This window comes from Plectropomus leopardus, chromosome 18 (assembly GCF_008729295.1).
Source record: "Plectropomus leopardus isolate mb chromosome 18, YSFRI_Pleo_2.0, whole genome shotgun sequence".
Classification (NCBI taxonomy): Eukaryota; Metazoa; Chordata; class Actinopteri; order Perciformes; family Serranidae; genus Plectropomus; species Plectropomus leopardus.
The window spans coordinates 24,137,229-24,209,317 of record NC_056480.1 but is presented as its reverse complement, the minus strand read 5'-3'; the positions used below and the strand labels follow the sequence as shown (position 1 = coordinate 24,209,317).

Below are 72,089 nucleotides of genomic sequence, written 5' to 3'. Positions count from 1 at the left end.
CCCGATCCCGATCATTTCAAAAAATGCCAAATATCGGCCGATCCGAAATAGCCGATATGATCTGTGTAAAGCCTACCTAGTAGTATTGTAGGTGTCTCTGTCGCAAAGACAACTGAATCACTTTCCATTTTCCTCAGAGCCTCGAATCTACCAACAACACAGGACACACTGCATTTTGTTCTCTACAGTTACTTTGTTCTGTTTTGTTTTCCCTTCCATCTGCCATTTCCGCTAATTGGGATAGTAACTGCAAAGAACTAACACTGATAATCTTTTGGTACAATATCTACCAGGGAAGACAGAAACTCTATCCGTCTCTTGGTTTGGTTCATGATAGTAAGTTTAAAACATAGTTATTTATACTTAAATTTGAGTAAAACACCAGAATTAAATAATTTCTTGGACGTCCGAATGATGTCTCACAGGCCTGCTGTAGATAGGGCCAAATCTCCATCGAAAACATGTCCCAAGCAACTTTTTTTTTGTTTTAGAAAGTCAAATTAAAGTTAAAATAAAAAAATAATAAATAAAAATAGCTCCCTGAGGTTTTACAAAGTAAAAGTCCCCCCCATGCTGACACTTCATTTGCACTTTTTCAATTAATGAATGTCATTAGCGATCATTAAAATAAAATGTATCAGCCCCAATAATCGCTCAGGCCGATAAGCTGTTGACCCCTTGATTTTTCCATTGGATTTTGGATTACTGCAGAAAATAAACTCTGTGGCAAACAAACTTGTATAATATTTAACTGTTTTGTTCAGCAAGATAATCTTTTCAAGTCTTTAAAGCTTAAATAAAATCACCAGAAGCAAAGAGCTAATGTTAGGCTATAAACGAACTACATCACAGTCACATGACTTTAACATCACCACCACAACAAGGCTGAAAGATGTCTTAAGCTTGATGTCCTTCTGTACTTTTATTTGGCCACTCAGTTAGCTACCGCCACAACAGTTGTAACTTGAACCGGGAATCCATTATGCTATCTCATTTCCAGGTTTTAGGACTTATTCCTGGAGCACTTTATATCTGATTTGACCTAAAAGGCCAAAACTGGCAAACACATAGCTGTACTGGTCTGACCTTGGTTGGTTTGCAGTGGAGGGTCAGCAGCAGCATCCATGCTTAGGACAGTGCTGGCTCCATCCTGCAGTGTCACAGAGGGAGTTTCTGGGCACTGAGCCACCTGTCAGAGGAGAGAAAACACAGGCAGTGTCCTCCTCAGCTTCCCAGCTGTCCAGGCTTCACGTATGGCCCTTAAACGCCACAGAGACAGCCAAATCTGTCACCGCCGCTGGCTCCTACAGTACAGGGTGGTCTTTACCAACTCAGCCTGTAGTGTCTAATGACCTCTGAAATGCATTATCACTGTCTGCTGAAAATGTGGGATTGCATGTCTGATGTAGAATACATCTGTGGGAGTGCACACCGTAGGTTCAGAGTCTAGAAAGCAAAAATGAAGAGGGCCTTTTTCATGTACAGTATGTGTTCCTGACTATAAAAATAACAGTGTGTCTGGATCTGGAGGGTTGATGTGTAGCTTTTTGAGCATGTGTGCACATTTGTGTGGAAACCGAGCCAATAATTCCCAACAAATAACCAGAACCACAGGTCCCCTTGCCTCCCTCCAGACACCTAACCACAGACAGACCAGAGACTCCCCCCTCCAACATACAAGCAGAGCGGAATAGATGCCCCTCTCAACCTCAAGCTGCCCCGATAGCCACAGAAAACAGCAGTGTGACCAACACATGGCAGGCTGTGCTGCCGCAATTTAAAGAGTCCACAGAGAGAAATAGCCACCTGAGCTCTAAAAAGTATCTGAAAAAAAAAAAAAAAAAAAAAAACGCGGCTTGCTGGACGACCTTACTTCCCAACAGTAGACCATGTTGACAGATGTTGTGCAGAGCTCAGCTGTGGTGGGGCGGTGCTGGTTCAAACCCGACTACCAAATGTTCCAATAACATACTAATTCCATGTATGTACAAATGTACCTTTATGAACCAAAGAAGCCTCTGTGTGTGTGTGTGTGTGTGTGTATAAGGCACAATAATTAAGATTTTTACTGTGCACCACAGCAGTGTGCCCATAATACACCGACCAGCCCACTGCCTTTACAATGCACTCCCAATTCTACACACCATGCTTTAAAGCACATTTTCATTGGTCAATAACTTCATTAGGCTTTTATTTTCTTGCTTTTTGTCTTTTCACAGCCATTATTTTCAGTCCTCACTAGAGGAAAACTTAAACACTTGAATGTACAACATTGTGACAATAGGCAGGTTTCCATTAACCCTCAAATTACACAATCTGACATTATGGATATAACATACGCCTAATGGAAACACGTCAATTTTGAAAAAACTCCCATATTTCGAAAAAAAGTTTTTACGCTCGCATTAAGTGGTATTTCAGGTGATTCTAAAAAGCTATAATAAGCCTAACTGTGATGGAAACACTTTCTTCTTCGCTTTAAGAGGTCACACAATATTATGGCTATGCACTTGTCGATTGGAACTGGCTCCCCCCGGCATGATGCAACAGGCACTACAAGAGGTGTTACTGCATCACCTAACTTCAAAAGTTTCGCAGATCATCCCACAGTTTTGAGTCCACAATTCCTCTATGAAATCGTGACTATCACCTCTCATTAATCCCTCATTCATGGCCACCTCAACGAATAAGGGGCTTACCTTTCCATTATCACTCGCACAACACACCTACATCGCCTTCAAATGGAAATAATGACAACTAGTGAGGTGGCTGCAACAGAAATGACCCTGCTAATGTTTTGAACACCCATCGCCATGCTTTTTTAGAACGTTATCAGAAGAAGTCGCATAACATCACTCAATGGGAACGCAGTAATCTCGCAATTGTGTTTTATTGATATTTTGAAAATGTCGTTTAAGTTTTGCATAAAGCTGTTATGGAAACCTGCCTGATGACTTGTAGCAGCACTTAAGGATACCACTGTTCCTGTTCAAGAAATAGTCTGGTGCATATTTCTGTCCGCACAAAAGACTTTATTTCTCTCAAATTTTGGCTGCAACTTTGTTTATGATTTGTGTTAGTGAACAAGATAATCCATCCTCCTGACAGGTGCGGCATATCAAAATGTTGATTAAACAGCATCATTACTACAGAGATTTGCCTTGGGTTAGTCACAATAAAAGGTAACTCTAAAATGTGCAGTTCTATCAAACAACACAACGCTAGTTTTAAAGGAGTGTACTATCAGCCTGCTGACTGCAGGAAATGTCCAACAGAGCTGTTGCCCATGAGCCTTCATGGGTTCATTTCACTACCATAAGTCTCAGATGTCGATTCTATGAATTTGGAAGTATATCAAACCGCCCTCACAACCACAGACCACATGTAATCACAACAGCTCAGGACCTCCACATCCAGCAAGATCATCATAGACCAGCCAACGGCACAGCTGATGCAACAGATGGTTTGCAAAACCAAAGAATTTCTGCACAAACCATCAGAAACCATCTCAGGGAAGCCCCTCTGCGGCTCGTCATCCTCACCAGGGTCTTCACATGACGGCAGTTTATCGTCGTAACCATCTTGAGTGGGCAAGTGTTCTCTTTACTGTTACATCCCGGTTTACACTGTACTGAGTTTGTGGGGTTGGTATGGTATGGACTAGCATAAGCTATGTACAATAAATGCAGGTACATTTTATTGATGGCAGTTTCCTGGAAGCCGAAAATATCCCAGTTGTTGCGCAACCTGCATATTGACCAGACTTATCACCCTTTGAGCATATTTGAGATGCTCTAAATCGTCATCAGCGTGTTCAATTCCTGCTAATATCCAGCGACTGGGTAGGGGTGAGGGGTCAAGATTCCACAGGCCACAATCAACAACCTGATCGACTCTATGTGAAGGAGATGCGTCGCATTGCACGAGGCGACAAAATGGTGGTCACACCAAATACTGACTGATTCTTTGGGCTTGCTGTGACCAGAAAATGATTTTCTGTACCACATTGTAAAATCCTAATTAATGTTTTTTGGGGTTTTTTTTTTCAAAGTAAAACCTCAAATTTAGAGTGGCCGTTTATGGTAAACCCGTAAATGGTGTTCAAAATTTTGTTCATTGTATAAAGCACATTTAATATCCTAATCACCTTATTTAAGATTTCCTTTGAGGGCTGAGCTGCAGCTTGTCCTATCAGTCTGTAAAATATAATCTATATTTTATATGTCATTTTAATGATTTATAAAAAATCATTTATCCCAAGCGCAATTAAATTATTAAATTCTTATGATATGAAATGGAATGAAACTTTAATGTTGAATATTGCACCGTGTGTCAGTTTATGAAATATTATGATGTTTACATTTTTAACTTCTTTTTCTTTCTTTTTTTTTAAATAATGTTCTCTATTAATGAACAATGTTAATGGTGGTGATGTTAATGATGGTGAGCGCTCTCTTAATCTCTTTGTTTTTAAATGTTGTTTTGTTCACAGTTCAGGTCATTGTGTTTTTGTGAAGCCAAAGACAATTTTCCAGATTTTAGACAAATAAAGATCTAATCTAATCTAATCTAATCTAAAACAGTGACAGCCAAAGTGGAAACTGAGAGCTGTCAGCACAATCAGTTAACAAAAGCTCATATATATTACAATGTGAACGACAGTGCCTTATAATTCTAAAATTTTGTTTGGTTTTATTTTCGACTAACTGCTCACTTGCACAGGAACTTTTTGTAGTCTTAATTGCTTATTCATGTGTCAGTTATTTCACTATGTTTGAACTCTATTAGATCATCTGAGTGCTGGTGACACATCAGCAATACTGCCACTGCCTCATAGTTTGTAAACAAAGCAAAGTCTGACAACTGCCAGCTAAATGTCTGCCAGTGAAACTGTGACCTGTTGTCTGAAGTGACTCAGAGTTCTGACAACAATGTGCATTTCATTTTTTATTGATGCTTTTAAGAACAGTCGTTTTAATGTATGCATTTCACTTTAACCCACATGCCATAGCATCAGTAATAAACACTGATAAATGCTCTATTATCCTTGTCAACGTTTGCAGGAGGCCCATGTGCGACTGACAGATGTGCAGCATGGACCACCAAAGCGCTGAGCAATCTCTTTACAGTTTCAGTCAATCATGCTGCGCATACTGATCTGCACGGGTGGTCCACCACCAAAGCCCTATTTTGAGCCAGGAAAAACCCTGCTTACAGGCCGCGGGAAGCTGTGCCAGACACTGGCTGATGTTCCTGCAGTTTCTTGGTCAGCATCGCAGGCTGATAAAAGTCGATACCTCATGGCCTTAAATTATACGGCACAGGGGAGGATTTGAATAATAAATCACATACTGTACCTGGGACTTCCAAATAGGAGCACGGATTACAATAATCATTGTGATTATTGTGATTATTGCTATCACAGCCAGAGTATCTAAATTCTTTTCAGCTCTTTAATGGGATGGTTCAGATTTTTTGAAGTAGGGTTGTATGAGTTACTTATCCAAAGTCAGTATATTACATACAGTAGACATATCAGTTGGTACAGCCCCAGTTTGGAGAAGCAGACTGGAGTCTGATATGGAAGCTAAGCAATGTATTGGTGTAGATTGGGGTCATAAACAAAATGTATTTTAGTCACCTTAAAGTCCAACTTTAATAAAAATCAATATCAGTTTAAGTGTACACCATATTCTAGGAATGCTCCTTGAAAGTCTGTTAGCACCATTAGCTTATGAAGTGAATGCCACTGAATGTCCTGCGAAGCCTGTTCAAACTTTTAAATTTTATAAGGAAAAAAAACAAACTGTTGAGTATTCATATTGAACAGCCAAATCTGATTTGAGCGTAATTCTCAGTCGGGTACAGCCCTACTATATTGAGAGTGCTTTCACAGCTTTACCTTAATGTCCGACAGTAATTTCCAGTGGAAAAATAAAGCTGTACCCTATACAGCCCCCTTAAAAATTCTGAACCATCCCTTTAAATGTCATAAAACCTAATGTATATCCCAAAGCTAAACCAAGTCTAAACACTGTATGAATAAAAATTGTGTTATATTGACAGACAGACATACACTCACTGACAACAGGTCTATTTACAAAGAAATGGGGAACACATATATTTAGAGCAGCAGCCAAATCAGGGACAAGGAAACAGGCACAAAGAATCATAGAATGGGAGGCATTGTGCGAGCAAAGAAAAAACAAGTTGAAAATATTTGGAGGAAATGCTAAATATAGGACAAATGACCAGCCACTTGCTATATTTGTCCCCACATCTAAGTTAGGCGAGTGTTTGTGGTTTCAGGGAGTGAGCGTGGGTTTCAGTAAGGCTGCTGACTGAAACTGTGACACTTGTTTGCATACACTCATCACCATCATGATGACAAAGGCTTATTGCTAAAGGCTACACCTGCAGCCAGCAACACATAAGACTGCATGAATCAATATCTCAGGACTTGAACAAGTTATTCCTGGAGACAGAAAGCAAACACGATTCAAGCTAACTGGTCGCATGAGGACTTGCACCTGCCTACATACATTTTTTGAAATAAAAAAAATAAGAAGTCTGAGATTTTTGCACCTACATGTGCTTCATTCAAAAGCAAAGACATCAGCTCTGCAGCAGGAAACTGACTCTCTCTCCAAGTATATGGGCTATTTCTCTAGTTTCTGACTGTCAAAGAAAAACTACTTAGATGTCAAGTTGACCGCCTTAATGGCAAACATTTTGATTGTTAATCCACTTCTAAATAAAATAAATCAATATTCGTTTATAGGGAAGACAGGAGCAATAATCAAGCCATGAGAGTGCATCGGTGCATGAAAAGAGCCAGGCAAAAAAGTGAAATCAGGAAGCTAATGGAAACCAGTGAATAGCTGATAACAACCACATGCAAAGTCTTCGCAGGAGCTTGAACGCGTTCAGCGGGCAGTAACTCTGCATGATGTGATATAACTAAGATGGATCAATACTAACACTGTTGAGCCTGATGCATCTGGCTGGGCTGAGCGCTAGGTTAAGCAGGATACAGAGCACAAAACAGTACATCCCAACCTGCTTTTATTTCAAGCAACACAAAGAGCATGCCAACTTTTGTGGAAAACACAGCTCGGATAAAATCAGTCCTGATACAATGAGCTTTCTTTTTTTTTTTCCTTGAGCTGGGCTGTAAATGCAAACCAATCTGCTTGGATCTCAAGGTGATGTAATGCAGGCAGAGAGCGGCCATATGTTCTCTTATTTCACCAACAGTGAATCAACACACAGGGGTGAGGCAGTCTGCCAAAGAGGCTGCTTGTCCAAGAATCTATATCTTCCACACAGACAGACAGGGAGAAGCTAGTGTTACTGCAGGCAGCCGTAATATTTTGACATACACTCACGATGCAAAGCAATAATTGGGACGTGGCTGCCAATGACACTGAGGTCTACCTGTAGGTACCAGCTGAGTCAGCAGCAGCTCTGCGTGAAGCCAGGCTATCTACCAGTGCTGCAGTCTCTATCACGGTAGGATCATGGACAAAAGACCTAATATGGGACAAATCCAGGAAAATAGACACAACTGCTGTTACATAATAAAACAAGCCTGTGGTCCACTTTCACATAGTCCTCTCTGCCCGGAGAAAACACGACCTTGATCAACGATGACAATGTCAACAGGAGTAAGCAGAGGAGGGGACACGCAATGTGGTGTGGACGTCACTGTGATGCATTTTGGTAAGTTTCCCTGCACTCTAACAGAGAGCACTCTATAGAGACAATGCTGCATGTGTCCGCGCTACATTAAAGATGCTATAATCAATATTTTTATAGAAACATTGAATCACATGACTGTGTGTTAGTACCCACAGAGAATTATCACACAACCCTATCATTCCCCAAAAGAGTTTTTAGCGTCTCTTTCACAGACTGTATGATTTTTCTGTGGTTTTATTTAAATTTATGCAGTTATAACTTAGAAAATTGTCAAACAATGTGCATGGGGTAAATGCAACACTGACACGAGGTATCCTGAGAGGCAAGAGAATGGAATGTATTTTATCCCGTTCCCTAAACCTCACATAAACAGAGCAAAGTGTATTCTTTGGATTAATCTGTGTGGCAGGGAAGATAAACAAACAAAGATGTCGACATTTGTTCTAAGGTGACATAGTGTTAGCAAAATTTGCTGCATGGAATGCAGCCATTTTTAATGCTGATAGTTAAACCTGCAAAATGTCTGTTGTGAAATTATTAGTAGTTAGTACTGACAACCGTCATTTGGAATGGATATGCATTTACAACAAAAATGAAAAAAAAAATCTTTCTGACAATATTTAGAATTTGGAATATAGCAAACTCCAACACAAATCATTATTCAAATGCCCTTAGCAATTGTTTAACCAAAACCTTCAATGTCATAACATTCTCAGCAACTTGTTTAATAAGGTCAAGTGAAAATTTAAAGTAAAAATGAAAAAATAAAAATAGCTCCTTGAGGTTTTATGACTTAAAAGTTCCTCCTATACTGACACTTTTCTTTGCACTTTTTAATTAATAAATTATATTCCCGATCATTAAACTAAAATACAGATACAGATAATTGGCAAAATGCCAAATATCATCCCCAATAAACAACCCTGCTGATAATCTGTTGACCCCTAATAAGAAGAATGTGTAGGGCAAATAATAAAGCCCTCAAGCAAATTTGTGTTCAATCTGATTTTGTAATAACTTTATAATGACTATGAAATACAATTACAGTGCATACACTGTGTTAATGACATGTTTCAGGAGAGCAATGGTGGTGTTGGACATGAATGTAGGTACATATTGTGGCTTATGTGTGCCTGCATTCACTAGGTGATTTGTGAATGAGAACTGCAGCTGACAGGCCTTCTGCCTAACAGGCTGCTCTCTCTACGGGGGTCACAGAAACCAGAGGCCCTTCCACCTCACAGAGCAACCCAAGCTGGGTCCATACGCTCGCCTCCAGGGTCACTGACGGCATCCAACCCCTTCCAGCAGAGGGCTGCAGCTCAGCCAACGGCCTAACAACTCGCAGCGAGTGCACACATGCTCTGATTCCCATGCACCTCCACACACTCACACACACACACACACACACACACACACACTGCATGTAAACACGACACTTAACACCCGAGCATACGGTGTCCACAAAGCACACGTGCAAGCTTTTCCGCCAGCACGTTTCCCCGCGCACAAGCACATGGGCAAGCAAATGCGTAGGCGAGGATGTAAACACACACACACAAACACACACATGCGAGCGTGTCCTTTCATTAACAAGGATGAGAGTCAATTTCCGCTCCCGTCGTCTTAGGCCGGTTGCCGGCGGGGAGGAAATCTGTTCGCTTACGGCAGTTTTGACATTTGGGCTTGTGTCTCTGCTGCTGGGGGAAGTCCTAAAGATTGATGACCAGAGTCACCCGAGGGTCCCCTGCTGCATGACTAGCTGGAGTGTTGTCACCCCTTATCTGCGTGTGGATGTATGTGTGTGCGCACTATCGCATCCTAACTCGCATGTGAGTGCCGGTTACACGACACATCTTAAATCATGAACACAAGGTTCTGCGCAAGGAATCTATGATTTATCACCGCTATAGTCGCTTGTTAAAAAAAAAAAAATAGTATTTTCCAGGTTTGAAGGCGAGAGCATGGAGTTTGATGATATATTACATTGGGAGGAGATTTGTTCCAATAAGAGCAATGCAAGTTCAGCATTATGTTCAAAAACCACTGTAGGGAATGGTGACTGATCATTTTCAACTTCCTATTTAAACTGTAGTAGATGGCAAGAAATAATGTTGTGACGTTTTGAACTGGCTTCTAAAGACTGGAAGGACGCTTGGACACATCAGATTTATTTTGTTCACTAATATGAACACTATATATTTTATATGGTAACTAAAACTGTGTTTGAACCTTTATTTATTTATATTATTTATTTGGTAGTAATTGAGCATGTGTGTCCATAAAGAAGAACTTCAACTGATTAATCTATTAAGAAAAAAAATAATAATTTAATAACCAATTATTTTTAATAAACTAAACTGCCGACAAAAGTTTTGCAATCGTAGCTATTTTTAGATTTTCTCTATTATAATAATAATAAACTCAATTCATCTGGATTTATCTATTTATTTGCTGCTTACAGTAAATTGTATAAAAATATTGTTTGCCTGGGTGTTATTGATGGAGATTGTGTGGCTCATTCAAACTAATGAACGTATGCTTCCTTATCCTGATGACTGACTTTGGCATACACGATTCACTTCCTTCTCTGAGTTCGGGACTGGAAAGGATCTGACAGATGAAGGTGAGCACGAGCCTAGAAGTATGCGGCGAGACCCTTCAAAAAAAAGTATGATTTTTCATTCTGCATTGAAACTCAAGTGACATATGTACACAAGTAACATAAACATTTGAATGAAGGACAACCAGCTAGTAATAATAAGGAAACCCATATTTCTTATGCATTTTCTGTCATCAGTACATTCACTTTGTCCTCAGAGGGTTCAGGCCTCTTTTAGATAAGTGCCCTACTAAAAACGGAAAAGTCTTTCTTTTGCATTTCAAAAAAAAAAAACGGTGTTCATATGATCACATTGTGAATCCTCATGTACACAAATCTGCAAAAACAACCAAAAACACTGCAGTATGCATGCCAGACCAGTAGCTGAAGGTGTAACTTTGTAATGACACACCATAGAAGAACACCACGCACAGGCTTGCACATAAAGATGTTCTTCTACAGAGCGTAGAGTATACACGAACAAGAGGACAATCGGAGAACGCACGCTCAAGAACTGACACAGTTAATGAACTCAGTTAAGTCAGCAGCACAAACAGCTCAGTCTGCCATTGTTATTATTGTTGTCATCCTTCTCACACGTGGCTATTCGTTTGAAACGTAATGCGATAAGTGCGGCCGTGACATCACTGTTCTCACATGATCCCAACACTGCCAGTTTAAATGGCGTCAGAGGAGGTGGCGTTTCAAAAAATTACACCTGGTTCAAAAGTTTGCGTTTTCAGGCCCCCACAATGCCATTGTCATGTGAACAAAAGGCCAAACCATGACAAAAGTTTGCGTTTAATGCAAGAGCCGTTAATGTGTAAACGGCCCCTCAGCCTAGCAGTCATGAGGGATGTTGTCACATTTTCTACTGGGTAAAACCACTCTCCCACCTGGACGACTATTCACTGTATAATCCAATAAGGTTCAGATTGTATCTCTGCTTGGCCTGTCCCCCCTTAACTAAATGCCTGCAGGGTGATACAGAAAACATCAGTGAAGCTCTAGAGATACAAGCACCCTCACATTTCACCTGCTACCAAGGACACTGTAATGACTGACATTTGAGGGATGAGGCGCCTGCTGGTGACTCCATAAGAACGAGCTGCATGAATATCAATGTTGTCCTCTCCGGCTCTGCTGCCCTTGGCTGAACAGAGGGACCTTTGACCGGGCCGTAGCAAAAACCCAGAGTGTATGCCATTTCATCATGCAACGGCACGCCATGAGACTTCAGGACATGCACTGAGACTCCGCACGCCGCATAAATGTTTACCATACCACCACTGTATGTGTTATGAGCCGGGCAGGGTTAACTCCGATACTGGTTGCCCTTTGAGCCAGGCTCCTCATGTCCAGTGTCAGAAAACCACACGCACCATTCTGGCTCCAGTGGAAAACGCAGTGAAAGCCATTTGGGCTTGGGGCCTATCAGTGCCACAAGAAGGCCATTATGCTCCCACTTCAGCCCCCATGAAACATCACGATTTATAGAGGCAGCTCTAACCTACAGGGATCTATAACAAACAAACAGAAACATCCATAATGCTGGTGATGATGGTTTTGGTTATGCTTGATTCACTGGAAGACACATCAAGAGCTCGGTAAGCTGTTCTAGATCAAAGTACTGGCAAAACGTATTACAGCAGGCACCAACAATTTTCTTTACCAAATATGTGCTGTGACAATTTTATCACTTATTTATATAAAAAAAATACTGATTCAACATGTATCTAGTGCATGAGATTTAGTCACTGGGAAATGGGAGAACAATGTAGGATATTATGCATTTTACTGCTTTTGATTGTGTCCAATAAATGGATGCAAAACTGGTAGTTCTTTCAAGCAGCAGTGGTCAACATGGCTCTTTCAGAGACAAATCTGCACTGACCGCAGAAACTCAAACTTCATCAACATACAATCTCAGTGAAAAAGCACTTGGTCCACAGGTTATCATCAGGAAATAAAACCGCTAATACAATTACTGATTAACAGGAAAGATGGACACAAAAGTGAATCAAAAGTTGCATGGCACCATTTTGAAGGTGGACTCCAGTATTGAACTACTATACAGTTGAGGTACTCAAAAGTAGGGTCAGGATCCAAAACCCTGTTCCAAATAAGAACCCAATCAAAAATGCCAAGATGCAATTCAAGATTGAATTTCGTTAATAGTTATCGATTCTGAAACAATTATTCACTGGCAATCTTTCTGGACTAGACGAGGCTTTGCGGACCAACACATTTCGTTTTTGTTTGGTGTCTCCAATACTGGAAGATTATTAACAGTTGTGAATACATGAGCCTGTAATGTTGGTGCAGCATAGACTGCAGGTTTCACCAACATATGTTTGCTGTCAACGCAGCCACCATATTTCTCGCTCAACGACACACTTGCTACAGCACACACGACGCACTGAGCTATACTCTTATAACACCAGTCATCATTCTAAACCCAGCCGTTTGTTTTTCTCTAAGTTGCAGTGAATGTTCTTTTACGTTCCAACTTGTACGTCGTTTCACAATTGACCATCACATCATCTATGAAGTAAACAAGCCAGACACAGTGATGATCCTACACTCTAGGGGACCCAGGCAAAGACCTCCATCAGTACAGTGGATAAAAAAAGTATAATTAATACATTATTGTTGGACTCTATTATGTAATAACAGCACATTAAACTTTTAAATTGTAATTGTAAATTTATTTACAGATTCCAAAAACTGTTTGGAGTTAATTGTGTAGATTAAATTAATATGAACTTTTTACATTTTAAAAAAAAAGTTAAAAAAAAAAAAAAAAGAAATAAGCATGTAACCTGTTTTGACCTCACTCCTTTAAGAATCAAATAAATAAATAATAAATAATTAAGAACTGGAATCGATTAGCAGAATTGAATCGGTAAGACCCAAATAAAACTAAACCCTACAATATTTTTTTTTTAAATTTAAAGAAAGAATGCTTAAAATTCATATAGCAGAGGTCGAAGTACCCCAACTTCCGTCCCTTGTCTGGGTCAAGCTCAAAAACGTTGAATAATACAATTCCCATACTGCATCTCAATAGCATCCTTTGTCCTCCCTGATGACATCATCAGTTATTTTTTTTAGGCTTTGAAAAGCTTCCTTTTGAGCCGTAGAAAACATTATACAACCATTTTTCCAGGCTTTATGGTACCCCTTATGCCGAGTAAACTGGTCATAAAGTGTAAAATCAGTGGGTGTGCTTCATTAAAATGTCTCTATTCATGAGATTACAGACAGATTTCTGTTGTAAAAGAACATATTCGGTACTTTGAATAGATACACGATGACCATCCAGCCTACAACAACAAATGACAGGAGCTGCCTCGTGTTCATCATCTGGGTGAGTGATTGATGCAGGTACACAGCATCAGGCCTGACTGCTGGGACGCAGAGTCGTGAATTGTTATGTCCCTGCGCATCTTTCCTGAGGTGAAGGACACTCAGGGGGAGAAAAATGATAATAGACAACCGCAGTCACAGCCACCAGCTTTTCCATGGAGCCTTAGTTAGGGGGAAGAAATTCCCTGTCGAGAACGCAGTCTGACAAAAAAATGCCAAAAATCTGACCCTGTCACTACGGAGTGAGACAGCAGGACAACATGATGGACTGAGAGGAAGCCTCGGGTTCTATTTAACCCTTTGAAACCTGTGCAAATGGGCTTGATTTCTTTCAAGAACATGGAAAGGAGGCGATGAGCAACTTAAGAGGAAATGACCCAGAAATTTGAAAGACACTAGTAAGAAATTGCAAAAAAGTTAGCAACAACAACAAAATATAACCCCAAAAGAACAAAAACAGGAAGTGACCTGAAAAAAAGCTAAAATAAAAATAAATATAAATAGTAAAAATGATTAGGTTTTCCATAACCTAATTTTAAATATACAATAATAAATACAGTTCTCTTGATATTTTACCCCATTTGTGGATAATTTTCTGATTTTTCTCCTTTACCCTTTTTATAAGCTAGTTTTCTGGTAATGTTCTTGTCATCTTTTACTTTTTTTTTCAATTTGCAAGTCATTTTATGCCAAGCTGCTTTCCTTTTGCCCCATGTTTTTGATTTTGGTTTGAAGCTTGTGAAAGGCATCTGAATGCAGCACAAGATAACTGATGTCGATCCAGATTTCAAAGGGTTAAGGGATGAAAGTGCCACACAAGACTTTAAGGTAACATGGCAGTGAAAGGGAACTCACTTTACTGCTGCCACCATGACAACAAACAAGGGATTATGTTTGGGGGGGCATATGGGGGGATTGTCCAAATTTAAATCTTTGCGTTTTGTATTTACTTTGAATAACCTTAGAACAATTTATCATAGCCAAAAACTATTTGGCTATTGTGAAACATGTTCTTTTTTTATTTATGGTGGAAAGGGATCATGCATTTTCCCGAGTCACTCAGAGAGGCTCAAGGAAAAATATTTTTAGCTATGGAAAGGGTCATAATACAAAAAATAATAAATAAATAAATAAATTTAAAAAAACACAAGTCAAAGCCCAGCCACCCCCTATTCTGATAAATGAATTACAGCCCCTAAGGAGAAACTTTATATTGCAGACAGATCATGCATTACAAAATAATTTTCACATTGTAACAAAATATTTTTTCATATTGTGTCTACAGACAGTAGTGCTTAGAAATAATTACACTTAAAAAGCCTAAAATTATGAATCACAATCTTAATCTATAAGTAAAACAAAAGATAAATTAATCAGCACAAGTTTAATAATGATTAAGAGTTTAAATCATTGAGAATTTTTATTGGATTATATATATTTAAAAAAGAATGATTAATAGATTAATCTACCTCGAAAATAATCAGGATTTGCAGACAATGCTCCCTCCCTCCCTCCCAAACTGGTAGCATGACAAAAGACAATACATCAAACTGATCAAATATGGTTTTCCCCTTCAGATACAGCTCCACTTTGAGCCCACAGCTATTTTTAGCCTTTGAAAATTTTTCTTATTCTAAATCTTATAATAAACCAATCGAATTTACATGGAGGAAATGAAAAAAAAGCCTTGTTGTATCAAGTGTTTTTACAACAGAGCAATGTTGCCAGCCTCAGCTGTCCTCAGATGCCCTCTAATCCAGCAGACATCATTGCAATGAGGAGTGTTTTCAGGGCTGCGGAGTTGATCTGTACAGTAGGTCATTTTTCTTGCTCTTTGTAAGCACATCGTCATGCATATTTGTTTTATCTCAACCGGGATAGAAATAGGAAAAACCGCAAGAGTTGCCGAAATCCACAGTAACATGGGACGTTGAAGCTTATCCACTTGGCCACTACACAGACATCCAAATCAGCACACCAATTTAAGCTCAGTTGTGATTATGTAATATTATCGGCGATTTGATCCTGCGGCCACGAAAATAAACAAATAAATAAATGAGAGTCCGCCCTGAACGGTAGCCTACTGTTTCTCACGCATGATGTCATGTTGGATTCCTTGCAAGCAGGTTATGCAGAACTGTTCGAGCAGCAGGAAGGCATTATGCAGGCGCAGCCGACAGGTTTTGTATTCTGTTGCATGTGGGAAACGACATCGCCGAATCCCGTTAAATTAATCACACATTTTACTCTAAATATGATTCCCAGCAAACTGCATACATCGAAAACATTGATAGTGTTATTTCATAGATAACGGAGGTCTGTTTGTTCATTCGGCATGCATAAATTCAGTAAATATGGATTTTTGGCAGTGGTTCTCACAAATATCTACCAAAATAGAAGTGGTAACTGTCGGGGCTAGACAATGTTAAAAATTAATAGTTAAAAAAATGTGGGGGTGCTAGTTTGTGCGTTATATATTTTCAAAAAAACAATTAGACACACAAATAGTTTACAAAACGTCATGCTCACAACGGGCATGCGCGCTGACAGGCGAATTAATAAAATATATTAAAGTGCCAAATTTTTTGAATGGAGGTTGGTTTGCTAACGGGGCGCATAGCGGTGATGAAGCCCATTGCAACAGCATGGCCAAAAGACATAAGCAAATATAACACACACCTGAGTAAAACAGTCCTTTTGGGGGATTTATGGGGATCAAGTGTAACAAGGTAACGGGCGGTAGCTGTAATTATTTGACACGAAATATCTGTCTCTTGTGTTTTAAAGCAACAGCGGTGTCAATACTAAGCATCATCGATTAACAAAACACTTGAAATGCAGACTACTCCAGTTTTCCTGCACAGAATCAGAGACGGAACCATGCAGTTCAGCTACTACAATCAACATCAAGCTAACAGGAATCTCAAAGCCTTCAAATAAAGTGTTTTCAAAATGAAACTGCATCACAAAGTCGAGCAATTTTTCTCATGCCAGCGCGTCATAATTATATCCATTCTGAGCTTTAACACGAGTATTTCAATATCACTTCAGTTGTTCTAAACGCCCATCTGCGCATTGTGCCTATTTCACCACACGAAACAAATTCAAGACCTTTATTTTGAACATGAAATCACTACACTTCCTGTCTCGTTTTGCCCGATTCTGTCTGACTTGCCGCAGCTCTCAACCTCCTCCTCCCTCTCAAACAATGAATGAAGCCAGTTTTGGGGAATGGACAAGCCCAGATTCAGCACAGGTAGCTGAACACCCTTCCACCCTTCTAACATGTTACCACAAAACATGACAGAAACGGGACAACACTGACTCTTGGCTCTGCTGACGCTGTCCATAATAACGCTAGCTACCATTATCTTACCATTCCGAGCAAATAGCGACAAGAAAAACATGCTGGATAATATTACCCGTCCTGCCACACAATGTAAAATGTTACAATAAAATGAAGCTACAAAATACATTGTTATATTTCCAACAACGCCTCAGTGACATCATGTAAGAGATTACATTACCTGCAGGATGCTCAACTTCACTTCTCTGCGGTGCGGCCACGGCTTCACGAGCTGCGTCAAGTCAGCGGAGGTTCTTCAGCACACGGCAGGAAGTCTTCACATACGACTTTCAAAATAATAGCAAGAAGCCTTGGGGCGTTGACAAAAACGCGCAACGTCAATTGGAGCTCAAATACCGAGGAAATATATGTTATTCCTGTATTTGAGTCAACTTGTAAACATACATGAACGGTTGCAAATACAACCACTTTCAACGGCTCCTGTTTAGAGCCTTATTTATTGCGTCGTGTCTTCATAACCAACGGTTATATTTTTGACCGGAAACGCCATGTTTAATCTCAGCTAGCTTGATACAATGCTACTGGCATCTTCAGCAACACCTCATATAGTGCCCCAGACAACTGTAATTATGCTAATTTACCATAATACCTCCAGCTGCCGATACCTGGCTCCCTAATCTCTCGTTACACGTCTAAACTGTAGTTTTTAGCTTTATACGAAACTGTTTTAGCTTAGCGTTGTTGATGCCGGCTAATAAGGTGAGTGGTCCGGTCCAGATGCTGTGGTGGTTAGCGGGACGAAATGAATCCTCCTGAAAGTTGATGCTGCAATTTGCCACCGCGCTAGCATCACCATTGCCAAGTCAGCGCAAACACAAAACATAGCATTTCCGGGCACAACTTTTTCGAGAAAAGCCTGTTTAGCATAGCGACGTAACGCCAGCCTTGAAATGTGATAATGAAAAGAGGCATTTGTGGTCAATAAAACAAAGACGTTTACTATATACAAACGTACGTAGGGCGGCATACACAGCGAGTCGTTTTCGTTTATCACTTAAACTAATGAATAATATCGGTAAAGCGTCTTATATAGTGACACGAAACATAGGAGAATGAAAAAGACAAATATGTTAATAAAAAATAACAAACCTGTCAAATCTCTGTGCAATTATTCTGAAGAAAAGGTCGCTTATATTCCGGATTGTACGCGTCGTATTCATGTCAGCTTGACACTGCACACATCCCGCCACAGCTGCTGCTGCTGCACGCGGCTGCCTGAAACCCACGCGCACTACCGCGAGACCCCGCCCCCTTACAGTAACATTAGAAACACAAATAAAATGACATTTTAACAAGCATTAAAGTGTTTCAATTAGCCATTTATGCATTTTATTGCTATTATTACTATTAGTAGGCCTACTAATGGATAGATAGATAGATAGATAGATAGATAGATAGATAGATAGATATACTTTATTGATCTAAAAACTGAGAAATTGGGATGTAGCAGCGCCATACAGTAAGAACAGAGAATAAAGAGCACACATTATTAATAGAATATAAAGGGTTATAATATAAAGAATATAATGGGTTCTAAATTGTTTTTCACACCGAACTTTGATTTTTGTCAGTGTGAAAATGTGTCAAAAAACATTTTGAGCACAAAGAGACAATAAAGGATTAACCATTTGATACCTGAGTAAATATGTTGGATTTCTTTAAAAAAAAAAATAAAAAAAAAATAAAAAAAAAAGTGGCCATCAAAACAAAGAATGACCCCAAAATTAGCAAGAAAATTGTAATTAAGAAAAGTACAAGAAAATTATCTGGGAATTAGAGAAAAAGTGAAAAACAAATAAACAACACAAAAAGTGCTTAAAATTTATATAATTCAATGACATCATTTATCTAATTATGATAAATATTTATTTCCCTATAGCTTTTCTCTTTTTCCCCAGACATTTTTTTCCCTAGACATTTTTCCCTAGCTTTTTTAAAAACTAATTTTCGAAATCTACTAATGTCTTGCAGTTTGTGTAACGTTTCTTACCCAATTACTTTTTTTCTCCATGCTCAAAGGTTTAAATACTTGCGAAATGCATCTGAAAGCTGCACAAGGAAAATGTCGCTCCAGGTTTCAAAGGGTTAATGAGGCGCAAAAAGAATGTGTGAAAGTTTTGGCACAAGTAAATGATGAATCACAGAATCATCTGATCGTGATCTCATATAAAGTGGCCATTTTAGGATCATCAGTAGATGTACGTGTCAATTATTCAACAAATAATTGACTTATTTTATTGATTGAGTCTTACCATTTTAAATATTTCTTTCTAATGTCACACCTACATCATATTCTGGGAACGTGCGATGTACCCTGGTGTTATTTTGTCCTCACAGTCCTATTAAACCTTTGATAACAGGTGTGAGATGAACATCATACAGTCATTTAATGAGGACTACTGGGGCTGCCCATAAAAACCTCCATGTGCTCCATTTAGCTTGTTTTTCTACCTGGTTGCCAGGAGCCTTGAACCCTCCAAGGAGGAGGGGTGCGGCTGCTGCACCCAGAATACCAAACCACAACAAGCAGAGGAGCATAATGAGCTCCCAATGAGAGCGTGATCCTGTAACTGGCTTATGCAACTGATCAGAGCCTCCTTGGGCATTATATAACAGCATTAGGTCAGCTCGCTGCTCACAGCTGGGCCGGGGACTTCCACTGTCACCGTCAGCTATAACAATGCAGGTCAGATCACAACTTCACACACAAATCGACTGTTTTTGGACTATCGGAGTGTTTGGAGAGTGCGTAGACTTGTAGCAGGTGCGCTCCTGCTTTTAATGTCTTTTGTCACTAACTGTTAAATGAAACATGCGTAAGCAGGCTGCGATTTCCGGAGTGAAAGTGGACCAAGAGATTACTGACATAACTTGTCACTATGCCAAATTAGCCAGCTTGATGTTTTGTGTGTCAACAAACCTTAGAGCTTAGAGGAAACGCAAGCTCTGATTGGGTCCTGATGTGACCTTTTTGGTTCATCTCTCTGGTGTGATACAATAAAAATGAGAATTTCTGATATTTACTTTTTTTTTTCTCCTTTTAATAATGAAAAACCAATAAAGGTCCAGTGAGTTGGATTTAGGGGCATCTATTGGCAGAAATGGTATATAATAGTCATGACTGTGTTTCAATTAATGCATAATCGCTGTAACCCTTTGAAACTTGGATTGACATCACGTTCCCTGTGCTGCATTCACATGCCTTTCACAAGTATTTGAACCTTTGAGCTAATTGAGCTTATTGGTTTGATTTTCTTTTGAAGTAGCAATGAGCAACTTGGCGAGAAATGTCCTGCAAATTGCAAGAAATTACTAGATTTAGAAAACTATATTTCTAATTAGTTTCCCATTAGTTGTTTTTGCTAATTTCAAGTAATTCTATTGTTCTTGTTACTAATTTCTTGCTCATTTTTGGGTCATTTGTTCTTACTACACACTCGACCTTTAATATGTTAATAAAAGGCTGACTTTTTTGTTTTACTACAATAAAACCGACTTCAGTAAAACTGCTGATCTGCTTCGTCAGAATTGTGTGTTTGTGTGTGTGTGTGGTTTTAACAGCTTTAATTGACAATGAAATACCCAAAAATTGTCTGATTATTCACTGAAATCTTGCTTAATTTTAATAAGTGCACAGAAGCACATCAGCTTTTTCCTACTGAGCCCCGCCCACTTCAACCTTCTTCTACACTATCAGTTTATCAATGCAGCTGAAGGGACTAAAATCTGGTTGGCGTGTAATCACTTGTTATGAAAGGCACAAATAAAAACATGAAAACAATCAGGGGAAGTCATAGATGGTAAAAAGAAGCATGGCCAGTATTTCCTCAGATATCACGGTGTACAGACATAGAGTGATAAAGTACACATTATCAAGAGCTTATGATCTTTTTTAAAAAAAACAAAAACATGTCATTTAATTCATTATGTTGAATTATTTCTGGATATGAGTGTATATATATATATAAATATTTCCTTTTTTTCCTTTACACTTTGTATTGTGTTCTATGTATTTATTGTTTTTTTTAATCAGATTAATGTTAACTGAGTGGTTACTTTTTCTGCTCAGTGTGCTCTTCATTTTCATTCATCTTTTCTTGTATTTTTCTGTAAGATGTTAATTAAGGGGTTTTGTTTGTTGGGATGGGGGTTGGATAAAAAACAAACATTTTTTGTTTTTTATCCATCTGGGTATTACTCAGTTTTTAATTGTGTGAAAATAAACTACACAAAACTACACTAAACTCAACTCAACTCAGCTTACCTCAGCTAAAGGGTATCCCAATGTTCAAGACAATATCACATTATAACTGTGTGGGCAGAAATGTGAACGGTAATGTTTCTGGTAAAGCATCTGAGATTTGCCACCAGATGACCGAGCTCAAGTTCAGAGGCTGGTAATTTGTCATTCCTCCCCATCACAAGCCTTGAATGAATATTGTTGAGTAAAATGAAGTGTTGTGTTCAGCCCTCCCTGCTCATGCTGATCTTGTGATGGGGGAAAAACACATTCCCTCTGCACTACTTGCCAAATGTGTGTGTGTGTGTGTGTGTGTGTGTGTGTGTGTGTGTGTGTGTGTGTGTGTGTGTGTGTGTGTGTGTGTGTGTGAGTGTGGGGAGATCCTGCATCGAAGGAGCACAATAAATCACACTTTAGCAGGATCATGTGATTAATGCAGGGAGGGCGGTGAAGCATTTGGAAATCCCTGCTGCAGACTTGATGACATTGGGTTTGCAGTTTCAGGAGATAATGTGGGCCGAATGAGCAAAATGTAAAAACAAACAGTTTACAACACGTGTCCAAACACATTTGCATCATGAAATCTAGCCCGCATAGGTAGTCAAACATGATGGAGAACAGCCCCATCTACAGGACAGAAATGTTGCCTATACTTTGATTAAAAGGGAGAAAGTGTCAACTTTATTGATTATAATGAAAAGGGAACATTCAGTATATCAAGGAAGCAACTTCACACCAGAGACTGAATGTCTTAAAATTCAAAGATATCAAAAAATGGCCCTCCTGAATAGCTTGTGTGCAAAACATAGTAAGGCACTCTTGTTATAAAATCAGGCGACAGAACAAAGCTGTGTCTTAAAAAATGCTTAACTAGAAAAAGTTAATCTGAAAAATTGTAACAATTTTCCACAAAATCAGACTGAAAGTTAGCACAAATAACTAACATAAATGTAGTCAAAACATCAATTCCCTTAAAGGTTCATTTGGTATTGTCCTATTAAAGGCATGTAGTGCTCTCAGTTAGAATATCTGTAAAAGTAAAGGAAAAAAATATAAAACAACAACCTGAGCTGGAAAAACTGGAATGTGTGACTGAAGCTCAACTCAAACAATCCTATGTTCCTGCAAAACTGCAATTTTCAACTTGAACGATGAAAATCAACAATACACAAGACCTTTTCATTCTCCAATTTTAAATGTGGAGTTGCAAGCAAGTCAAACAACCAATCTGAAGCTAAAGCTATCTTTCTTTCAGGTGCAAATAGCAAGAGGCTGGTGGCCGAATGTTGACTGACTTCACCGTATTTTAGCTGAAGTCTCTGTCGGGGAGAACCAGCGGGGCCACCAGGGTCCAGAGGTAGATCGCCAAGCCGAGCCAGCTGGAGCAGATCTTCACCCACACGGCCTGCATGGCGCTCTGCATGGTCTGGTAGTTTGAGTCGGGCCTGATGAGACAAAGTAAAATCAGAGAGGAGTCAGTTTTGCGAGAAGTCTGAAGGAGTTAGCGGAAAATAAGAGATGACAGATACTTACTTGTACCAGTTGGTGAGGGTCATCATGATGTAGAGGGAGGCCAGGAAGAGGCTGAAGTGGAAGAAGGAGTAGCTGTAGGTGACTCCGTCCTCCTCGTTGTCCACGGCCCGTCGGACTCCGTCCTCTTCTGACACCGTGTCGGCGGTCAGACCCTGGCCCTCCTCAGTCTGCATCAGCTTGTTCACCTGGGTGTTGTTGGAGGAGCGGATACTGCGGCGGGGCGAGAGCGCGACATGTTATGTCAACGTACATTGAAAATACACGTTATACAAGCAGACAAAGTCAACGACCTCCTTGTTCTGCTGAGGATTTCTTCTTAACTCTTTAATACCTGAAAGATCACTCTGCTGAATCTGTATGCCTAAGCAAACTGTTTTAATTTCTTCCAAAAATAAGAGGAAAAAAAGGCAATGAGCAGTTTGGCAAGAAGTTTTCCACAAATGGCAAGTAATTAATAGACTTAGAAAATAATTTTTAAATAGCGAGAGAAAAAAATAGGAAAGAGCTAGGGAAAAATAAAATTTATAAAGATCATAATTACATATTTAAAATTACGTTGCATAATTATTATAATTTTAAAGTATTTTTTTTAAGTTAAGATGTTGTTGTTTTTTAAATGCTCATTTTCTTTTTGTTTCCTTATTTTAAACTAATATTCAGGTGATTTACATGTATTTTTCACTAATTCCTTGGTATGTTGGGGGGTAAATTCTCCTTCCGTTGCTCATTGCCTTATTCCTATGTTTTTGAATGAAATCAAGCCAATTTGCTCAGATTTTAAAGTGTTAACAAAGACACTGTTTCTGTGTTTCCAGTTTAAACCTCATTGTAGATGTTTCTGTCTACTTACGGTCCTTCTTTACGCTGCGGGAGGTGTGGTCGACTGGAGTATAAAAAATGCGTTAAAGGGAAAGTTCAGGATTTTTGAAGTGGGGTTGCTTATTTGGACCCTTCTCTTAATTTTTAATAAATTGGTTGTTTTTCCCTGCTTATATTATCTTACTTTGTGTTGCCAAAGTTAAGCAATTTCGATATTCATCAAATTTAAACAATTTCCATATAAGCTTTTCTTTTCAGTCATCTTCTATGACTGTACTGAGAGAGGCAGTATGCTAAACTCAACTCACACCTTCTAAGGGTGGTTTCTGACACCAGGAAAAAGACACGACTTGCAGTCAGTGATTAATGTAGAAATTAAATGTGTTATTTAAAAAACAAGTGTTCTTGTAATGGTAAATCATCATGACCACATGAAACCTAAATGACGGCAATAACAGTTAAAATACCTGGCGTAAAGAGTGCAGAACAAGAAAATGATCAGTCCCACGATGCCCTGTGCATCCCACCACTGGACGTTTCCGGGGGCTGCGGTAGGAAGAGGTCCTGGTGGAGGAGTTGGACTGCTGGGCTGGACCAGACTCAACAGACTGGGGTTACACTTCCGGTCTGAGGGCAAAAACACACACATAGTAATAATTACAACTGCAGGAGCGTGTTTGTTTCCCTTTATACTCCTTCCCAAAGTCAGTTATCCAAATTCCATATAAAAGGCAGTGTGCTGTGACCAACATTCACCAGACTTACTGGGGTTGTTGCTCATGGCTGACCAGGTGACGTACATGGTGTAGAGGGAGATAATGGAGGCCTGGAGCAGGCCGGAGCTGGGCTGAGCCTCCTGTGGAGACATGGCATCGGATGAGTCAGAAAATAAATCATTGTCCCAGTAAAACAAAACTCTTCTTTGTCCTTGTGCACAGAGATAACAAGAGGTCACGGCTAGGACGAAAGGTAATTCTATATGAGCCTGTCTTTTAGATTCAGCATCAGACTGCAGTTATCCTCATTTCTTGCTAACATACATAGTTCCTTAGTAGAGTATTATACATGAGGAAGTAGGGCACACATATCAACATGTAGTAGCTTCAGTCCATAAATATTCACCCTAAAATTTGTCTTAAATTACCTGAACTTTGGGCAGAACAGCCACGATGGACACAATGATGCAGAAGATGAAGTTGAGGCTGATGAAGACTTTGTGCTCGGTGCAGTCGTCAGGTTGGGTATAAAAGATGTAGAAAAGCACGACAGCAGTGAAAGCCAAGGCGAAGTGAATGATGGTGAAGGACAGCAGAGCTGCGAGAAAACAAAGAGGAACATCATTAACCCTCAGGGCCCGCTTCAATATGACACACATTCATATTGCACTACACATAAAATGAGCTTTTCAAAATAACGCTATAAAAAATAATATACGTTAATAATGACTGATGTTGAATGATTTTCTACTTTCATTGAGTTTTTTTTTAACCAACATATGTCCTAATCAAGTATAGCAAATATTCATTACTTTTTTGATTTTGACCCTTTAAATGCCAAGTATTTGTCATGATGCCACAATGATTTTGGGTGGAAAAAAAACACAAAATGAATTATTTTCAATATACAACATGCAAATAGGTTTTGGGTTTTTTTTTGTTGTTTTTGTTAAAATGCAGATACCACTCATCAAAAGCCCAAAGGAGTAGGTTTCCCTTCTACCTGCAAACCAGCACTTTGTGTTTCCATTCTCTGCCTTCTCCAGCCACGACTGGTTCCAGGAATGGGCGAAGTCCACCAGCAGGATGAGCTGGATGATGATGAAGATGAAAGAGCCCACGGCGCCAAAGTAATACCACACTGAGACCAGACAGAAATGGATTTGGAACATTTGTTTAGAAGGTTATTAGGCTATGCCAAGACGGAAGCATTCATTTACAGTACTAAACCATAAAGCAGGAGACTATCAGTGCAGCATGTATCAATGAAGTGCAACACTTACATATAAACTGATTCTAGCGTGTGTGTGTGTGTGGCCAACATGTGTAAGCCAACATACCCTTACTAAATCAGCACAAGCCTTTACCCTCAAAAACAGGTTGGAGGTTAGCTTTCAAAATTTCAAGGTCCAGTTTGCAGGATTTAAGGGCATCAACAGGCAGAAATGGTATAAAACATTAATGACTATGTTTTTTTTTGTGTTCATAGTAACCAGAAACTAAGAATTGTTGTGTCTCTGTTACCTTAGAACAAGCCGTTCACATCTATACACAAAGATGTCTTTTTCCACGGAGTCCACCTTGTGTTTGCTACAGAAGCCCTGAATGGACAAATTAAACACATGGCTCTAGATAGGGCCATTTGGCTCTAGATAGGGCCATTTGCATATTCGCGCCATCAGATTAAGTTTTTAAGGATTTAGTGTCATGTAGCAGTGAACTTGAGGAACTGAAACTTCTTCCATTTTTCAAGTGTGTGGAAGAACTACGGTTGCTGACGTGAAAACATAATAATGCAAACGGCCCCGTATAAAGCCAGCATTTGGTTTGTTTGTTCCATAGACTGACCATTCCCCCAGAAAGCAACTTTTCAATCTCTGTCGCCCCCTGGTGCCTGGCTGCAGTATTTGTCATAAAGCCCTCCCCTCAAAAACTCAAAGTACACACCAGATTTTTCCCCGCTGTGTTGTAAAAATGTAAAAATATATGTGCTTGCATTCAGTGGGGCTGCTTGCGGTTGAACTCCCTATGTAGACATAAAAGACTCTTTCAAAGGCACAAGAAACACAACAACTCATAGGTGTTCATATGCTAAATGAAAACACAGTTATGAATATAATGTACCATTTCTAATCAATGGATGCCCTTAAATCCTACACACTAGACCTTTAGACAGAAAGAGCAGCAAAACTAAGAAAGTATATATAGCCAACTTTTAGTTCTTCACAGGTGAGAATACTCAGTGGTACAAACATATTTTGGAGAACAATCGAGGTCCAATACCAAGCCCTAATTGTGACTAAAGAGTCTCAGCTTTGCTTGAACCGAGCTTATTTCTTATTTCTCTGAAGCTGTGTGAGGTGCCGGAGTGTTTGCGGGGAAAAAAAACTTGACAACAAAGAAAGTGCAACACCTAAAAAAACACTAATAATAGATTTAGGGTTCATACCTGTATGAAAGATGCCATTTGGAATGAAGAAAGCTCCCACAGTTATGCCAACCAGCAGCAGGAACTTGAAGAACCAGAAACTGAGAGGAAAAAAGTAAAGTTATTCTAAAAGAACCATCATGTTTTTCTCTTCATCTTAAAGGTGCAGTCCCAACATTTGTCCAGCAGAGTGCAGTACGCCTTCATCCTACAGGACTGTGGTGCTGAGGCTGCAATGCACAGTACGAACCCATTTTGGATGGCGGCTCGGGGGTCCTTGCTGCTGCGCACGCGGATCATGATGATGGAGAAGAGGAAGAAGAAGCAGGCCATGGCGAAGCACATGCGGTACACTGACTTGTAGCCGACGATGATGTCACAGTTCACCTTGTTCTCGATGCCAGGTATCGCTGTACCACCAAGACAGAAACCTGGAATCTGACAGTGTGCAGCACGCAAAAGGACATGATGTGTGAGGATTAAACTGGGTCAGCTGGAAGCCTTTATGAATTTGGATGATCTTAAAAAAATCTGGGTCTTTTAAGTTGAAAAATAAACATTAATCCAAGCATCCTGTCGAGCAGCTCTACAGTATCACTGTTGCTGGGTTACGGCCTTATGAAACTAATTTGAATTATTTTTCTATTTTTTTCTTGAAATGACATGTGGGCTGAGAAAACTCAAAGATGCTCTTGCCTTATGAAACGATTAAAGGTGGCTTATGTAACAGCCCAGTGAGGCCCATTACATTGGATCTAATCTAGTCTCATGTCATGTACCTTTTTAAGATGTTCCTCCATGCCGGGGAGAATCATAATGACAGACACCAGAGTCCCGAGCAGCAGGAGGAAGGAGAAGGCCAGCCGGCTCACGGTGGAGTTGTACGTTGACGGGCAGCATGATGACAGGAGGCAGGAGGCCGAGCCGCACAAACAGGACGCCTGGAGAAGGGTCGGGGGGGACAATTAGCTGGGCGTCCATACAGATTCATATATTTTATTAAACTCAAGGACAGGGGTGGGATAATCAGAGTAATGCATGCATGGCTTGCGATGACTGCAGCAGGGAGAAAAAAAACAAACAAAAAACACTGCTGTCAGGGCAACCATCTTTCTCTTCCTTCTGCACGCTTCCAGGAAAGCAAAGACAAATGTTGATTTACAGCGGCAGTAATCAGGCCTGTGATTAGAGCTGCCATCGTGACAAAGCTCTCCCTCTGTGTTTCTCATCCAGTGCCGTGGACAGGATCACCGAGGATTCCTGCGTGATTCAGACTGCTGAGAGTTGTGTGAAGCACTGAGGCGGAGAAATATGCACCAAAGTACACAGAGTACACACAGGCCTTTGGTGTAAACATGGCGGCCGTGATGAGAAGAATCCAGTTTCCATGGTTCAGACTTGCCTTACTGCCTCGGCAACCAATGGCTCTTAAAAGTAACCCTAAAAATAACGAATAAAAACAGCCATAGGAGAACTACACAAAACAAAACTCCAAGTTTACATGTGAAAACATGTAAAAAAAAAAAAAAAAAAAACCTCACTGATACCACAGGATATTAAAAATAACAGTGAAGATTATTAAAATAAAATGCAGATACAGATAATCGGCAAAGAAAATCCAAAATATATGAGTTTGTCATATCGGCAGAAATCAGCATTTTGGCTGATTGCAATATTTCATTCTAGAGCCAATATCAGCTGATACCGATGATGTGCAACGACAATTATCATGCATCCCCGTTGCATATCAAACCTAAATACTCATCTGGCACAATACATTGTGTTCGTAGTGCAGAGTATCAAAAACAGTCAAGCACAGAAGCTGCTGTCTAATGATTGCTGATTTAAAAGAATCAGAATTGTGCCGATTCATTTGTACAGCAACTTTAGGTATGGCTTTTTGTGTTTTGACAATTAAAGGAGCAATCTGAAGGATTTAGTGCCTCCTGGAGGTGAAGATTTCAGATTACAAACAGCTGAAACTTTACTGAAAGCTAAATCATCAACAAACGAGCCAGGTGATTAAAACCAGTTAGAATAGACAGAAAATGTCAAAATGAAAACAAATCTCTCAGAATGGATCTGAATTAGATCTGCCTTCTTGTGGGAAAACTTACAGCTTCCTCACGCACTTTCATTTTTATTATTGACCTTCGTGAACCGAGGAGTCGTCAGTGTCTTGTATTTTCCCACTGTGTGTGAAATGACAATAACCTTGTTGTGAATGTGTTTGGAGCCTTTCAGGTAAATTTTACCCAAAATCAGCAGTCACACCTTAAATAATAGCCTGCTCGCAGAGGTGCATACTACTACTGAGTGTTCTGTTTTTTTCTCCTTCTTTTTTTTTCAGTTTCTATAAGGATTTGTTTTTTCAAAATAAAATAAAATCACACATATACACTGGGGTTCTACGTTGTTAAAAAAAACGCCGAAAAAGTCCAATAAGGGTAAATACACAACAAGAGGATCGCATATAAATCAATGTAAGAACGATTATAATGGCCATAACAACGGCAGAGAAACAAAACAGCGGCGCCTCCTCCAGAGGGGGTGACCTCAGAGCCTGAGAAAAACCCGGAAACTGCGCCGTTTAGGAAAACACCTGACGTCGTGTGACAGACGGCGTTACATTTTGTTCATAATACTCGTTGGCTGCGGTCATAACAAAACGTGAACAGATGAATTTGCCCCATAAGTTAACTGTAAATAAAGTCAAAGGTCAAAAATGAAGCCCCTGCTGCTCTCAGACCACCAGCGACAAGAAATCTGCTTTTCGCTGCTACCTTGACGTCGTTTTGATATAACATTTTGTAAAATACATCTATTCGGTCGAAAAGTTAGGTTAAACCGGACAAAACGTTCAACTTTCAACGCGGTATAAACTTGACGTGTTTAAATGCTCTGCTCGTTTCATTTAATAACTTTCCAACGGCGGACACATTTCAGATTCATGTAATGTTACCTGTTATTGTTAGTTAGTTTACCCGATTCTACATAAGTATGCCACATTTTAAAAGTAACTACTCTTCAACTATCCACAATGAATATAATTTTACTAAAGACAGCGTTAAGTCAACGGTAAAACATCATGCTTTAATGGTTACTTCCACAAGACGCTGCATGGACATCATAACGCAATGTTTTCTTGGCTCAACAACGCGCAGCTAAATTAGCCAAGAAGTTGTATAAAATAATAAGTGTACGCGTATCCTGAAGCAAAGTCACAACTGATAAATGTTTACTTACACAACTGGCGAGGGAACCCACTGCCAAACAAGCACCCATGGTGTTTTAATTCGCAAGTCCGATACAAGTCGTCAAAGCTTACAAAAGTTCAGGAAGAAACTGTCGAGTCAAAATGGCGGTGTCAAGTACTTTAAAAAGAATAGACGGAAATCCGCCCATTTTCTTCAAAATAAAAGCTTTTTGTCGTGTATACATTGTAGTGTGCACAATATGACATCATTTCAGTTTGTTCATTTCTACATTTTGAGGGTTTATGTCCATCAACGAATTCGTGGCGTATATTGAAAGTTACTGCTGTAGACACCATGCATGTTGATGTGCCCACTTTTATTTTTTACAGCATATTCGCTCTACTTCCGTAGATACTTCAATTATCTGGGTAAATTCGGAATAAATAATCAGTGAGTTAATTTACGGGGTTAATAACATTGCTTTCTGTAATCTAAAACCCAAAATATGATTGAGTGACTGAGTCCTCACTACTGAGTTTTGACCAGTTGGATGTTAATGTGATAAAGAGAAACTCTGCATGCAGCTTATAGCCCTAACATTTACCACCCCAACACGGAATTTATTATCAGTGAGCAATTTAACAACACGACACAAAAAAAGTTGTAAAAAAAAAAAAAGTTGTAAAAATAAATAAATAAATTAAAAAACAAACCTGAAAATCGAAAAATACCTACTAATTAGTAAACTTAAAAAACAAGAACAAAAAAAACAAGAAAATAACACAAGAAAGCTAAATAAATAATGTATAGTTTTTTTCATAGATATTGATTAACCTCCTCCTTTTTTAAACTTATTTTCAAGCCATTTTCTTCATCACTTTTTACTTATTTCTTCCAATTTGTGAGCAATTTCGTTCCAAGGTGGTCATTCACTCGATCCTTTATATGAATACATATAGAATAAAACATCAGAATGCTAAACGAGTGTACAAAACATAGGTGAAGCAAAAGTGAAGCAAAACAGAAAAGAATATGTGGAGGGGGGAAAAAAGATAAATATGATATCTCTGGGCTGTCATTACATTGACAGTCTCACTGTTCTAGGGGAGAGCTTTTTTTCCTAAGAAGAGTTTACTGTAAATGAACATAAATAATTCAGTGGATTGTATAATTATGTCTTTAATAACTACTGAGCTCCAAAGAAGAGAGGAAAAACATAATCTATAATGACATCATGTGATATGTTAACCAACTATCAGAATAAGGATGGCATAGGTGTGCACCATCACAGATTTTCAATGTACAAGAGAATCAAGTTATTTCATAATTAAAGAAAAAAACATATGATAACCACACATAGAACCTAAACTAATAATTGTGATGTGTTTAATCATATTTGTATTTTTTACACTAAAGGGAAATCACAGGGGAACACATTATTAGCTTACACATGCAATATGGCCATTGCAAAAACACTGTAAAGCATGATTATATTGCAACATATAAAAGCAAATAGGAATAATACTATTAACTTTCACCACAAGTAGCAAGCACTAAGTAAACAGTTGTGACATTAAAGGTCAGACAGTGAGTTTAAAGCAGCAGGAGGCAAACCTCCATCTGTTTGTGTCTGACCTTCAGAGATACAGTGAAGGTGTTCACCTGGAAATAATTAGGGCAAAGATAAAGCTTCTCCTCACCTTCTGTTTGTTTGTGGAGCCTGATATTAGTTAAAGGGACCAACATTTGCTTCTTTATCTTTGATACTATTATCAATAGGCTGCAATATAATCCTTCTTACTGTCCTGTGGTTTACTGGGACGTGTTTCACATGTGTATCAGTGGTATCAGTTGGTCTGCTACATTGTAGATGTAGTTCATATCATTTACTAAGATAAATAAAACAAAATACTGAGAATGCCAAAAAGCCTATAGACTGAAATCATTGCAGCTTTTGATGAGAACAGTTAACCTTTCTATCCACTGTTTTTCTGTTTCTATAAAAGGTGCTAGTATGTACAATACAAGTGCCTTTAAGTTAGCTTTATTATCTGCATGTTAAGAATGTGCAGCAAGAATAGGTAAAACAAAATACTTATATAACCTGTTGTAGGGCTGACGACAGATTACAGAGTGATTGTATTATATCAAACTTCAGGTGGAAAGGCGATTCCATTTCGTAATATTTGAGGTGCGCCCCTCAGTGAGAAAAAACAATGGTACAAACCTTTGAGCGCCAGCGGCAAGATAAAACGCCGAGAGTTAAACAGGAAACGGCACCAATCTAACTTCAAAATAAAACCAAATATTTGTTAATCGCAATAAAAAAAATCTTGCACAGTCACTCTCTACTGCAACACTTTCTACATCTACACGATCATTTTGATAATGAAAATCACAATTGCACCATTAAATACGCAACACTAACAAAAAGCTATAATCTAAATTGAACTGAACAAGTGAAATGAAAACGTTTGTAAAATTGTATTTCTTGAAGCACTACACTGTATTATGGCCATAAACGAATGTCATTTTAAGTTAACAGTTTGAGATTCAGGTCAGACAGAAAAGCCTCTTTTTAGGGCCATGGGGCAAGACAATGTTTTAAATATTAAGCATTACAAAAGCTAATTTATTTTTATATCAATATATCCTGTCGGTCTGAGCAACATATTGCCATCACTCATTATTATATTATTATATTCATTATTATTATTATTATTATTATTATTATTTATTAGTTGTAGTAGTATTAGTAGCAGCAGTGGTGCTATTTATTTATTTATTTTTGCTGTAACTGTTTCATTTGTGGAATAATTTTCCTTTCAAAATCTATATTCTATTGTGTATGTTCTGTGTATATTCTGACGCAATTTTTTTCTAGAATATTCTAATTTTCTGGTCATAATCAAAGCAGTTTTCTCTCTTCTCTACTTAGACAGCTGCTCTGCTTTTACTTTGAAGGCCTTATCCCTTCTCTTCCTGTATCTTCCGCTGTAAGCGTGCGCACCTGACGCTCCTCCCTGTTGCTGCTGGGAATGAGCCCACAGTGAAGTGCTGGGCTGACCGTGTGCTGTCAGCGCGGTGTTGTCCAACACTCCGCCGCGGGTCCAGCGGTGTCAGCGGTAATGAAGCAGTGTAATGTGTCGCAGCAGACGGACCCCCTGACACTACACACTTACTCTTCTTCGTCCCTGCAGAAGATGGTGGCTGGCGGCTAGCTCCAACTTCGGACTCCGTGGCTTTTTTTCCCCGGCGAAGCGCGCTGAAATCAGTTGGTGAGTGTCCGTCGTTGCGCACATACACCGTCACCTGCTCTGCTCCACAGGTAGGACATTAGACTGGCGTCTGCTTCCGATAAACCTTTAAAAAACAGTCCGAGGAACGAGTGCTCGAGAACAAGCTGTTTCAAAACAGATTACACAGGGGAATCAGTGAGGCTGGGGCCACTATGTTCTTTGAAACTGACACTTAAAAACACATCTGAACAAAAAGGAGCTGAAACCGCAAATTCCTCATGTGACTCGCTTATCTGCTAATACCAATCATAGACTATCTATTAAAAATTAACAATTGTAAATGTCAAAAACAGCAGGCACATTAAACTCCAGCAGCCTACCTGTCACATCCATATCGGCTTGCAGCATTGTGTGTATCAGCTGTTTAAATGAAAAGCCCACAGGCTCCCTACAGAGAGCTCTATGGCAGATTTGGTTCAACAAAAGGTACTCAAAGTGTGACCTTCAGAGCATGATCATGATGAAGTGAACTGTGAGGTAAAAACCACTCTAAGAATTTAGCAGTCTGAATCCAATACTTCATATTTTCTGTTAAAATTACATAGAATAATATGTTAGGGAGTGTTCTTTATTAATCATCTTTATCAGATTAAGGGGTGGCTGGGGTTTGACTCCCCCCCCCCTCTCTAAAGCTACAATTATTTTCCCATGAGCCTCTCTGAGTGGCTTGGGGAAAGTGCATGACCCTTCAGCTCGCATAAATTAGTTGTTAGATTTTAAAGCTCACCCACTGATGTTTGAAAGTTAAAAGTTGAATAAGATAAAGCAAATGGTAATTTTTGGCATTTTTTTTTTAATGAGACATTGATTTGATCAAGTGATTTGACTGAAATATCAGTATTTAAAGGTCAGATTTTTATAAAATTTCAATTTATTTATTTTTTTATGACAAAAGCTTTCATTCTATGAAATGTGTCCAAGCACTGGGGAATGTGAAAATCCTCCAGTAATGTCCATTTTTACAACTTTTGGCTATGATAAACTGTGTGTTTAGCCCTTCATGTCCTTATCCTTGTAGGAGTTCATCTCTTCTTATACAGATAAGTGGCAGTTCCACCAAAGGCCTGTGAGTAAGCCTCAGTCTTCATGCTTTTGTGAAAGATGCGCAGATAATGTTTTTTTATTTTTCATTAGGAATTTAAAGCCCTTTTAGGGCGTCTGACTCTGAGTAGTTGTTATAATCATCATCAATGTGATACACAGTGTCAAGTAAGGGAAATGAAGTCTGAGTCTGCTGCTGGCGTACCAGCAGCTCCTCCCTGTTTTTAATATTCACTTTAGCTCCCTGGCACTTCCTTTAATTTTATGATTTCACCCTGTGTTAATTACATTTCCATGAGGTCATTTCTGAAAATCAGACTCATTTCTTGGTCTCAGTTCAGTGGCTGGCCGCTGTGGTGCCTTTGCGCTGCTATGCAGTGATCACCTGTCAATCAAACAGTGTGAGCAGTATACTAGGGCTTTTACATTATTTCTGTTTTTCTCGTGTCTGTGTGTATGATGCTGTTTTTGTGTGTCTTGGCCAGCATGGCTGACCTGTCTTACAGGTCAGCCATGCTGGCTCTCACTGTCCATGCAAACCAAGGAGTTCGTTTGTTTATTCTAAAAAAATGTAAAAAAAAATTATTAGAAGGGGGAATGTAAAAGCTTTTATAACAGGCTATAGGTTGACTCAACTGAAAAAAAGTTTTAAATTTAAATTTAATTTAATTTAAGTCAGTCAATTTATTAATTTACATCAATTAGATTTAGACTGTAATGCCATTCAGTATAATAAAGCTGCATTAAATGGGCATTTCTTTTGATGTGTTTTTCGGTCATTTGGTGGCAGCAGAACAAGCTGTAAACCATAGACTGTATAAAATAATGAATGTAGCCACAGTGATGTCACCCTCATGCGAGGTGCTAGCTTAGCTTGCACGGTAGCCTACATTCACAGCTAGGGTTAACAGTGATAATACTAATGCTAATTGTTAAATTTGCTAGCAAAAACAAACATCAAAATGTTTAGAGGGTCTTTCAGTCCGACCCAACACTGAGCAATACTTACAAGTGACCAAAAAGTTAAAATTAACTTTCAATTCAATTGAAGACATACTAAAATAGCAACAGTTACAGCTATGCTTAAACTTTGTAAATCTGGGGTTACGCTACAGTTACGTTTACCTAACCAACGTTGTTGCAGTGCTCGTAACTTGAAAACGGACCACACCTACATGTTATAAATGGTCCTGGCCCCACTAATGCATGAATCTAAACCCTAATGACATTTATACGGCTAGTTATATAAAAATTCCCTCCTGGTGTTGTCAGGAATGGGTAAATTAACTATAGAGAGCAAAACCATTTTTGTACCAGGCTGTAAACATGTTGATTTCTGCTGTAAAGTTAGGCATTTTAACATGGAAGTCTATGGGGTTTGGAGCCAGCCCCAAGTGGCCATTAGAGGAACTGCAGCTTTTCTCACATCTGTGTTGGCTTCGTTTTTCAGCCCTGGAGGTTGATGCTTGCTATCAACACAACAGTGGCTTACTGTTTTATCACCTTATGAAGTTATAATGGCAAACGTGTGTGCAAATAGTTGCTTATTTACACATCAGTCAGACCTGGAGCAACATTAGCATTCATTTGAAGTCATGTGTCAGGCCACCTGAAGAGTAGTAGTCCATCATTCAATTTTGTTTTAGTCTTGTTTTGGTTTCCACCAAGCCCTGAGAAAAATGCTAAATGCTAACTCCTGCTGGAAAAGAGTCTAATAGAAGCAGCGAGTAGATCCAAACATCAAGCTAAAAGAGGCTAAAAGCATCAAAGAGCTGAAGGGAACTGTGGAGTTGGCTGATAATTTCATAATTGTCACTTTTCACATGATTCATTCATTGCATTCATGCAGCTTTAAGTTGACCTACAATATGATATAAATGAATATAAGAATGTTAGATAAACAGTGACCTAAATGTCTCTGAGGATGGCAGACTACAATGTATAATGATGGTGCGAGGGGGGGCAGGGGGGGCAGTTGTAGTCAGATTCAAACTCCATTAGTTAGTATTTTTTCTTGGGAAGTAAAGGAACTTTGCTCACACTGCTGTCGCTGTTCTGTCACAGCTGTGTGAATCATCTGACTTCCTATCATCTGTTCTCCTTCCGCATTCTGCTCTTTCTTGGAAATCAGGCTGCATGTCACTGTGCGTTAACGCAGGCCATAACAGACAGATGATGACATCACACTGGTTGTGCTCACCCACCAATTTCTGATTGTGCAGTCCCAGAGGTGGCAGCCTTTATCGCAAACCTCCTAAACAGCCTCGGGCAGCTTTACTTTTATCGTTCACAAGGAACAAAGGGCGCCACTGCAGCCAGTGAACATGTAGCTGCTTTGCCTATCAAATCTCTTTAATCTCCAGTGGCCTTGTCATTACTGAGCAGCTTATCTTCATCCCCTGTCTAAAAGTTTCGCTCGTGAAAGAGCCATTAAGCAGACACATAAATAGACTTTGATCATTTGTGTGATACAGGTATTTCTGGTAAGCTATACCTTGAAAACTTCATTTCTGTCAGTTATTTGTCTCCAGACCTGCTTCCTATTCTCCTTGTCTTTTGGTTATACAGCCTCGGGATGATTTTTTTTTAAAAATATATTTTCAAGTCAGTGAACATCCAAATAACTGCTCCAGGTGCTGAATCAACAACAAAAAGAAGGCAAACGTAACATAAAAGACCTGCCCAGTGTACTGATACCACACAGTAAATTTAATTTTACAGATACAGTGCAGATCAGTTACAATCAACCCAACCGGAGCTATGTAAGCCAAATTAAAAATGATGTCATCTTTGTGTGCTTGGATGATGTATCGAGAAAAATCTGGTGTCAGTCCCATTACACCAAGCTCCCAGGAACAGCACTAGCTGGGCTTTAAAGCCAGTTTTTTTACTGCCTGAAAGTTTAATTACACTGTCACGTCATGGCCTTGGGCCCAAAATTTTTTTTTCCCACAAGTCGTCACACAGCCCGCATGAAATGAATCATTTCATTATCATAATTTGATCTATTCAATCCAGTAACATTTTCAAAGTCTAGATGAGCCTCAAGATTAAATCTTTCAATCCACATTTGAGTTAGCGGAGCACTAAACTGGGTGTTAGCTGTTTGGACAGCAGAAGTTAGTCAGTCAGTCGTGTTCAGCTTCCTAAGTCACTAGTGCGTGTGCTTTAAGGCCCTCATGATACTGAAGATCTGGATAATTTCATACCATGGAAATAGAGCAAATTTGGCTTCAAGCTCCACCAAGCAGCAGTCATAGGAATGAACAGGGTTCCACCTCGAATGCTGTATCCAGGTCCCTTGATATATCCATGTGTCACTTCTCATAGAGAAACCCAGTAATGAATGCAAAAACCTGGAAATCCGTTCGCTTGTCTTAAAGTCAGTGTGTTTCTTGAATGGGTTTTGGGGTAGAAGTAATAAAAATAAGGTCTATGATTAACACTAGTTGAAGAGACTTTCATGTTTTGTACTAAAATATATCAGTATGTATCCACTCTCAAACTGTGAAGCATTTATGCGTCTTACGGAAGCTCACCTCAGCTAGCGTCTGAGCTGATATTAGCAAGCAACAACAACAACACTGTTTTTACAATACATCCATGTACTGCATGGCAACGTAGCTATTGGTTAACTCTAGAGAGAGAGAAAATAGGAAGGAAGTGTGGTGCGTCTGCCGCTGGACACTTCTCAGAAAAACAACCACAACAATTGGGATGTATTTGAGTGAGATTGAGGCTGCCTTACAAGTTGTTGCAAGTCAATTTAAAAGAAATAACCACTCTTAAATGTGCTCCTAGCAACTCCTGCTGCACCTTGTTAACTGAAAATGATTTGGGCGATCGGATACTTCTGACTGATTAGGGCAAATATCAACCTCTCCGAAACATAAAACAACAGGCATGAAAAATCAGCACTGCAGGAATGGCAATTTTGTCTGACTGTCAGGACACAATTTTGCAACTTTAGGACTGTATTTTGTTTCAGTAAAATTCTTGCACTGCAGCTTGTGTTTAGACAGAAATCAGAAGTATGCCTGCTCTTTGATGATGGTTGTGGAAAACCCTGTTTATATCCTTCAAAGTAAGGTATCGTCTTTTGCATTTTTGTATCAGCCCCAAAATTCAGGCAATTTGGCAATAGGCATAAAAAATTTCCCAGCTCCAGAACACTTGTTGGTTTTTATGCATCTGCTGACTGCCATAAAATCACAATTTAAGTCTTAAAAAGTGTGCTTCATTTTTTAAAAGTGTTTCTTGGCAGCAAGATAAACCACAGCCAAGTGTCGCCTGTTACTTACAAATTTACCAACCAGCACTGAATTTAATTCCCATTGATTGCGGCTCTCGCCTCTCTGAGGATGGAAACGGTAATTTGCCAGGCTGAATTCCAGTCATTTATTATTCCTATGTATTGACCACTGACCTATAAGACTTTAGTCAGGGTCGGAGCTTCTTTAAAGCCCATTGCCCTTTACCGTGACCTATGGCTGGCCGCCATTTGGCTACTTTTATCTTCGTTTTATTAAAACATGGAAGTCGATTCTTTGCCCACCTGGGTTTGGAGGACATACAAGACTCCAGACATGTTTCGTAAAGATGTAGAGGATGATAATAGGAACAGAGGGGACCTGTTTCCTCCGAAGCCTTGTTAGACCGCTCTGACCTCAACCTCTCCGTGCCCATTTTCCCAGCAGCCTGAGAGGCAGGGGATGGCAGCATAACTCAATACATTTCCCCCAGCATGCCTCCGCTTGACTCTATGGGAAAGGACTGTGGTTCGTCAATGTCATCTCTCCTGCTGCCAGCCTCTCCGCACTGATTAGATGGGAAGGGAACAGTAGGTGAGATGGGTTGGTTCCTCTGCAGAAACAAAGGGGTTATTGTAATTCCCAAGGCATCCATTCAGTCCACAGATCAGTGACCTTTTCAGTGTATCGGACCACACAATAGAATCAGCAGCTTCGTTTTCCCCCGTAATTACCACATGGAATTCCGTCTGCCCTAGAAACCAGCACGGCATCTCAAAAGGTTTTGTCAGACATCAACCATCTGAAGAGCTCATTCTGTTGATCGGCTAATGGAGGGGCTATGAGAGGGTGAGAGGTGCAACTGCTGTTTTGAATAGCGTTTCAATGGGAACCATCAAATGTGGTTTTCTTTGAAGACACCTCTCTACAGCTGCACCCGGAAACTGCACATTTGCATCTTTAAAAGCCAGCAAGAGGGACATGTTTGAACATTTCGAGTATCATCAGCTAGAAACCAAAACAATGTTGTCTTCAGTCTTCATTCAAATTAGATTTACTGTAAATTTGTCTGAGAAGAGAACCAATGACCACAACCCTGGTGCAATGCAAAGCTATGCATATTAATGTTTTTACATCAACAATGGATGGAATTACTCAGATTGTAATTCACTGTCTGTACGTATACCTACAAAAAATCATATATAACATGGTATTATGAGCAAGAAATACGTGCATACGCCACGATATTAGGAAGGCTTTGATCACATGAGTCGTGACCAATGTGCTGACAGACTAGAGGAGGAAGAGTAAATAAGGAAGTAGTATAAAGATCCAGAGTCCGTGTAATGAGGCAAATTGCCGTGATGGATGGGTCAAACACAGGACTTTCCCCTGGGAGACCAGTCTTTGTGTCCTGCTGAAAACAAAGTAATTCTTGGATTTTTTGAATGTGTGTTATCACCATGTTTCTTATCCTAAATCTAAAGTTCATAACCTTACCTGCCTAAAACTAAACTATCTAATTTTATGTCAAGTACGTAAGTAAATATGTGTATAAACTATTCTATTTGAATTTCAAAAGATGTCATACAAACTGTTGTATAAGCAATCTCCATGTGCTGAATGACTTCATGCAATATGAAAAGGTGCTCCTCGTTATGACATATTATAGAAAATGATCACCCAGTTGTAGTTTTTGTTTGAGAGCTTTTGTAGTCTTTTTTAGCTCATTGTTTTAGTTTTATGGCTGCTTTCATCATCTGATTTAAATGCAGCTGATCTCACATAATCAAAACCTCTGATAAGTGCACTTTACACTCCCTGCTGAGCACCAAACATCAGACAGACACAGGCAGAGATTAAATTTGCATTACTTGGTAACTCCGCATGATAGTTTTACGACAACAGCTAAAACAAACTGTAAAAACGAATAAGTTGATACACACATACAGAAAAAATAATAATTTAGTCATTTTTTAAGAAAATATGCTTAATTTTTTCTCAGGAGTTTTGAAGAATGTGCTACTTTTCTTTGTCTCATGTGACAATATTCTTAATATTTTAAAGGGACAGTTTAGATTTTTTTGATGTGGGGTTGTATGAGCCAGTTATCCATAATCTGCGTAATACCATCAGTAGATGGGGGTTGGCATGCCCCCAGTTTGGAGAAGCAGGCTGGAGGAACAACACTAAGCTCAACAATGTAGTGCTCTGGATGGGGGTTAGCAGACAAATGTATTTTAGCCACCAAAAAAAATCTATATAGGTTTAAGTAGATGCTATATTTAAAATATTTTTACTGCTTCACCTTGCTGTATGACAGCACTTTTCTTTGGCACTACATTTTCTGAACCATAGAACCTTCATATTCCTACGCCTGTTAGGTCTCCCTCTGCAGATTATTTTGTGGTTCAAAATGGTATCCTTTTGTTTCCACAGTGAATGCCATTTACTCGTTGCTGTCATAATCTTTTTTTTTTTGTATTTTCTTATATTTGTTGTGCCCTCCATAAACCCCTGAACGTCTGGCCAGCTGATTGTCAGCATGATACAATGCATGGCCGTTTTCATGGTTGAGAAAATGTAGTGCCGAAAGAAAGGGCTGTCTGACCGCAATGTAAAGTGGTGAAAATATTCTCAATATAGCGCACACTTTAACTGATACTAAGTTTTGTAAGTTGGACTTGTTTAGGTGGCTAACTGCATTATTGCTTCTAACCCCCCTCCATAGAAGTACATTGCGTAGCTTCCATGGTAATACTCCTGTCTGCTTCTCTAAACTGGGATCATGCTGACTGACATCTGCTGTAGGTAAGATACTGACTATGAATAAGTACTCCATACAACCCTGACCTCAAAAGATGTGTCCCTATCCCGTTAGGTCTTGAACTGTTGGTTGGACAAAACAAGTAATCTCATACCACCATTGTAGGTTTAAGGACATTGTGACGATTTAATAAATTGATCAGTTAAAAAAGTAAAGGTCAGATTAAGCCACAAGACTGTTAGTTGCTGCCCCAAGGTATGATGAGTTGCAAATACAGAGGATTTGATGTCAGTTGGTTTTGACCAAAAGCATGCAAGTGGGACTGTATGACCTGTTGGTAACACTTTGGAATTTCCCAGGAGGAACTGTAGAAAATGTTTGGGAAATAGATGCTAGTCACTCTCCGTTAGGTTTGGACTTGTATAAATGTTTGAAAGTGCACAGATGAGAGGAAATCCCAGGGTCTCTCCTGCTGGAGATGAAATCCTCTTCTGTTGCAGCTCTTCTTTTATCCTCATTGCTGAGTGCAGCTTTAATCGCAAACACTACCACAACACAAGAGCTTGACACTTGTGCTGATTCAGGGTGGCAGTGTGTGTGTTGGCTTTATAGCATTTTTTTTTATTTGTGTATGTGTGTGTGGGTCTCAGCCGATGCCTCATTTGCCAGGGTTGTTGTCAGAGAGTGCTAGAGGCCCATGGGTGGTAGCCAGCGTGCAGGAGCGGCACGTGCAGCCGCAGCCACCCAGGCCGCATCGTTCTTGCCACGATGGTCTAGTTCGGAGAGTGCCTGGGGTGGAGGACGGCCTCAGTTACACTCCTCCGAACAACAGGCTTTGTGCTGAAATATTGATGTGACGGCAGCACACACTGTCCTCCCGGTGTCACACGTATCGGACATGTGTAGATTTATTCTCCTGGCCTTACTGCTACTAGGGTGCAGCTGATATATGGACCATAAAGTCATGGATGGACAATATAGTGAAACAAATAGTGAACTGACAGCATGTTCTTTATCAAAACATTGATGAAACATACATTTCTGATGTCATAGTTCAAGAAAAAAATGCCAAACATTTCAGCTTGCAGCTTCTTAAAGGTGAAAATGTCTGCTTTTCTCTATTTATTTGGTCTACAGTCGAAATAACTATAATACCATTGTGTTTTGGAGTGTTGATCAGACAAAGTTAGCTCTGCAAAGCACATACTTTTGCCCCATTGTCCTAAACACAATATAAAAAGAAACACCTAGAAGGAATTTCTTCAAATTTGGCACAAGTGCCCACTTGGATTCAAGGATGAAATAATTAGATTTTGGTGGTGGAAGGAAAAGGTCATTTTGAGCTTGTCGCTCGTTCTTGTAAATGCAAAATGTCAAGAAGGCTTGAGGGAATTTCTTCAAATTTGGCACAAACAGCCATTTTAAGCTTAGGATGAACTGATTAGAATTTTGTGGTCATCGGTCAAGATCACTGTGACCTCATCTCATGAAAGTGGTATCTGGAACATTTTTAGGGAATTTCTTGAGATTTGGCGCAAACATTCACTTGGACTCAACTATGAACCAATTAGATTTCAGTGGTCAAAGGTCAAGGTCAGTGTGACTTGTATGCATCTCAATCTCGTAAACATGATACCACAAGTACACATGTGGACAGCACACACATGTCCACTTTGACTCAAGTCAAAGGTCAAAGGTCACTGTGACTGTGGATCTGTCACATTCTCATCTACACAATATCTCAAGATGGTCTTGAGAGAGTCTTCTTAAATTTGGCACAAACTTGGCCTCGAGAATTAACTGATTAGAGTTTGATTGTTGAAGTTAAGCTAAATATGACAAAATTTCACACAAAATGTCTAATAGGATAGAATGATGAATTGATGACATTTTATATCCAAAAGGTCAAAGGTCAACTTCAGTGACACCTTTGCCGGCTCTTCATGCATTCTTGTGGAAGCTGTGTAGGTTAAGTGTGTCTGTATAGGTATCTGATTGATTAATAAATACAGTAGGTAGTGACACACAAAACCATATTACATGTCTAATTCTTGAAGTTAGAACCTCCCTTTTTACAAGAGTCTTAAAGCTTTGTCTTGTCTCACGAATAAATCATCCTTTGTGGAATTTAAGTTGCAGTCTAAAAGATTGATAGTTGGCTTTACTCTGGTATTGTGAGTGCTGTAGTGATGTAGTATTGCACTTCTGCAAAGTTTGGAAACTTGCATGAGATGGATTAAAAATGGATGTTCAAGATCGATGCAGCAAAGGCAGAGATATTCTGACTTTTAGTTCTCAAGCTGCAATAATGCTGGATCCTACAGTACATTTCTCATAATGCAACTCTGTAGTGTCATTGTGTAAAGCCTACCATGCTTGGTAAATGGTCAAACTCTTATCAGGGTTATTTTTTCAGAGGGTTATTATATTAACAATAAAACTGGCTTTGATGTGTAAAATCTATGAAGATTTCCTGTAAAGTTCTGCGATTGAGCAAAACAGGTAAAGATCAGGGGCGAAAGGTTGACACTGTAGTCGGGTACTCCATACCCTGAAAAGATGTCAGTAGAAGTCAGTATGTAGTAAAAACATTTAAAGCATGTGTTCAGAGATGTATGAAGCTAAGGGTGGGAGTAAAACAATATGAAGCGAAGAAGGTTGTAATAGTAGCCCCAACAAGAACTTAACCCAAGGTAAAGATAGGACCCAGAGGTCACCAATCTATGCTTACTCTTAGAGATGGGGATTAAAACCCAGTTCTATTGAGACTCAGTTCTGCTTTTTTTTTAAACCAGAAAATTAATAAAGTTAAGGTTATCAATACTGCTGTCAAGTCCCATTGGTCCTATTACATAACATTGCATCTTGAGTCAAGTCACATCATTTAAATCCACTGTTCTGCATGCGTATAGATTGTACATCAAATTAAACCTAAATGCAGTACCTTCGAGTGTCTTTGGGTTAAAAAAAACACTCCTTTAACGCCGTCTTCATCGTCGTCAAATCACAGGAGCAGTGGTAAGCACACCCAAACATTGTAGTAAGTCCTTTCAGTTAAAAATAGTAATCCAATGTTGAAATCCAAGTTGAAATGGGCAGGATAAGAGCTTGTTAGCCAAATAAATGAGGTTGAATAAGGTTACATTGTGGTCTGTTCAAGGTCAGCTCAGTAAAATGACTTAAGCAAAGGTAAATAAATGGTCATCATGATGTGCTCAAATGTAACATCAAGAAAAAAGGAAATCGTTTTTGGCGAGATAATACAGAGGTTTGAGATAATACAGATGTTTGGGTGAGAATTTAGTTTTCCCAGCAGTATAAAAGAAACAGTCACATTTTAGGTAATAAAAGCAAAACCAGTTATGTTAAAAATGTATTTTTGCCTCATCTTTCCACCAAATAATAGAAAGGTATCAGTAGTAGTATCGTTAAAGACTTGGAACATTAAGGAGTCTCGATAATGGTATCAGTTCCAACAAAAATGAATCCCCATCTCTACTTACTGTACTTGTACTTAGTCAAATTATAATGAAAGTAGAGATACATCCATGGCAACACTGGTGTCACGTGTGCAGCCACCACCAGGCAGAAAATAGGACACACTGTGGGGTCAGGATGATGTGATGGTCTCATGTCTGACCTTTATAATAGAGCAAATTGGAGTGCCATTTTTGTATGCTCAGGATTAATTGATTAATCACAGTTGAATCAGTACATGAAGTGTAAAAGTCGTACATCCCTCAAAACAGTTTGTTCTTGCTTGAGATGTTCTGTTCTTCAGATCATCCCTGAGGCCTTTGCCAGCGCTGCCTGCACTCCTTTCTGTACCGCTCCCTGTCAAGTGTGCTAATTGCTGTAAATAGCTGGGTGCTCTGTTGTTGTGATTGACCCTTATGAAACCCGCTCAATCTGTCTCATATTTGGCAACGTGCAAGGCACTTTGTCGGCCTCATTTCGTATAATGGCTTGTTGTTATTGCACATTAAACTCAGTTAATTACAAAGAGGGCGGATTGCTTTTAGATGTTTTTTGAAGGACTGTGGCAGAAGGTCCTCTCTACTGGTACTTGATATTGGTCTTGGTCTCGAGGTCTCAAGACCACATTTGAAGGTCTCAGTCGTGTCTTTGGCTCATACTTAGACAAAAAGGAATCTGGAGTTTTACCTCAAGGCAGGTCAAGACAACAACTGCAGGGATATCACTAAGCTGCCAGTGCAAAATAGGAGTGGTGAGTAAGATGGTTAAGTTAATTTCAGATTTACAGTGTTTGTATTTGGGGGAAAGGAATTTCCCAAACATAAAATTTATCTTAGCAATGCCTTTTGATAAATTCATTAAGACATTTCTCATGTTGTACTCATACACGCATACAGTATAGCAACAAAATAGATGAATGGAGAGAAATAATTTGTTTTCTGTAGGTGTTTTTGTGGGAATGGAAGATCAATTTATGGACCGCCAATGCTTTGCATGTTATACTCTTTATTGTGAAAGTGTGTGCCCTACCTTGGTCTTGACTTGGTCTCAACCCCTAAAGGACTTGGACTTGTCTAGGCCTTATTACACTCTGGTCTTGGTCATGACTTGGTCTCATTTTAGATTTCTTGACTACAACACTGTTGTGTACCAGGAGACAGTTGGCTTGCTTATACCTGATATTAACAGAAGTGTCTTGGTGATTGGGTAAAAAGTGGACAGCCCTACATACACTTTTGTGTATTTCCCACATTGCGACTCGATCATTCAGATCAGCTGCTAATTTGATCTGGGATGCAGTTGACCACATATCTTTTGTAGTGTAAATGCTAATGTTTCCTGATGCGTCCAAGACATGGATGACATCATCAATGCAGGATGTGGTGGTTGTTTTGTTGACAGTGCACTAAATCTCTTGCCCACTTGCCCAGTTTATGACTAAATGGTTGAAGTGTTGTGTGACCATCCATTGTTTTGCCCTGTGGAAGGAGAAGTGTTGAATTCTGCTGGCAGCAATATCTCCAGTTGAAACGACAACTTGTGATGTGGCTAGTGAGCAGCTAATGGCAGTGACATAATTACCGCGTGGGACCTTTTGACCTTTTAACTTGAGTGATGTAGACAGTAACGAAATCATGGTTAGCTGGAGCCGTGTGATAAACACAGGTGCTGACGGTAATGTGCCGCCTGTCAATTTTTTTTCAGTCTAGCATGATATGCAGTTTACAATGATAACACAGGCGGATTATCTGTATTCCACTGAGTTTATAATTTTAATCGGATGCTGGGAAGACCTGTGTGCAAAGGTGCCCAGTTTATGGTGACTGAGCTAGGTGTGGACAATTGCTGATCAGGAATGTGTACAGTTCATCCCAAAATGAAAAATAAATGTTTTGTCCTCTTACTTTTAGTGCTATTTTTCAATCTTGATTGATTTTGTGTGAGCTGCCCAACTACACCTTGCAACCATATCACCTCGCAGAGGGAAGCATGCATCTACTGCTAGCTCACCTAGCGCCACTGAGCTAACTAATGTTACAGCTCAGTTAGGGGGGACAACATACTGTTGACAGGTAGTTTATTGGTAGAAAAAAAGTTCCTACATGAAACTGCTCACAACAAGGTCTGCAGATTATCTTGAATAACCGGGTCATGATTTCTGAGAGAGACATGATGGGTTTTTTTAGCGTCATCTAGTTCCATTACATTGGAGAGAAGGTAGAAGTCTCTAAGGCCAATGTATCCATCTCTACGGCTGATATCTGCAGCACTCTGCAGCTCACACCAAAACAATTTTGACTAATTTTTTCCTAATTACTTTATTAATAACTTTGGTAATAATAACAATGATGAGATATTATCCATCCATCGGATTACTTGAGAATTGGTGAATGACTGGTTGATTTCTAACAAAAGACCTGGAAAAATCTTTATATCGAGACTTTTTGCCCGCCAAAGTGTACACGCCCAAACCTGTAGCACAAGACCTTGATGGTTTCTTTCACCAAAGCAAATTATCTACAAAGCAACCTGCGTTGATGCGTGTTTTTTTTGTCAGTGAGTCGTGGCTTCTGAAACATGAAAGCAGGCAGCCGTAGTGAGAAAAAAGGCTGCACAGATCAGCGGAAAAGACGGGAGGATCTGCCCGGGATGTTTGTGAGATCTGAGGGGAGGCTGTGATCACGCTGTCTCATTAGATCAGTCTCAGCTCCCTGCCTCTCTCTTTCTCTCTCTCTCTCTGTAATGCTTCTCAGGAAAAAAAAATAGCTTTTCTGAAAATCAACTGCAGATATCAGGGTCTCATTTCACCTTCTGGCTTTTGTGCATATGTATGACCTTCTGTGCACTTGTTATTGTGAATATGACGAGCGAATCCTACTGCGTTTCTTCACATTTTTTTCCTCAGTTGCTGTATTTAGCATATAAGTCGATAGTGTTGCACTTATGTCATTATATTTTTACAACATAAATGCTGCATTTTTCATCTTTTTTTTATTCAGTCAATTTTTAAAGGGATTAATAATTGAATGAATTCTTACACACAGTATTTTCATTGCTTTTATTTGCAGAAACAATTCCAGCATCCCCAATCAAAATGTTAACGTAAAATCTGACATCATCATAACAAAAGACATCTCCATGAGCAGAAAGAAACAATGCAGTACAAAGATAGTCTACGTCTTCTTGTCTCTCCTCCTCCACTGTATAGCAGCCTTTAAAGCAGCGGTGCAGTTTCCATGGTAGCTAGAGCATGTTAAGCTTTAGGATAACAGTGAAAAAGTGGGGAGAAGGACAGGGAATAATCACAGGGTATGCAGGACTAAAAATAGCGAGGGACTTAATCCCAGGCATTATTTATTCATCTAAAATGTCTCGTGTCTGCGCCGGGTGTGTAAACATCATTTCTTCTGCAGTTCCTCGTTGGCAGGGCACGTTGCTTTCTGACCTAAACCCCCACAGTCTTACTGACTAATGCCACGACTATAGGAGAACACAAAGACTCAGGATGGACATACAGGGATGGATTTGCTGTGTAAGGCTGTCTGCTTAGGGAAACTGATTCTGGATTATTGCAAGCAATCTGTTACCGTTCCTGCGTCCAACAAGACTGCATCTCAGGAAGGGAAATGAGAGCAAAAGTATTGTTTTGTCACTGTCACAGCAACGTTTTTAATTAAACGTCTCTCTAACAATCGAGTCATATTAATGAGATCATTGCCAGTTCTCGTGCAACATGCATTGAAATATATTGCATAGACTACAGTGGATCTGTAGTGTGTGCAGTGACTGTTGCTGTCACACTGTGAGTGTGTTAGACTGATGAGGAGCAGAATAGAGGTCAGCCTCAGGCAGCAGGCAGGGCCAGGCAGCTTGGCTCCAAGAGCTGATATCTATCATTGTCTGTTGTTTGGAGAGAAGAAAGCTTTGACTGATCTGGCTTTTTAAAAGGCCGGTACCAGAAGCTGCTAATAGCTTATGTTTTGTGCTTTTTTTTTTTGTTTTTTTGTTTTAAATATATGAACAGTTTATAACCAGTTCAATACCTGAAAAAAAAACAGAAAAGTGAAAGTACTGTGTAATTTTTACAGCCTCTGAAATACTCATATCTTATGACACAAAATTGAATATGGGTCAGTCATTTCGGAATATTTTTTTGTAGGCTGTCAAGCAATTAAAAAAAAATCTTATTAATTACATGCTCTTAGAGTAATTAATAGCATACATCAGTTTTTGCTGTGAAAGTATTTTAAAACATTCAGTTCAGTTAACTTGGTTAACATGGTCAATGCAAATGACTGAAGTTTCCACTCTCTGTCAATAACGTGTAAAGCAACACTGAGGTAATTGTGATTGCTAACTGAGGTCCAGTGATCCCCATCAATGAAATACATTCAGCCCCCAACACTACACTACACTACTTTCCCCCCCCCCTCTTTTCTGTGCTGCAAAGCTGCTAGATTTTGGACACAGTTGTACTTCTCGATGGCTGCTTCTTAGCTGTGGCAGAGGATGCTATCTGTAAAGCCTCTGATGACCCCCAGTCCTCCACCACCCAAACTGGTCTGCAGTCCATTGCAATCCATGTTGCAAGTGATTTAGTTAGTCGGTCACAGGTAGACTTATTCTGTTTGTGTCTGAACGTCTGGTCGAGTGTGACTTGACGAGGCTGGCTGCTGGAGCTAGCATTAGAGGCTGTGCTAGCTTGGACCTCTGGGTTCGCTGCTAAATGCTTTGCATTGAGGTGATATTTCAGGATTGAAGTACTCCGATGGTGTGAAAATTGATGTTACAAAGCCACTGTGGCCTTCAATGAAACACCAGGTCAAAGGGCACCATGGAACGCGATTAATCAGCGTTGTTTTTTTTGTGATTAATTAATTGAAGTTAATGCGTTATTTTGACATCCCAAATTTTGGATATTTTGGAATAAATTTCCTTGAAAGAACTATTTTATTTTGAACAAATAAGTGACGTGGTGCTCATGTGTTACACCTCCAATTCATTACCTTACCTTTCACTTATTCCTCCTCCAGCTGTCAAGTTTCCTGAGTTCCACAATCTCTCTTATCATATTCAGTCTAATAAATAAACGATAAAAATGTAAAAGAAAGTTAATGTTTGTATGCCTATTTTCTTTACTTAACAGAAAAATAAATTCCTCTCAACGAACAAACTCCTACTCAACGGCCTTGTCATAGTCAAACATAGTTTATTCAAATTTGACAGAAACAAAATAAAATTCACCATAACTGTCTTAGTTCATTTTGTTGGTCATCTTGTTAGTTAGTCCACTGTTCCAACAAGAACTTTGCTTTGGTCGAAATAAAGCCTTAATTCACAGTTAGAGTTAGATGTGAAAATAGCAGTTTTTTCCTGCAGTTTGTCTGCCATTGCTGCCCTGCTGTTTACAGTCCTGTAATGTAATCCCCAACACTTGCAGTTGTTGTCAGCTCAGCAGTACAATACCATTGTTTTTGTTTGCTGATGTTAAAAAAATGACTATAGGTCAGTGTATTGTCATCAGATATTTATATATCAATATCTGTATCAGCCTCAAAAGTCCAGTATCAGTCAGGCTGTAGTGCAGTTATATCTGACACTGAAGGTTTATATACTAGCTGTAAATGTCTCGGAAACATTTGATTGTATTGTGAGTTCTTGCATGGGAGTACATACTAGTACCAATTTGATGGAGGAGGCTGTTTTCAAGTCACTGCAGTAGTCAGCTTTATAAAAATGTAATTTTTTGAGACTTGAGAATCAGACATTGAGGTTTTTTGACCCATTTAGAGCAAGGCTTTCTCAGCACTTTGTCCTGGTTTATTGCTAAACAACATCGTTTCCAAGTGTCTGCAAATCACTCAAGGAAATGAGACTGCAGAAAACATGACACATTTATCCTGGCATAACCACTGACAGTAATGGACATGACATTTTCAAACACCTTCATGCATTTTTTTGCACTGCACGTGGATCCCTAAAAGCTTCTTTTATGTAACTCAAAGATCCACGTGTCAAAAATGACCCAATTTTTTAAATTACAGTTTTGATATTGTACCTGATTGCTGATATATTTGTCAAGTGGGAAACCAGTAAGCTGATCAGTATTTTAAAAATGTATTCGAATCAGCTTTGTAATTCATAAAACCAGCTGCCACACCCAACCACAAAATATTGAAGGTATTCTCATTAATATGCTTATGTAAATAACAAATCAAATTACTGTGTGTGTTGTGAAAGCGATCGCTCATGGTGACAAACCCACAGAAAATTATCACCCAATTACAGCTTCACACAGTGTTTGGCTTCTTTCAGCTTGTTGTTTTGGTTTACATCTAAAACTACTCATTGTTTTTGGTTAACTATCATTGTAGGTGTTATTTTCAGCTACAGCATATAGAGAAAAAGCTCGATAAGCCCATTTTGCACTACCAGCGCACACCGCCAAACAGCAGATGGCCACAGTTAGCATCTAGCTGGTAAACTAGCTGGTAAACATATATCAGCTCCTAAAAGGAGATGATATATATTGGACTTAAATTTATCAGGTGGACTGAAACGTCGCTAAACAAATACAAAGGCTTATGCTGCTTATGTTATTCAGACATTTTTATGGGACCTTAAGCGCAGCGCAGGTGGAACTCTTCATGAGTTCTTTTTTTTCTTCAGCTGCAGTTTGAAGAGTTGAGTGGCAGGGTGGATATAATTATATAATTGATCTGTTGATCCAGTTTCAATAAGTGGTAGAGAGGAGCAACAAACTTGTAGACTCACTACACTAACCTTGTAAGATTTACTTTCACTGCACCTGCCGTTCTGCTGCTCAGTCTGTGCCCAGAGTACACTCTGCACTCCAAGAGCATGGTGTGCAGAGTGTACTCTGCGTGGTGTCATGAATAATTGAACATTAGTATTACAATAATGCTCCTAATGAAGGGTCCAGCTCCAAAAATGTTTAAAGGGGCAGCAGACGTTTTAATTGTGGAGGGCCTTTAAAAAATAAATGCATGTGTAGGAAACCCTTGTTGGTGGATCTCTGGACCAAAAGGAGAGGCCATTTGTTTTTTGTGTCATTTCTGCTTTTTTTTTTTCCTCAAAAATGACCCGTTTTTTGCTGGTCAACCCCTTGAAAACTGAGCAAATTGGCTTTATTTCTTTCAAAAACAATGGAGGAAGGCAATGAGCAACTCACGAAGAAATTACTCAAAAATGAGTAAGAAATTATTAAAAGGAACAAAAAAAAAAAAGATGTCTAGCGATAACTAACTACAAAAAAGGGAAAATGAAATATGAAAATAAATGAGGAATTTACTGGATGAGTAATAATAATAATTTTGTGTAAAAAAACGAATATATAGTTATGATAATAATAATATTTTTTTTTTTGGATAATTCCCCTAGCTTTTTTAAAAAACATTCTTAATCTACTATTTTTGTGCAGTTTGCAGAGCATTTATTTCCAAGCTGCTCATTGCCTTTTTTACCCATTAATTGAAATAAATAAAACCAATTTGCTCTGGTGTTAAAAGTTTAAATACCTGTGACAGATGTCTGAAGGCAGCACAAAAAAAAGGGTTGTATATTTACATGTATATACATTGAAACTGACATTCCTAATCCTGCCGTGTGGAATGAAAGGTCACCAGTCATGTTCTACGAAATGTGTAGCATCAGTGAAATAGTTACCTGGCAGGAGCTTGAACAGAGACTGATTTCAACATTTTCTACACACAAACAGAAGAGAGAATATGTGATTTATGTCTGTTGGTTGCCTGGGTGCAGTCTATGGAGCTCTCAGCATCTCTCTCTGTTTCTTGCTCTGTCCGTGGTGCTGAAAGCTTCCATTCACTGTCTGAGAAAATGTCTGTTGAGACGAGCTTTCTCTCTGAGGGTCCTTGGACTTGTATTTCCATTTAAAAAAAAAAAAAAACAGACTCTCTCTCACAAAGCCAGCAAGGTCTATTGAGAATAGAGCTGCTCTCAGCACCGTTGAGAGCAAAGCTAGGTTTGACAGAGACAATACCCTGTGCTGTTGTGGCGAAAATTACCTTTCAACGTTAAATGTAATGTGAGGTGAGATACAACAGCCCTGCTCTGTTAAACACACAGAGGAAGGCATGAGTGAATGGGCTTTTTTTTCATTTGCACATGTCAAAGTGACAAGTTTTGAAAGGATAGGTTTTTGCTCCGTGATTATTTACACACAGTGGTCCTGTGATAAGGAGGATTTTTTAACTAAATACTATGTAATTTGTTTGTTTTTTAGAAACAGCCCCAATATGATCATTTGATTGAAGAGCTGTTTGCAGTTTTAAATAAGAAAAGACAGCCTTTTTGTCCTCAGCATCTTTCTGTAAACAGCCATTGCCCTCTGACAGCTCTTCAATCAAAAGGCTTCCATGACTTGTTGCGTAACATACCTGCGGCTTGTTCCTGTGTCTGACTGTGCCGGCACTGATATCACAGTATCTAGGTCAGTTTCCCTGACAAGATAATCCTATCTAAACTGTTGTTGGATTATCAGCTAAAATAAACCTGTTCTGATGACGGGTCACTGCCTGTTCAATGTGTAATCCAACAGATTAATGAAAGTTACCAAACAGATGTTATAATTAGGACTGCAGCAGTGGCAGAGGCTGTCATCGACACTAATGGTTAAGCTGTTGAAAGGCAATGCTTTGTACTCAATTTTTATGTTTACCCATAATATTACAAAGAGGGAAAACATCAAAGCTACATTTAACCCTTTGAAACCTTGAGCAACATCACTTTTCTTGTGCTGCCTTTAGACTTCTTTCACAAATATTTAAACTTTTGAGCCCTGATCACACTGGTGCAATTTCATTCAAGAACTTAAAAAAAAAAAAGCCAAAGAGCAACTTGGTAAGAAAATTTCCACAATTTGCAAGAAATTAGTGACGTTATATTTGTATTTACTATTCTATAATGGGAAAAATAAAAAAGCTAGAGGAAAACTGTATTTATTATAAATAAACAGAAAAAAAATTAATAATTTTAAGCACTTTTTCCTTCTTGTTGTTGTTTTTATTTACTTTTTTTGCTTATTAGTTTTTTTTTTTAGTTTAGTTTAGCACTAGTTTTCAGGTAATTTCCTTGTTCACTTTATTCATTTCTTGCTAATTTTGGGGTAATTTCTTCTGTCTTTGCTCATTGTCTTTTTCACATATTTTTTGAAACAAATCAAGCCAGTTTGCTCTGGTTTCAAGGGTTAAATCATCATTGGGTGCTGAAATAGAGCTAACAGTATTTATTAGTTGGGCAAACAGCTTCCTGAGATCCACCGAGGCATCCAAATTGTGTAGACTAAAACCCCTGCAGCTGCCAAAGAAAATCCTCCCACATCACTCTGGAAAGCTGTCGCATCAGCTGTGGGCGATTGCGGCCAGTATTTTACCAGTATCAAACGGAAGGTCAATATAGACGTGACATTACGGCAAGTCACTCTGTCAGCCAAAGTCTTAATTACCCAGATCAACAAATAAATCCTAGCTTCTCAGTGACACTCAGTCATTCAGCTTGACAAGCCTGTCAGATAGATTGAAACAGGAAGGAGAGAGGAGATGTGTGAAGTGTCCCTCCTGCTGCATGGCCCTGATTACACTCCTATTGTTGTCAGTTTAACTGTGGCCTTTGAACCCGGGACAAAGAGAGGCGTTGACACGTGAGAAAGGAAAACTGGAACAGTATTCTAGTTTCCTGGGACGCCTACAGTAAGATCCAACTGAAAGGTCAAGTTTAGTTCTGCAGCTACAAAATGGTTCACTGGAGAGGACTTCAATTCAAAGAGCTGAAATTAGAGTCAGTTTACTTGGTATTTTGAACTTCACGTGGGGAGTAAAACATGGTAATAACGTGGGAAAAAAAATATAGGCTATATTCGATCTGTTTCAATATATAGACTGTGCTTCAATCTCCCAGGCTAGGTCATTTTTGCGCATAGTGTCGACACAATACTGGATTTTCTAACTTCAATAGACTGAATCAGGGTGACCAGGTGATCAGGCTAACACATTTTATTTTAATGATCACTGGTAAAAGTGATTAATTAAAAAGTGCGAAGAAAGTGTCAGCACGGGAGGAACTTTTACTTTGTAAAATCTCAGGAAGCTAATGTTATTAATTATTTTTAATTTAAATTTTCACTTTATAAACCTAAGTTGCAGGGAATCAGTTTTGATCACACATTTTCTAAAGGCATTTAAAGTTTTGTATTGGAGTTTGTTATTTTCCAGATTCTAAATACTGACAGAAAGATTTTCATTTTTATTTAAAATGCATATCGGTTCCAAAAAGTTCTTATTAACTTCTAATAATAGGTATCAGTATCGGCCCTGAAAAAACAACATAGGTCTGCCCCTAACTTCAATGTAAACAGTTCTGTTGTCATTTGCAGCTGTAACTGTAATGTTTAAAGATATAGTTCAACACGGTGGTCTGATCGATTTCTGCTGTGCTTATTTTATGCTCTGTGTTGCTCTGTCAGGGGCTTTAATAAACAAAATATATCTGCATGGAAGCAGCGCAATGTATTGTACTCAACTGTACTGCAAAACGTATTTTAAAAGCAACCTAAAAACTCAGTGTGAGTTTAAGTGTAGGCTATATTTGGAACATTTTCTCAGCTGTACCTTTGCACTAAGTGAAAGAGGCAGCACAACTCCCATGTTCTGTGAAGTAAAATTACCCTTTTTGTCAATGGAGTCTGGTGGCTTTGAGTTAATAGCAATTTCCCATTAGAAAGAGCCAAGTGATGTCAAGGTAAAACGGTTAAAATATCCCATATATAGCAAACATTTAAACCAATGGAGATTTTTTAGGAGGGTCTTTTTGTATGTGGTTTACAAATTATGATGATTTGGGCTTTTTCCACCTGGAAGTCATTGTAGACAAACATTGTGACTCAGTTTAGACAATACCGTGAAAAATCTCAGTATCTGATACCATTATCGATACAAGGTGGAAAAATATACAAGTTAAAATTTTATTAGAAGATACGTAAATACAACAAGGCTTTAACATGTCAACTTTTATTTGTTAGTAGCAGAAACCAGCAGAATGACTGTAGTAAACATTAACAATAAGAAAAAACGAGAAAGCGCTGTTTCTGTATAGATATCATACTACCAAAAAATGAGTATTGAAACCATTTCAGATATTCAGAATTAATAACTTAATATTTTTGAAAACATGATTTGCTTTTGCAAACACGAAGTAAACTTTTCATCAAGAAGTAATACTGCATTTTCAATTTAACGACAGATGGAAAATCATGGATGAAACTTTGCTGATGCTGTAAAATGCCACTGCCTTACAGCAGTATCAGTTTGTCATTGAAGTGAGGCAGCAGAGTTATTGAACGTAGCAATATCGATTCCACAACACTGTTCAGGATATCATTGGATGCGTTCAGAATGACTTCAATACAAAGCATGTATTGGTTCCAGTTTGTTCAAACTATTATTGTAATGGTTTTACATTTTCACAGTACAATAACCTTGTCATGGAATATCACGGTTTCACAGTATTACACTGTTCTTATTATTATTGTTATCATTATTATTATTATTATTAGTAGTAGTAGTAGTAGTAGTAGTAGGAGTAGGAGGAGGAGGATTATTAGTTATAATGATCCTTACAGGAATAAACACGGAACTTGAAACCTTAAAACCATTTTGAAATTGAATTATGTGTACAGTCGAGGAGGAAAAGAAATGCAAGTGTTAAGGTGATTATCTGGTCTCTGGTTGTTTTTTGTTCAATACTTTCTATAAGTAAATGTGCACAATATGATTACTGTCAATTGTCATTCATGGTATACATTGAAACCTGTATATCGCTGCAACCTTAGTTAAAACTTGATTGTTTTTTAATATGTGGTTATTTTATAGGATGACTTATAAGCAGTTGTTTTTCACACAGTACATTTAAATTGTCTTCTTTTATGCCAACAAAATAATAAACTAACGAAGGCTTTGGCTGTACTCCCCCAGACCTCAGCGTTTAAATACTGGCTGTGGTCCTGTTCAGAATGTTGTAACGGAGTTCGACAGGGCATAACATTAAATGTGTAACAGCATTTGACATCAATAAATCATGAAAGCATAAATTATTACTATATGTTTATCTTGTACAGTAAAGCCAAGGGTGCTGTGATGGGAGGGCAGACATGTGGCTATAAACACTAACATTATTTCTCCTGTTAAATAAAGGCTATCAATCATTTACAGTAATCCTAGGTAGTTGTAGAGGACTATATATTGAAGAGGCAAAAGCTGCAGTTTCATTGTGCTTACATTCTGTTCATTTCTCCCTCTGCATGTAGTGTCACAGGCTTAATGGTCGACATGCGATTATGTCAAAGTGTTGGGGGAAATATGTTTATGCTCGTGGAATTATTGTCAAAAATAGGCCACAATTCACTCCTGTGGCTTAAAAGAGCTCAATGGCTAAGCTACAATAGTGCTTAAGGCTAACAGATGGCCAACCTGTGGCCCTTTTTCTGGAGATCTAGATTGTGCGTGCGTGTGTGCGTGTGTGTGTGTGTGTGTGTGTTTTCTCAAGTATGTGTGTGTGTGTGTGTGTGTGACAATATAGCTGCAAGTGCACATTAACTCACATGTCATTCCTTTGTTGAAGGAGCAGGATGGGAAATGGGATTTTGCTCCACAGAATAGTATGGCTATTTAAAGCGAGGCAACACAACATAAGGGGGAGACTGGGAAGAGAGAGTGAGATAGGGAGAGAATGGATTTGAGTCATATGTTTACCTGCCAGTGCTGCTTTTTCTATATTGTTGCCATAGCAACAGCGGCTCGCTGTATTTGTGTGTGCACTTGCTGTGCTGTGCTTGTGTGTGTGTGTGTGTGTGTGTGACGAGGGATGTAATTCAGCCTGTCACCAGCGTAGCCTAGAGCTGACTCCCCAGCTGCTGGTTGCCATGAGACCAGACAGACACATCCTCCGCTTCAGTAATAAATCTTTTCTGTTGATTCTCAAATCACTAAACAGAGGAGGTACATTTTGTTTTCTGAGATATGCCCAGATAAATGGCCACTGCTATGTTCTGTGTCACTCAAAATCTAACATATCAGTCTAAAGCAATGTCATGAAAATGATCAGCAAACATCGTCTTGGGGAAAGATATTGGGATAACGAGATCATTAAAATGTACTTGGAGTAGGACTTATTGTACTATACAGCAGTTTTCCACATCCAGTACATACTAACAAGGCAAAAGCACAGGGACTAACTGGATGGTTGAAGAAATAAGACTCTAAATATCATATCATGTAAATCAATCTGTTATAAATCAGGCTAAAATGCGCATCAATATATGCACCATTACAACATGCTTTTTGTTGCTATTATTAGCCACACAATAAGTCTTTTTGCCAGCTCTAGCTACACTAATTAATCTTATGGACAAACCAAGCAAGCAAAGTAAAATTGTAACTAGTCAGCAAATGTTAATTAAAAACTCTGAATAGAAAATTTGATGGCTATACTGGTACTGGTTTATTTGGTTTTAGCTGGTCGAAGATGGTCTTAGATGGTCCTGACCCAGTTCTTGCTGGTCTTTGATGGTTTGGCATGCTGGTGTAACCAGCCTATCAAGCTGCGCACATTTATCTTTATGCAAAACATATGACAGAAGACTTAACTGATTTATGCCCTTTGCTTTCGTACAGCCCTCATGACATCATCCTCATGTTATTTCTCCATACTCAAGCACATTGATTTGGTTTCAGTTTTACAGGAACTCGAATGGATATCCAGCTAGAGTGACCATCACAAGCTGGTATGACCCAGTAAACAATCAAAAATGGTGCAAAAACATACCTTACCTAAAGCTCGTCAACCAGCTCAACCATCTGAAACTGGTCAAGCTGTTTAGTTTTTTTTCCAGCAGGGATGTTAAGTTGATGTCTCCTACCAGTTACTTAGCTTACACACATGGCTTTTCCGATGTATGCTAACAGGAGAAAAAAGCTGTTTATGGTTCTGAGTTAAATACTCCGAATCATGTATAATTAGTGCCAATGGAAGATATTTTAAATGCATATCCTCAATATTTAACAACATTAGTACAATTCTGTGTCTTTTGATATTAGCCAAATCCAGTGGACTTTTAAGCGTGAGCTAGCTAACTACCAAACCAAGCTAATGAAGAAGTAAAGGAGAATGTGAAGTGGCTTTCACGTTGTGTCTGGCTATCTTATGAGATACACCCTCTGTTACCTGTACCTGATACGGTGGTCAAGTCAATTCACACACCCGGAGATTGTTTTCCGACAATCAGTGGCAACTCAGGCAACTCATCGGTATCTTTGAAAAATTGAGAAAAAAACTGAGAAAAGTAAATAACGTTGAATGGAGTAGATGTTTTCTTCATTTTAGTTACTTTACTACACAAGGGTTTTCCTGTGGATAGCCATGCCCAGCAAACTAGTTTACAAGACTAGCTAGCTAACTAACCAAGCAAACAAAGCATTTGCGTACTGTATCTGGGCAGCTAATGTTAATTTAGCTAATGTCACAGATACTACTTTACTCTCCCATGCTTGGTAAAAGGGCCAAAAGAAGAATGTGGTAATAGGATAAGACACTGGACATTCATTTATATCACTGTATGATACATCAAATGCACATCCTTTATATTCATCAAATTACTTTTAAGCTAACTAACAAACCAAATGAACAAAGCAGCAGTGTAGCTGGACAATTAATAATTCAGCTAAAAATACAACTTTAATTTACATTGAAATTTTAAAAAATCCATTCATTATGTCTCCCTTGCATGTTAACACAAGAAGATATTAACTAAATTTATTGTGATTTATGCCTATATGTTAATAATAAAACACAAACATTGTGCTTTACTATAAATTTTCATATGGTAACAAACCAGGGTGCCTTTGAGTCCTTCCTTTTATTGAACTGCTAAGCTAATCAAAACTAAAAGCTAAAAGCTAAGCTCTTTTTTTTCTTGTTGCCAATGGCAGGGATCCTGAGATGACGGAAGTAGAGCCAGTGTTGGACTTTGCCTCCTCTGGGCGTTCGGGGAGGAGAAATGCCCTACCTGACATCCTGGGCTCGCCAGCAGGTGTAAACCCTGGCGACCTGCCTCTAAAGCTGGCTGAGCTGTCCCTAAAAGGTAAAGTACACAATGTTTTCTTTTTATTATACCAAGCACATGGCAAATTGAATGTGTAATCAACTTGTAAATAGAGCCATAACATAACATAACATAACATAACATAACATAACATAACATAACATAACATAACATAACCATATATGGATGATGTAGTTTAAGTCTTTTAGACAAAGAAAATATGCATGAAAACAGTGGGGGATGGCCTTATCAAATATGGTGACGCATCACTTCTTATTTAGTTTAACCCAGGCCTGACACTGCTCGCTACCCATGTAGTTAAACACACTCTGCTGTGACATTCAGTCCTCTGTGCCCGGCTCTGGTCCAAATATGGCCAGCACCAGGAAGAAGCATTCAGGCCATCTTTGGGCAAGGATTGCCACCTGAGAATCAGCTACAACAGGCCAACTCCATGCCATAATCGTCCTAAGTCGTTCATCACGACTCTGGCATGAGTGTAGCTGCCAGGCGTGCCAAATATAGACCACTGTTGGGCTGAGTATTTTTGACTGCATGGGCAGCAAGGACAAGCTGCTTAATCACATATAATGGCCCATTTATTCTTGAATTCTCCGAAACTTTAATATATGCTGGCTGTGCTCACTCTTTCTTATCTTACAAGCCTGTCTTTGGACACTCTCAAATGTTTCAGTGTCTTACTGTTTTGTTAAACAGTTTTATCAAACTGTTTTGGACTAAAGGACGAACTTAATAATATTTTGTGGCCCAAGGTCAAGGTCATTGTGACCTTGCATCCATCTCATCATTCTCATGAATGGGATGGCTCTGTTAACTAACTCTGTAAGTTATGACATTTTATATCCAGAAGGTCAAAGGTGAACTTCACTGTGACATCATGTTCTGCAAAAATATGTTTCTGGCCATTATTCAAGGCCTATAACTCTGAAACAGACACATCATTTGTGTTAAGCTATGTCTAAATGATCTCTTTATATAACTTTATATTGTCTTATGGTGTGTAGGGCTGGGGCGACGCGTCAACGTAATCGAAGTAATTGATTACGTAAATACATCAATTTACGTAAGGTGCATCGACATGTCGCACCGTTTTACACAGCACGAACCATGAGAGCGTGAGCAGCGCCGATCATGTTGTTTGTGTTTCGGCGCTCATGTTATCAAGTTAGAGCGTGCACACTACTCGCCTGAGCAGTGCTTGTCAGGCGCGTCTGAGCTGCGTGTCAGCTGCAGCACAGCTAGAGAAACAGTGACTCGTTTTTTTACGTGTGACGCTCGTGTTTGTTGACTCTTTACCACTTTATACTGCAGTTTAAAGTCTCTCTGATGAGGAAATACAAAGTTGTTTGTTTTACCTCAACGTCCTTGCTTCCTTTTCAAAACAAAACCTGTCTCTGTAGACAGAATGCAATCAGTTGCTGATATATGCATTTTATTTTGAAACATTTACAGGATGGGGTTGTCAGCTGTGCAGGTTCACTAATTTGTCATATTTCTCTGATTATGGGGGTTAACCCCCCAGTTAACTGCAGTGGCCCACAACATATACATCAGATGTTTTATTTATCTTTTTTGATTACTTAAGTACAGTACAAGAGGTTAATAGGAGCCGTGAACCCCTTATTTAAATGCATTTTATTGATATAATTGTATGTGTGAGGCAGAAACTATTCCGACGTCTGTTCGTATTAATATTTATTCCTGATGAGGTGCATGTTTTTGGCCGCTAGATGATGCTGTTTCAGGCTGTACTTGATATCTTTAACTGAATGTACCCTGTAGCTTTATATTTATCTACCCAATTGGGTTACATTATATACACAAGTTAAAGTAATGCATAATTTATTGATTCTGATCACATTTTCACGGTTTGATTTTCATCCCAGCCAGTTCTACAGTGGCCAAGAACATACGCACCTGAGGACATTGGAAACAACAAAACTTTTGCTGTACCGTTGAGCAGACCTACAGGAGACTTTAAGCCCTCACAGAAAGTTACACATTGATGAACGTTTTTTTGTTCATGTGTGCGCAAGAATAATTCAAATATCATTTTACTAACCATTATTTGGTCCTTATGATGTGTATGTCTCTTTTTGTCTTATCTGATGTCTTGTACCGGATGTATGCTGTCACTTTATAGGACCTTTTTTGTGACCTACAGGAATACTTTAACAATCTATTCTTCATAGTTTATCTATACTACACCCCAGTTATCTTAACTCCAGCATACACATTGTAAGGATTGTGAACTAAACTTCTTTTGTATTTTGATATATACTGTGTCTCAGTGGGAGTCTAAGAGAGAGAACATTCTTATGGCACTTTATATCGTGTTTTAGGCTGTATTTTGATATCTTGTATTATATATACTCTGTAGCCTGATACTAATTAATTTATTCACCCTATAGGGATACATTTTTTGTATGAACTAAGGCAGAGCGCGAATCCTCTACTTTAAAACTTTTATTATTGGTGGAGTGACATCCTGTTCAATCAGCAGTGACCAAGGACATGCACATCGGAGGTTTTTAATACGACGTTGCTTTTATATTTATTTATTTTATGGTGTATCTGGATGCGACGCCCATTTCTGAAAAGGCATTGATTTATTTGGTGTTGATGTTTTATTTTGTAAGCGTATTTCCTGCATATAAGGGATCGCTTCCGCTAAGTATTCACGACGATGATGAAGACTTTTGGTTGAAACACATACATTGTGTGGCTGCCACAAGCCTCAGAATTAAAGACATCTAAAAAGAACATTACTGTGTGCTGATGACCAGTTTTTTTTATATGAATCTGGACCATAGACTGTATATTAAGATGGATGACACACCCCCACTTACCTCTGCTACGCTTAAGTGAGGCTAAATTATCTGGAATACAGGCACTGCCATCTTGCACTGGTGATATCATTGAGAGCAGGTGTCTGTGCAGTAGTGATATCTCTGGATTGGGTTTCACAGCTGTCAATCATGGCAGAAAATCCCCTTTTTTTATTATTGAATAACTCATTAAAACCAAACTTAGAATAAAAACAAACACTTAAACAAACACCAGGGCACCAGCCTTCGGTGTCAGAAACTGTCTTTGAGAAAAAAATTTTTGGCGTGTACTTTGAGTTTTTAGTTTGGCCTATGTCTCATTCACTAACATGGAAGGGCTTTGTGACCTATACTGCAGTCAGACACCAGGGGGCGATTAAGAGTAAAAAGTTACACTTTGGAGGATCTGTCATGTCCATCTTTAGAAACGATCTAAGGTGAGGACAGTTTTGGATGTAAACTGTAATTGCAACTTGACGTAGAGTTTGAAAGTCTAGGTTACACAACCGGAGCCATAAAATTACTGAAAAGCAAAAAATGTCAACATTTAATGATGTGATAATCGTAAAGTTATTGGTATTGATTAACAATAACTTCGGTCAGTCTAATTCTTTCTTTTTGCCATTGAGTGCGACTGCAACATATCTGTAATTGTTTCTTCTTGGGATTGTGCACAGATGGTCCGGGAGGGGCCCAGTCACCCACGGCGGAAGGGCCTCCGGCGCCGCCGGAGAGCTCAGAGGGAAAAGAGGGATCGTAGGGACTTGTTTATTTACCTCCCCTGAGACCTGCAAAGATAACCTGAGAGGAACGAGTTAAGAGGGCGACCTGTGGGAGAAGCAGTGATTATCTGTGGAGAGTCAGTCTGTTTGAGAAGCAGCCGAGCCACGGAGGGAGAGTGACGAATCGACTCCCCAAAGACTGGAGCCAGGCACTCGGTACTATCTGAAAAGTGTCAGGCGTCACTTAGTCATGAACCAGTGAGAGTGTGTGTGTGTGTGTGTGTGTGTGTGTGTGTGTGTGTGTGTGTGTGTGTGTGTAAAGGTGAGTTATACACTCACCATGGACATTGAGAATCAAAAGGACCAAGACAGATTGTATACTGTACAGTACTATTTTTGTATGATTTATTTAAAGAAAAACAGGAAGTCATAACTGTAATACGTACCATTTCCTTGCATTTCCTGCTGGTTTTTGTTTTAAAGTGATATGTGTTATTTTACATTGGGGAAGTGAGAGGGACTTTGATAGCAGCCTGTAGTTGCTTTTTAATCCAACTGGATGCAAAATGACACGTGACGCGTGAAGAAAAGAGTAGATTTAAGAGAACTGGGAACTCTTTGTGTTGTCTTCTGCTTTTCCACTAAATGTATGTTTTCAAATCTGCGGCTGTTGCATAGTATCTACATTGTAAATGTACAGTTTTTACCCCTCATTGCAGACTGTTGTGATCCTTGCAACAACGACCAGGGATTTGATCTACTTTTTTAGGTGTCCATATAGTGCAAGGTGATATCGTGGAAGAACCGTCCATATCTTGAGACATTCCTTTAGAGAATAGTGTCCCACTGCCAGCAATGTACACACTGCTTCATTATAATACTGAGAAAATGTCCTTTTTTAATTTTGCTCAAGGCTGCTCTCAAAAGTCTCGTCACTTTCCAAACCTCTGAAAATGTGCCTAGTGGCAGTTCACAACCCAGAACGTGTGTTGTGTTCTTTCTGTGTGAAGTACTGTTATTGACTCTTTCGGGCTACTGATATTTCCTTGGTATTAATAGGAGGTATCGTAACACATCTTTACTGCTTGAACTGTAAACTGAAGACACTTTTGTAACATTCTGCAGAAAAGCGTCTGCAGATCCTACACTTTGTCAGGAAAAACCAATCAGTTTTGCGTCAACTTCAGCAGGGCTGCTGGGGTTCCTCGCACGTGCTTCATACAGCGACAGCAGCATATGTCTGCTGAATGGGCACTGGAACAAGCAACACTACCACCACAATGTGTTTCCAGTGCTGAAAACGGCAGCTCACTTGCCTTCTGCCTCTCCGCATGGAGAGAAGTCTGTTCACACTCATCAACACATAGGCAGAGCTGTGAATAGGATGCAAGACAGAGAGCAAGAAACAGCGAGAGTCCACATTTGTTAGCTATCCACTCACTGCAACTGTATATACTGTATTGTAGTATAATCCATGTGTGTCATACATGCTGACTGTATGATTACGACTTAATTCACATACTGTACCCACTAAAAAATGGTGTTTTGTAATTGTCTCTATATGACGACGTTTTGCCGGTGGCTGTGTCTTTATGTGGATGTGTTTCACAAATGCAACAAGGAAAGCCTGGTGTGCTGCTGCCCAGCCTCTGTTTCTGATGCTGCGCTTCTACTGATTCTGATGGAAAGTGTTCGCAGGTCTATGTAAACTGTAGGATCAACACTTTTTATAGGGGGTTGATGAGTCAGAGGTGTATTTTGTAGTGTCCTGATCTCTAAGTGGTGCATATATTTTACTTAGCTGGATTGAATCCCATGTGTTGATTCTATCTGGTGGTGAAAATTGCCATATTAAACCCACAAGCTTTACATATACAACTGTGTGTCAAACACTTTTATTTCAATTTTTGTAAAGACATGAATGTTTTCCCTCCCTGATCCCTGATTCTTCATCTAGATAACAGCATGTGACCATGGTCATAGAGTGCATGTTCAACATAGACCATATAAAATGATGGGCCTTGGATTTTGGACTACTGTTTTAGAGTTAAGCATTTTTACATAGTATGTAACACAGGTCATATGATAACAAGTCAAAAAAAGGCATTGTGTAGAATGTAATAAAAAGCATGGTATGGAATATTAGAAAAAAAATTGTATACTATGTTAAAAAAGTTAATATAGTATGTCATAGAACAATTAGAAAAGTATCTAATAAGTCATACTACAGTATGTCATGAAAAAGTTACAGTATAATATCTAAAGACAGTCATGGTATAGTATTACATAAAATCATATTTTAGTTTTTTATCAGGCTATACTCAATAAGATCTAAACTTGCTGTCCTATGACTTTTTAAAGCATTCTGCCTGATGACGTTTTTGACCATTTTTACCTGAGCTTTTGTATTGTTTTTTTCTCCATGCTGTACTTTGGCTCAAAACGCTAAAAATATTGACTTGTTGGACAGTTTATTCACCAGGCTATAATATAAACGACCTGAATAAGCTATCCAATGCCTTTTTAAAGCGTTCTGAGTGATGACTTTTTTCACAATTTTTCCCTGTGCTATATTATGGCTTTTTTCCCCATTCTGTATTTTGGCTCAAAATATTGACTTTTTGGACAGTTTATTCATCTGGCTATGATATAAACAAACTGAATAAGCTGTCCTATTACTTTTTAAAGCATTCTGAGTGAAGACTTTTTTCAACATTTTTCCCTGACCTATAGTATGGCTTTTTCCCCCATTTGGTACTTTGGCTCACATCGCTCAAAATATTGATTTTTTTTGGACCCTCTTTTCAGCAGGCTATACTATTAAAAGACCTCAACATGCTGTACTATGACTTATTTGAACATTTGCAACCATGACTTTTTTGACCATTTTCCCTGTGCTATAGTATGATTTTTTTTTTCCCAAAACTGTACTTTGGCTTAAAATGTTTAAAATATTGAATTTTTGGACCGTTTTTTCAGCAGACTATACTAAAAATGGCCTAAACATGCTGTACTATGACTTATTTTAATATTTGGAGACATGACTTTTTTGACCATTTTCCCTGTACTATAGTATGACTTTTTTTTGCAAAACTGTACTTCTGGCTTAAAACAGTCATAACATTGACTTTTTGGACTGTTTTTTTTAGCAGGATATAGTATAAACGGCCTCAACATGCTGTACTATGACTTATTTTAACATTTGGAGCCATGACTTTTTTGACCATTTTCCCTGTGCTATAGTATGACTGTTTTTGCAAAACTGTACTTTGGCTTAAAATGCTCAAAATATTGACTTTTAGGACTGTTTTTTCACTGGGTTATACTAGAAATGGCCTCAACATGCTGTACTATGACTTATTTTAACATTTGGAGCCATGACTTTTTTGACCATTTTCCCTGTGCTATAGTATGACTTTTTTTGCAAAACTGTACTTTGGCTTAAAATGCTCAAAATATTGACTTTTTGGTCAGTTTTTTCACTGGGTTATACTATAAACAGCCTCAACATGCTGTACTATGACTTATTTTAACATTTGGAGCCATGACTTTTTTGACCATTTTCCCTGTGCTATAGTATGACTTTTTTTGCAAAACTGTACTTTGGCTTAAAATGCTCAAAATATTGACTTTTTGGTCAGTTTTTTCACTGGGTTATACTATAAACGGCCTCAACATGCTGTACTATGACTTATTTTAACATTTGGAGCCATGACTTTTTTGACCATTTTCCCTGTGCTATAGTATGACTTTTTTTGCAAAACTGTACTTTGGCTTAAAATGCTCAAAATATTGACTTTTTGGTCAGTTTTTTCACTGGGTTATACTAGAAATGGCCTCAACATGCTGTACTATGACTTATTTTAACATTTGGAGCCATGACTTTTTTGACCATTTTCCCTGTGCTATAGTATGACTTTTTTTTGCAAAACTGTACTTTGGCTTAAAATGCTCAAAATATTTACTTTTTGGACAGTTTAATTATCAGGCCATAATATAAATGACCCCAATAAGCTATCCCATGACTTTTTAAAGCATTCTCAGTAATGACTTTTTGAGCATTTTTCCCTGTTCTATAGTTTGGCTTTTCCCCCATTCTGTACTTCGGACCAAATAGCTCAAAACATTGACTTTTTGTGCTGTTTATTCAGCTAGATATACTATAAACTGTTTTAACATGGAGTTTTAATACTTTTATCAATATTTATGCCTGTGCTATAGTGTGGCCCTTTTTTTTTCCATTTTGTAATTTTGCATAAAACGCTCAAAATATTGACTTTTTGGACCATTTTTTCAGAAGGCTATAGTATAAACTGCCTCAACATACTGATTGTCGATTAACGTAATATTATAGCATGTCAAAATATTGCCTGAAAACAACATAGTATAGTTTAACAAAAAACGTCAAAATAAAACATTTCCAAAAATTGATATCGTCATCGACGGGGCTGGACTGTGTTGGTCGGTCTTGCAAATCTTGAGTCAAAGAAAAAACAGGTTCAGTAGGGTTCCAAAACATACGGCAGAAATGTCTGCAAGCCTCACAAAGAACAGACTGATCAGAGGCAACAGAGAGGTTTCACAATTAACTGGTGAAGAATGGTGAGGAGAGCCCGGTTTATATCAGCTTGCGTGCAATCAGAGTGGATGACTAGCAGTTGTGTGATGAGCCGCAGGTGAGTGAGGAGTTCAGCTTGAGCAGAATGAAGGTCAGCCAAGCCCAGCTTAAGACACACACCTGAAGCACGGTGCTGATCAGCTGTCTCCATTGCTTACAGATATTTTTAACACTTCACTGGAGACATGCCATGTGCCAACCTGCTTCAAGGCCTGCACCATTATCCCTGTCCCCAAAGAACCAAGGACCTAAAACTCATAACGGACCCTGTCCTGGACCCCCTGCAGTCTGCCTACAGAGCCAACAAGTCTGTAGACAAGGCTGTCAACCTGGCCCTCCACTTCATCCCTGAGCATCTGGACTCAGCAGGAACCTAAGCCAGGATCCTGTTTGTGGCTCTCAGTTCTGCTTTTAATACAATGATTCTGGCTCTGCTACAGGACAAGCTCTCCAAGCTGAACATGCTTGACTCTGCCTGCAGGTGGATCACAGACTTCCCGTCTGAGAGGAAGCAGCAAGTGAAGCTGGGGAAGCATGTTTCTGACAGCAGAACCATCAGCACCAGCTCGCTCAAGGCTCCATTCTTTCTCCTCTCTTCTTCTCCCTGTACATCAACAGCTGCACCTCAAGTTTGCAGACGACACCACCCTCATTGGACTCACCTCTGGTGGGGACGAGTCTGCCTACAGGTGGTAGGTTGACCATCTGGTGACCTGGTGCGGCGAGAACAACCTAGAGCTTAACACACTGAAGACAGTGGAGATGGTAGTGGATTTTAGAAGGATCACTGCCGCCCCCGCCCCCATCTCCCTCTGTGACTTCCCAGTTTCCACTGTGGAGTCCTTCCACTTCCTGGGGACCATCATCACCCAGGACCTCAAGTGGGAGCTGAACATCATTTAAATTGCTTCTGTATTTTTTTTTAAATCTTATGTTCTATTAAAATTTTATATTTTTTTATTGTTCCTTTATGTTAATTGTTTTGCACCAAAACACCAAGTTACATTCCTTGGCAATAAAACCGGATTCTGTTTCTGATTCTGATTCAAGGGAAATAAACTAGGGACAAAAATTCAACAAGAAGGGAGGGGAAACACTGGAGAAATGAGGGGAAAAAAGACAAGAGCCGCAGATCCCAACAGACATACTGTGGTATAGTATGGCAAAAAATGGTCAAAACATTGAATGTCAAAAAACAGCTGAAAACGACGGATATAGAATGTCAAATGATATCCTAATATTGCATGTCCAAAAAAGGTCTGTAAACATTGCATTATAGCACTTCAGAAAGTCGGCTGAAAATGTTTGAGTTTGAGTTTATTTCATTTCGAACAAATAAAGATAACAGTAGAAAAAAAATACAATTTTAAAAGAGAGTGTCCATCATGGAAACAAAACAAAGAATGTGTTCGAAAAAGGAGCAGGAGGAAGCAAAATGCTTACCTTTTCCTGAGCCCTTCTTCAGCCATCTCATATTTACATTTTCATAAATTAAACATCATAATTCAATCATAAATCTTTATCATCTGCAATGCTCTGACCATATCATATTTACAACCACATCATATTTACATCTTCATAATCAAAACAATATCATTATTGCAGCTACACAATCAGCAGTACTCCTTGCCAAAACTACATAAATTAAATCATTTATTTTAGGCATCACTGAATTTTAAATGACCTCTCCTCATTTATGTAGCTTTCAAAGATTGTTTACCCGTATTTATTTTTAAATTGTGTGGCATTATTGCTGTGTTTGATTTTGTCATCTAGTCCATTCCACAAGGTGAATGTTACCTGGAAGCAAATTATTTCTTGCTTTAAACATTACCTGTGCAGTTTCATCGATCTCTAAATTTCAAAATTTTTTTAATTTAAAAGTAGTGAGTTGGTATGCTCATGATACCCAACATTATTTATTATCCTTATTGCTCTTTTTTGCAGTATGCATATCTTTTGTAGGGTGCTCTTGTAAGTATTACCCCAGACTTCCACACAATAATTCATATAAGGTAATAACTGCACAATACAAAGTGTGCAGTGTTTTATGATTCAGTATGTGCCTTGTTTTACCCAGAATTCTGCAACTCCTTGCCATTTTCAAACATAGATATTTCATGTGGGGTTTCCAGCAGAGCTGTACAACACCCAGAAACTTGTTTTGTTTTCATATACTCTGTCCTTCACCGACAACCAACACCTGCATTTATCTTACAGTTTCCAAACAACATAAATTTGGTTTTGTTCAAGTTAAATGCTAACTTATTTTTTTCAATCCAACATTTTAACTTATTTATTTCATTTGAGACAACTTTCAAGAGCCGCTGCAAGTCCTCCCCAGAACAAAAAATATTTGTGTCATCTGCAAAAACAACAAATTTCAATACATTTGTCACACTGCATATGTCATGAATGTATAGAATAAGGAGTTTGGGGCCAAATACTGACCCCTGTGGGACACCACAGGTAATGTTTAAACATACAGACTTGTGCTGGCCTATCTGTACAAACTGCTCAATATAACTTTTCAACCACTGGAAAGCCATCCCTCTGATTCCATACCATTTCCATTTTCCTGAGTAAAATTTTGTGGTCAATCCTATGAAATGCTTTTTTAAGTTAATACATTTTTGTTATCTTTACAGCTTGTTAACTCCTCAACTACTTCCATTAATGCCATAGATGTTAATCTGGTTGACCTGAAACCATACTGACTGTCTATTAGCAAGTAATTTTTTTCAATAAAATTGTCCAGTTTTACAACAAATAGTTTGTTGAGTATCTTGGCAAACTGTGAAAGTGAGGATAATGGCCAGTAGTTAGTAAAATTTTGGTAAGATTTTCATTTCGTCAGGGAACGTACCCGCTCTGAATGATACGTTACAAATATGTGTTATTGGATTTGCGATTCCATCAATTAGCTTCTTTACTAAAGTCATGTCAATATCATTACATTTGCTTACAATGTCTATAATTTCTTCTTTCTCAACAGCTCCCACAAAAAAAGAACGAATCTGGATTTTTCTCTCCACAATCCTCACTAGCACATATATCTCCCCAGGCAGTGTGCTTTTTATTTCAGTTTCGGTCCTTCATTCACAAAAAAAGTAATTAAATCCATGAACCACCTAATTCATATTGGTAAATGTCATATCGTTGACATTAAAATAGTCTGGGTAGTTTGATTGCTTTAACTGTTTGTAATAATGTTATTTAATATATTCCATATACATTAAATAATGTTTTTATTATTCTCTAGAATTTTAGTATAACAATCCTTTTTGCATATCCTCATAATATTAGTTTGTTTTTGTATTTCTTATATTTTTGCTCCGTTTCCCATTAGTTCTGCTTTTTATAAATTGTCTATTTTAAGTATTCTTTTTTTACAGGGATTTTGCAGTCCCATAGACATTCAGGGTCTTTCAGAATAATTATTCTTGTTGCAACATTGTTTCAATGGGCAGTTTTTATCATACAGAATTTTGAAAGTTTCCAAGAATAAAATAATTCACATTTATCAACATCCATTTCTTGGTATATTCTGTTCCAGTTTTGGTTCGGTAAATCACTTCTAAGGCATTTATGGACTCCTCAGTTTTCCCCGTCCTGTACCCAACCTCATGATACTCCCTCTTCTTCCTATAGATACTACATTCCGAAATTATAAATACAGGCAGGTGATCGCTAATATCATTCATTAAAAACCCACTTAAAATAATGCTATCCATCGGTGAATATATTATCAATCAGGGTGGCACTGTGAAATGTTATTCTGCTTGGTTTTGAGACTGTAGGAAAAAGACTCATGCTGTACATTATCTCCATAAATTTGTCTGTTATTTTATGTTTGTTCAGGTTTAACAAGTCTATGTTGAAATCCCCACAAATAAAACTGACCTTTTGTTTTGTTTTAGTAAGCAATCCTTCCATAATGTCCTTAAAGGTTTCAATA

General features: G+C 38.7%; 2 protein-coding genes across 2 annotated transcripts; one reads left to right on the top strand and one right to left on the bottom strand.

The window, feature by feature from the left end:
- Positions 1-21,937: 21,937 nt before the first annotated feature.
- On the bottom strand, positions 21,938-30,132 carry serinc2 (serine incorporator 2). Its single transcript, XM_042506530.1, has 10 exons — positions 30,022-30,132; positions 27,555-27,716; positions 27,026-27,213; positions 26,797-26,876; positions 25,351-25,488; positions 24,776-24,945; positions 24,397-24,487; positions 24,099-24,258; positions 22,813-23,022; positions 21,938-22,724 (listed from the first exon to the last, which is right to left on the bottom strand). Exons 1-10 carry the CDS (start codon positions 30,058-30,060, stop codon positions 22,586-22,588), a joined length of 1,377 nt encoding a protein of 458 aa, XP_042362464.1. The 5' UTR covers positions 30,061-30,132; the 3' UTR covers positions 21,938-22,585.
- A 2,881-nt stretch (positions 30,133-33,013) lies between these two features.
- On the top strand, positions 33,014-65,388 carry pkib (protein kinase (cAMP-dependent, catalytic) inhibitor beta). The gene is made up of 3 exons (XM_042505925.1): positions 33,014-33,250; positions 59,830-59,981; positions 63,469-65,388. The coding sequence occupies exons 2-3, from the start codon at positions 59,840-59,842 to the stop codon at positions 63,549-63,551; spliced, it is 225 nt and encodes a 74-aa protein (XP_042361859.1). The 5' UTR covers positions 33,014-33,250; positions 59,830-59,839; the 3' UTR covers positions 63,552-65,388.
- Positions 65,389-72,089: the final 6,701 nt, after the last annotated feature.

Excerpts from the sequence above, each read along its gene's own strand:
- serinc2 (XM_042506530.1), bottom strand. The coding sequence starts at position 30,060 with ATGGGTGCTTGTTTGGCAGTGGGTTCCCTCGCCAGTTGT. Across the intron at positions 27,717-30,021 it reads TGGGTTCCCTCGCCAGTTGT|GCGTCCTGTTTGTGCGGCTC; the intron begins GTAAGTAAACAT and ends ACCCTTCTCCAG. Across the intron at positions 23,023-24,098 it reads TTCTGCACTCTTTACGCCAG|TATCCGCTCCTCCAACAACA; the intron begins GTATTTTAACTG and ends GCCCCGCCGCAG.
- pkib (XM_042505925.1), top strand. The coding sequence starts at position 59,840 with ATGACGGAAGTAGAGCCAGTGTTGGACTTTGCCTCCTCTGGGCGTTCG. Across the intron at positions 59,982-63,468 it reads GGCTGAGCTGTCCCTAAAAG|ATGGTCCGGGAGGGGCCCAG; the intron begins GTAAAGTACACA and ends GATTGTGCACAG.